This window comes from Selaginella moellendorffii, unplaced genomic scaffold (assembly GCF_000143415.4).
Source record: "Selaginella moellendorffii unplaced genomic scaffold, v1.0 SELMOscaffold_73, whole genome shotgun sequence".
In the NCBI taxonomy this organism is placed as follows: Eukaryota; Viridiplantae; Streptophyta; class Lycopodiopsida; order Selaginellales; family Selaginellaceae; genus Selaginella; species Selaginella moellendorffii.
Genome location: NW_003314334.1, coordinates 567089 through 628036, shown reverse-complemented (window position 1 = coordinate 628036; position 60948 = coordinate 567089). Strand labels below are relative to the sequence as shown.

Genomic DNA, 60948 nt, shown 5'->3' with positions numbered 1-60948 from the left:
ATAAATGTTTTTTATACCACTTTACCTTTGCATTTGGTCTAAGTGTTCCATATGTCTAATCCATTACAGACACCCCAAATGTACCATTAACATATTAACTCGTTATGCTAAGGTTATGTTCATTTACCTTTGTTTCATTAGTAGTTCAAGATCACTTGTAACATAATCTTATTTCTCAAAAACTGGGCCATCTGTCCATGAATAGTCATCCCATAACCATAATTTAGCATCCTTAAGACGCCTAAAAATATAGAGAGCACCCTTCTTCAATATCTCTACTTCGGTCCCTACTAAATCCCTCTTCATCCACAGTCGTACTCACCAATACTGTTATTGGGTTAGAGTTCAAAGACTTGGCAACTAAATCCTATTGACATCTGGGACTTCTTCACCATATGACCATGTCCTTGGTCATTACACAAAAAAATTACTCCTTTTTCTTTCCACAATCCGAAACTTTAGGATAACAATTCGAAATACCAGCGTTATATAAGCCTTATAGGTACTTTCCCCACCTTTTGCCCTTAGGTGCCTAGCCATGTGTCTAGAGTGAGGTTTTGTTAAGCCATATCAAGTATTCAAGTAGGTAGTGCTACCCACACTTGGATTAGGAGCATTAACTATTCAATTTCCCAAGGGATTTAGAATTGACTCTTGAACATTTCACCAAGCTACCCCATTAATCTGTCTATATTCACTTTAGCCTTGAACTCCTCAATAGTCATATCATTATACACTATATGAGTGTAACCTTCTTGGGTAATATTAACTTTTCCTAGCCAAAATAGTTCTACTAGAGTTTAACCCCCACACTCTCCATACTATACTTTTAAAACCCCCCGCAGCCTTGGACACCCCCCCCCCCCACCCCGGGGGGGACGATTGCTTTGGGCTTTCATGCTTTGACCTATATTAGTATTTGGACTCGAATTCAGTCTTGGTTTTGGCCTCAATCTTGAACCCAGTTTTAGTCTCCATCTTAGATTTGACCTCAGGCTTCACTTTAAACCCCATCTCAGATTTTATCTTAGACTTGGTCATAACATTTGTATGTATTAGTCCTTCTTATTTCCCTTTTTATAGACTCATTCATCAATCGCTTTATGTTCATTCTTCGAGCACTTCATTTGGAGTTCCACTCACACTCTCAACTTTTCAAGTTGGAACTTTTTGTCCAAATGTGTTATACTCATTGAACTTCCGCTTCGACCACTACCACATGGCACACTTTTGGCTCCACTTTGGGGCTTAGGGATTTATTTCTCACAAATTGTAGTATTGTTGTGGTTCATTTGGAGCAATAATTGGTATATGGCCACAATTAGTAACTCCAATTATATGCAAAATCCTTCATAATATTTCAAACTTAGAAGCAAGTGATTGTAGCCTATCTTCTGATAGCTATTCGATATATAGCTTCTACAGCTTCTCATCAATAATTTCACAAAATCACATATTAATCACTAAGTAGTTGTAAAACCAACTCCAAACTTATCTAACAACCTCTTTCAAGTTAGTATTAATTTCCAAAATAGTGCAGCTTTTGTCTTTACAAAGATTGCTTTTCTAAATCTAGTATTTTGCTTATGAAGTTTATATGCAATTATGCAGCATAGAAAGCTAGATGTAGATCTACACATCTTTTAAATATCCTAGCACTATAAAAATATATTAAGTGTGATCCATGAAAATAGCTATTTTGTATGAGCAAACCTTTGGTAAAGCTCTTCTTTTTTTCTTCTTTACATCCTTAATAGTCGTTGCTAACATCTCCAACTATAACTTTGCCATCAAGATATTAATATTATTGATTTGGATATAAATCATATTCAAGTTGTAAAATAATATTGCAACAAGAAGAAATTTCTTAGCTTTATATAAATCATGTAAGTAACTAAAGATAACGACTTAAGAAACAATTCATAAAGATTCAAATATAAAAAAAAAATTCAATAAATAAGAGTATTCTCCAATTGGTTAAAGGTCTTGGGATATTTAATATTAAACATTTTTGGGTTTGAATAATGAGTGACCTCCTAGAAAGTCCAAATTTAAAAGCTTACATTTGATATCTTGATTGGCTAGGGGAATCACAACACATAAAATTGACATTTGGTAGTTCCGTTTGCTTTGCCTCAATCCGAAAAGTATAAAGAGAGCAAGGCTCTTAGGAGAGTTATAAGGGCATGAACTTACAAAAAATTATGGTTATTTACTCAAAGATAATTTATAAAAATTTAAATATAGAAGAAAAGAGCCTATGAATAAAAGTGTACTCTATTTTCCAATCGAGTAAGGTATTGGGATTTTAAAATTAAGCATTTTTGGGTTTGAGTAATACTGGGTTAAGTGATTCTATAGAGGTTTAAATATAAAAAAAAGAGCCCATGAATAAGAATACACCCCTTTTCCAATTAATTAAGGGTATATGTCCTAATAATATTACACTTAAGTTTAAATTTAAAAACTTACAAAATGAACAAATATTATAAACTCAAATTAGTTATATGGCAAGTTGAAGATCATTTTTAAAGTCTAAGCAGTGATAGGCTCTAATGGAATATAGACATAAGTGCAATTTAAGTTAAGTCTTCACTTTTGTTAGGCTAATATACGTTTCAAGTCATAAATTAAGTCACAAATTGCATGCTACCCAAGCACCACCTTGTCTCGAACTTGTTTGCGTGGACTCTGGATCTCTAGGATGTTGCCACGTGCCACTAACGTTAAAAGCTGACAGGTATCTTTCCAGAGTAAGAGCCATGAAGAACACTTACCAAAAGTACCTTGAGATAAAAGCTAATGATCTCTTACTAGGGTGATCGATTATTATCAAATTATTTCTCGATAGGATTCCACGCTGCTAAGTACGAAAAGCCCTTTTGCTCACTAAGCCAACCGTGCTTTGAGAATGTCCTTCATATTGTACTCACTCTTGTAGACTTTTGCTATGTAAGTTTTTGTTTATCCTATGAGCTGACGATTGATCATAAAGTGCTGAAGCTGGAGATTCAGCCGTGATGATCAGAAGTCATACTGCTGTCATGTGAACACGAATGGAGAATCACACAGACTTCTCGCCTATGAAACACGAGGTTTGTTTTCTAGTACTGGATTCCATTTGTTCGCCATTGCAGGTTGACTTCCTAGCAGACATAGTTCTCATGCGATGATAGAATTATCTCGGCCTCCTTGGGATGACCCGCCGATATCAGATGGTCAAATAAGATGAGCTTGGTTCGTTTTCTCTTTCCAAGAGCACATGCAAGGTAAGCTTGAGATATGCATCTACTTATTCCATACGTCTAGTTTTTGGGACCACCGCGTTCTTATGCTTGGCTTCGTTTGCCTTGGTTTTCTTTGGTCCCGCAGAGTCCCTCTTTACTTTCTTGTCAAAGCAAGAGTTCTGTGAATCGCTTTGTCTTTGCATAGTCCTTTCTTTTTCTGCTTGTCCTTCTCAATCGTATCATTTCACGAATCTGAGATGCTTCCCGGCAGATGCAGATTTTTGGCGAGCAAATGCGCGAGGAGGTCGTAAGCTTTCCTCGGCAGAGCAGCAGCAGCGATGAGAAACTCAATCTGCACGTCGGTGGTACTCGCTTTCATCTTCTACAACACAGCCTTAGCAGCCGCGAACGAGGATGAGGATGGCTCTGAGAGGGACTCTCCAAAGCCCGGCCACTCCAACTTCTTGAGAAGCAACTATCTCTCCGGGAGCCAGCAGTGGCAGTTCACTTGGTGCGCTCACAATGCCAGCGTCTGCAAGGATCCGGCAAAGTTTCCATCGGGTGGGACGAAGTGCTGCTGGAACAGGTTCTGTGTCGACACTAAAGTGGATCCCAGCAACTGTGGAGGGTGTAACAAGCCTTGCACGTATGGCTTTAGCTGCTGTGCGGGGAAGTGCGTGGATCTACTCCGCGATCGAAAGCACTGTGGGAGCTGCGACAATATTTGCTCCAAGCACAGCCAGTGCGAGTTTGGGCTGTGCGGATACGCGAGCTGGGAGAAGAAGAAGCCGAAGAACAAGATGAAGGCCTCTCCCCCGGCCTCTCCAAAGTATCCCTGGTAAGCGTGAAGAACAACACAGCGTGGTAAGTTACTTGAAAGATTGGGGTGTATCATCTGGAAGAAATAATGCGGCAGGATTTCCAGCCATGAACATAGAATTCGATGGATGGTCGATAAAAATTCTCGTGGACGAATTTTAGTGTGGGAATGTTATAAAGTCCGTGGCATTTTTATTTTCTTTGTCTTTCTTACAAACGCGTCTGGAAATGCTCAGAAATTCACGTGCTCAATAGTCTTTGAATTTAGGGCGCTGGTCCAGATTAACCATTGTTCCATGCAAGCTCATTGCGAGCTCTTTCTGGTGCTCGAGCTGCTTGCTGCTGCTCCACACGCGATTGGAGAGTGGTTTGTTGTTTAAATTCACAATGTTAATTGTTAATGTGAGCTGTCAAGACATGAAGAACTGGAGATTGGCCTGGAGATTCTTTCTCTGCTACTACCCATAATGTTTAATTTTTATATATGGAGATTCGCCTTAAAATCCAGCAATGCCTCCACCACTTGGCAATAATACATATTATTCACCACATAGATACTCTCTATACTTCGCAGCAATATCCCTTGGACGAGCATCAGTTCGCTGCTGCAAAACAAAGCGAAGCCAGCCTGCTATATTTTGAGAAAACATAGACAGGTCAACTTCCCGGAAAAAGGTATCACGTAAGAGACAGCACTCGTCCAAGTCTCCCTTGGCTGCTGCTTCTTCCCACGGCAGCTTCAAACCCGCAACATACAAGCAGGTGTAGACAACTGAGACGAGCTCGGTCACCAGATTCGGCTGCAGCCTGTTCAGGTTGCGGCAGGAGCTGAAGAGCAAGTTCCCCACCACCTCGGACGCATCCTCGTCTCGTCGCAGATCCAGCGCACACCCAAAGTCGTAAAGGTAAAACCATCGATCCGTCTTTACGTTGTACACTCCCACGTTTCTTGGATTGATGTCGCAGTGTAAGACCTTGTGGTCCTGGAAAAAGTGTTGAGAAAAAATATACGAGATCAGAAGTTTTACATCTTACGTGTAAAACCAGGACCGCCTCTGTTAGATCTTTGCAAAGCTTCTCCACAGTTCCAACATCAGCGTCGCACGGAAACTGCTCAAGGAAAGGAATTCCTTCGTTCCGTGTGACAACAGCAGGCCTGCCATGCCAGTGACCATAGAATACCAAGTTTGGTATCAATGAACAGCCACTCGACTTCAATCTTTTCAAGATCCTGCCCTCGTTTTTCACCTGGAACGAGAAAAAAATACAAAAATAGAAACCACAGTAATAAGGCATGAACATTCTACAGCACTCACTTGGTTCCACAGCATAGGTGGAAGGCATAAGTTGTGAACGGTCTTGAGAGCCTTCCGAGAATGACCGATCTTCAGCCAAAGTGGATCACTTTTCCCATCGATCACAACCTTGAAGACAGCGTTTGATAGTGATTCTGTACGAAGTTTTCTGACAACTCGTACGTTGAGGTCCGGAGTGTCTGACATTTTGTTTCCAGCAATCAGCTCGAGCGTCGTTGGAACGCTGGGGAAACAAACGCTGTTGTATAGCGCCACTAGACAGCTTAGCCAATACAAGAATGCCAGTTCCTGAAAAGATCAAGAAGTCAAGTGATACTAGACAACGCGTTAAGGTCCACAAACCTTCTTTTGACGGTTGGATGATTGCATCGACTTGGAGCAAACGAGATCCGGAGGCTTGGCCACCATTGAACGGAAAGAACGCTGTATTTTGTCGACAAAGACAAGAGCAACATGAAGAACATTGTCTTCCTGGATTTTCTCCCTGGATACATATTGCAAACGATCGTGAGAGAAGTTTGTGCTGAGATAAAACTTAAGCTTACCGGAAAGACTTCTCGTCCAGGAACAAACTCAGATTGAAGCGAGCAGCAAAATCGTCGCAGCTCAGCAGCCCCAAACCCTTCAGCATCTGATGAGCCAGATCCTGCGTGCTATCCTTCCTTTCAAACTCCTCAAAGGCGCCGGCACGTATCTGGAACAGCCCGAGCGCGGCCATCACCCTCGACACATTCTCATGAAGAGCTCCAAAGCAACACCGCTTTCCTTCTATTTGCTCGTTGCGGCTCCTCTTGTCGGGTCTCAAACGAACACAGAAGTAGTATTTCACATCTGGAGCAATGCAAATCTCCCGCTCTGGAGCAAAAACCCTCCGCCAGAAACCATCCCCACTTTCGAAAAACGAAAATGAGCTACCTGGGGGTATCTGTGCCCTTTCTCTGATCTGCTCCACCACATCCGCCAAGCGGACGCCTGGCTGGATGACAAGCTCGCCCACTTCCTCCTGCGATAGCACCGCCTCGGGGCTTGGCAGCAAAGGCACCATGCCAATTTTACAATATACCACGTTTGCCATGCAGAACCCTAAATGGACACTTGCATTCACTACTTCTGGGCGGTCGGGGACCCGCAGCAGCGCTACGATCCGGACCCGTCTCTGGTGGCTGCTCACATCGACAATGACAGCTTTCATGTGTACTCTCAGGTCAGTCTTGGTCAGGTGGCGGATTCCATCAAGGCGAGACTGTCCAGTGATGAAGATGATGTCATCCCCGCTGGCTGGCAGCTGGTGTTTTCCTCAGGCGACGGAAGCCGCAACTGGACGAGAGTGTGGCATGAAACTGCGGCAATTCCACTTGACATGTCTGTGCCGCATCATTTTTTCAGGGTTGTGATCGTTCCCCGGGCGGAGGCAGAGGAACTGGCAGAGGACTCAACCAACTTTGTGGGAACTAGGCTCTTGTCGACGTCAGAGTTGATGAAGAGTTGGGCGGGTCACTTGCACGAGTGTCGGAATCTGTGGTCTGAGCTCAAGAGCTTTAAAGAAACGCTCAACATTCAGATCGCGAAAAATGGATTCAACCGCTTTTGGGGGGAAAACAAGAAGGCCATCAAGGACAGGTGCAATGGATTTCGTGCGGAGATATGCTTCAAAGAAGTATATCCATTCACTTCCCACGACTATGGGAAGCAGCTCATGGAGAAAATACTTCCACTGCTGGATGGTTTATATTCTGCCCCTCAAAAGCACATCTGGGTGAACAAGACAACAGCGGGCCTTCACAGGGTTGATCTTGCGTACTGTCGACATGAGGACAGCAACGTCTACGACGATGGACGGGCATTCGTGGAGTACAAGGCGCCCAAGAAATTCAAGGTGAAAAGCAATTGCTGTAACAGCTTGTAAACCGTGATCTTTTCAGGAAGGGAAAGCCCAGCTTATCGACCGTGTTGCGCGAGCGAGGCGCGTCCGACGACTGCCCAAGCTTGTCATGCCTTGTGGCGTCATGAACAACGAATGGTTCCAGCCAATGCTCATACAGATTGGCGCGAACGACTCCGAGATGGTTGCATGGGAGGGTCGAATGGTGAAGATGGGCAATCGAGACGGCAACTTCTGCAAGATGCACATCAAGAATGAAGGGCTCAAGGAGTTCGTCTTTGTCATGTGGCTCGGCCATGAGCTGGGTGAGGAAAATTGTGGCAGCTCGGATTCGAACGGGGACAGCGGCGGTGACAGCTCTGGTAAGGCAGCTATGTATTCCCAATCTTGTCTACTCATTTTTCAATGTGATGCCTACAGGTTGAACCTTCGTCTTCAACCGAGTTACGACTGCTGCCCTGACCAATATCTGCAGCGTATCCTGGCCACGGATGGCGGCATTACGATATCTTCTTCTTCTTGACATCTCTTGCACATTTTCTCGCAAAATTGTAGTGTCTACAACATCCTCTTCACTAGCTACCTCTTCAGTCCTTGTTTGTGACGGCACTGGATTGCCTCTCGAAGTAAATTTTCTCGCGGTTGGGTCCACTTGTGTGTGGAACGAATCTGCACAAGTTCCGGGAAATCAGAAGTTCTGGAAGGAAATACCTCAGCAAAAGATCTCGTTCCTTCGGGTGGGCTTATAGTTGATGATATTACTTTAAAAGTCTTTGCTCTTAGGCTGTTCCGGCACCTTTTAGGAAGGATTTGATGATATTACTTTAAAAGTCTTTGCTCTTGGCGCCTTTTAGGAAGGATCTGGCTCGAGAGATGCTGACGAGTTTGAAAGTGCCCAGCTGCGTGCTCGCTATGGATCCAGAGATCAAATCCAGAAAGACAATTTCATGTTGCTTGTGTCAACAAAACTCTTAGCTTTCTGTCCGCTCAATGGTGGCCAAGCTCCTGTTTGCTCCAAGTCAGTGCAATCATCCAACCTTCAAATCAAGGTTTGCGGACCACGAATCACTTGATTTTCCCAGGAATCGAATCACTATCAAATCGATGGGAAAAGTGATACACTTTGGCTGAAGATCGGCAGTTCAAAACTTACAAAGAACTCCGCACTAAATAATCTTTTCCTTCAGCGGGCACGAGCCGAGTTGTCAAAGTCTTAGTCAAAGTCTTCGACAAAGATCATCAAGTCAGCTAATACGACTTAGTAAAAGCATTAAAGACATTCCATCTCCAAAACTTGGTTTCTTTCTCTCATCCCAATTGTACATAGCTCGACTAGTCTCCTAATGTCACTTGGAAGAACAAAATGGCAGCCAAAACCAGCTGGTTAGCTAAACACTAATCTACTTACTGTACACGACGGCTTCTTCTTCCTCCCCCCCCCGCCAGCCAATTTGGTTCTCTTTTCACTTGGGGACGACACTGGTATCGTTGCTGGGGAAAATTCTCCGCACAAGCTCCTGGAATCGATTCGAGTAGAGCCTCGGATCCACCGCAGAGATGGACTGAGAATCAAACTGGAGTGATTTGTACGCGTGCTCCACTCTCTTGGTGATATCATACTGCTGGAGGATGTCAATGATCCCCAAGTACAAAACCACGTCGTAGACATCACTGCTAGTTCCATCATCACAGTGAGAACGATCGGCTCTGGCGGGCATATTCACACCAAGTCGTATTTGAAGCCTGCGAGAAAGAAAACACAACACTCGTAAGCTCGAAATTCCAGGATAGAGGATGTCTATATGTCTATACCTTGTAGTCTTTGGGAGCGAGCATAGATCTTCCGTTGTTGCTAGAGTTCCACTTCGCTTGCTTGAGTCCAGGCCGTCTATAAGAATAATGTTTAATAAGGTTGTCCTCGTGGACAAATCAATCTCAAAAACTTACCTGTACATTCGGCAGCCGCGTCTGGAGGTAGTGAAGGAACTGGAGAGAAGACGGCAGGGCACTGAGGAGCGCGAAAATGGACTCCCAGCAGCAAGCTGTAATCCATTATCCTTTGTGATTCCAAGAACTTGCAGTCCTGCTCTATTTGCCTGCAAGCAACAAAGTCTGATTATCAAACGTTGCTGTTAATGTGCTCTTACTTGAGTAGACACTGCCGCCAGGATGCCTCGAGATGGAACACAAAGTTCAAGTCCAAGTCCTTTAGAGTTGTATTCTCGTCGATCTCAACTTTGTCAGTGGATCGGCCTTGAGAAGAGCCTTTCAAGTCGAATCTCCGATGGATGTGAAGGTCAGTGCAGAACACGTTGCCCATCACTACAAAACGAACCTGCAAGATGATACACAAGATGAGACTCGCGTAAAAGCACATATAGATTTAGAAAAACTTGCCTTCCTTCCACCTTGAGGTTCAACCTGATGAAGACCAAAAAATTTCGTGATTAGAGTGTTAGAGGACGATTGAACGTGCTCATAATAACTCGGAAGCATTTCCAAGAGAACCTGCAAAAACATACCATCTTAGACCCGCACTCGGAATAGAAAAATACAAAAGAAACAAACCTTTACTTCAGCCTTCCGCATGGTTTTGATCATAAACTTGTCATCCTGTGAGAGGTAAAAGACACTTCCGCTCTTTCCTGGGGAAGAAATCTCTCTCAGTGCATCATTGCCGCACAGTGACATCATGTAGTCAGCGGAGTCAATTCTAAACATTTTACGTAGAGACCTGCCAGGCATACGAAAATGATCAGACGGAAACGCTCGTGTTTATCGTCACACCTGAAAACGTTGGGGCAGTAGTCTCTCCATTTAAAGTCGAGTGACTGATGCGGAGGTGTTAGATGCGAGCCTAGCCTCGGGAACTTCAATACAAAAACCGATCGTGGCCCAAAATCCTGCGGGCAGACGTCTGGAGCAGTGTCAAGCGTCATTTTACCTACATTAGTCCTGTTTCAATTCAACAACGTTACTATGAAAACGATATAAAAGAAAGCCAAAAAGGAAAAACTCACCTTATTCCTAGTTGCAAGTTTAGCATCAAATCGTAACTCCCGTGACCCTTTATAACAGTCTCCCCAGGCCGCTTGGCCGGCCGACGTTGCCGACGCTTGGAAACTTTAAGTGACGCGGCATCTCCTTGCTTGACTATCTCATTGATCAGCACCCCTTGCACGTACTCCCTTTCAAGCACAGGCGTGTCGATAGCTGACTTCTTTTGCGACGACTCTTTCGAGTGTGTCAAATCCAAACCACCCTCGAGACTCCATCGCCTCTCCATCGGAGACGCCGGACAGTCCGAGCCCGAAAGCTCGCTCGCAGCTGGCGCCTCAAAAGACCGCCGTGATCTCGGCGGAAAGTATCCAGTCGGGTAGAAGATCCCCGTCCCGTCCTTGACACCTTTCCTCCAAGTTCCCATATAGCACGCACCGTCTGTCCAAGTGTAAACACCATGGCCGTGCTCGAGCCCATCCAGCCACTGCCCGTTGTACGTGTCACCGTTGCTCCATCTCAAAACTCCTTTCCCGTTCATCACTCCCTTCCTCCACTCCCCCACATACTGGTTTCCATTCTGCCAAATGTATCTCCCATCGCCGTGCTGCAAGCCAGCCTTCCAGAACCCCTCGTAGACATCTCCGTTGGCATAGCTCTTGACACCTTCGCCGTGCTTCAAGTTCATCCTCCAGGAGCCTTTGTAAGTGGTGTCGTCCACTCCGGTGTAAACCCCACGGCCATGGAGATTTCCACACAGGAGCTCGCCTTCGTAAGTAGCACCCGATGGCCAGGAGATCCTTCCCCGCCCAGTCTTGATCCCATTCCCCCACTCCCCCTCGTACATGCAGCCATCCGACCATAAGTACTTGCCTGTCCCTTCGGGGAGATTCCCTTGCCAGGAGCCAGCATAAAAGTCGCCATTGGAAAGTGTTCGCTCGCCATTCGTGGTGGCGAATCGGAGGCTCGGATGATCAAACTCCCCTCCATCGCTCTCTGACATTGATGGATGCTCGTCTGCTGCCTTCTTGGGCTCTCCATCCGGCGATCCCTCATCATCCGCAACTAGGCTCCCCGATGACAGCTTCTCGGGAGCCACCGCCCTCGTCCGCGATCGCCACTTGAAAAAGTTGAGGACATCGGTGATGGAGTGCGATCGATACAAGCCATCCTCGTAGGAGCTGACGTGTTGGTGAGAGTTTGCGACTGGAAAACCACAAAAACAAGGATGAGAGTGAGAACATAGAGATGAGGAAGAGAGAGAGAGAGAGAGATGGATTTTACCCTTCATCGTTGCTAGTCTAGGAGCCGAGGAAGCGATTCAGCCGCCATGACCTATAAGCCGCTGGAGGAGGATTAGAAAATCCCAATGCCAATGCCCAGGCGCATCCTCCTTTCGCCAAGCACAACCTGGCACTAGCAATATAATAGTGCGATAATCGCCGATCCAGATGCGCGGCAACGAGTGAGAGATCCGGCGCCACGCCCCAATCTGATTTCTTCACGCCCGCGCCGATGCGGGCGATTCTTCGCGCGCGCTCTCCGTCGCCCTGCGCAATGGCGCCCACACACCGCCGCAGATCACCACCATGGCTTCCCCCGCCCGCGATTCCGCCCCCACCGCTGCTCGATCCAGCCCAGCCCCCGGGCGCGCCGCAAGAACCCTAGCGCCTTGGCTCTAAGCAAGGAAAAAAAAGGAAAAAACACGATGCGAGCAAAGCAAGCACCGCAGTTCGATCGTTGGAACACCAACCAGAAGAAAAAAAATGTGGCGTTGAGCCAAGGACACACTTTAACGCAGGCAGTGTGAACGGCCTTAGGGTTGGGGCAAAAAGTGTCCTTAACACCCCTCGTGTTCCCCTTTGCAAGTATATATAGACGTTCCAGGGAGCCGCTTTGATTCAAAATAAATGTATTTTACCCCTGGGCCCTCCCTCCCCTCGCGTATTTACTCACCTCTACGGAATATTAGCCCTACCTAGAGTAACGCTAACACCATCTCCTTTTATTAGCATGTCACAACACGAGTAAATACATGGCCACGCCCCAGAAATGCAAGTATAATGTACAGTCTTTTAGTACAGGCGCTATTTGTTTATTGTCGTTATACCGGTAGTACTGGTTTGTCAAAGCTGACACCTGGCACGCTGCCGCTTCTTGGGAGCCCCATTGGGCCCGCCGGCCGTCAACGTGGTGTGGACAGGACAGCCACGTGGCGGCCGATAAACGGCTACCCCGCGGATTAACTAACGAGATTAGAATATTCGGTCATGGGAATAGAATATTCGATAGCATTAGGTCAAATCCAGGGCCCTGGGAGATTTTTTTTGCTTTCCCTCTTTGGCTCTGAGGGCCCAGACATTTGTTTTGCTTGGCATCCATTCTGATTCACACAACATGCCCCCAACCTCTTCTGGCCTGAAAATCTGGAGGAAACAATGCCGCTTTTCGCCCTGGCTGCCAAGGATAATCAAAGATCTGGAAGGTGGCAGGGGATTATCCATTTTCAATTCGGTTTATGATCTCTTAGTTTCCTTAAGATTGATTTGGTTGATGCCAGTATGAGTCCACTTCTGCCGCTCGTCCACATGATCCAGTAATTCTGCAAAACAAGACCACTGGCCATATGTATTTTTTCTGCGTCACCTTTTTGGTTTTCATGTGGGTACTGTGTGAAAAACAAACCGACGATGGAAGCGATCGAGCATGTCCAAAGGGTACAAATGACATGAGGACAAAACCAACACGTGCTTCGATCAAGCGAAGGGTGGTGGCATCTTAAAATTTCGAGAAAGTTTTATAACCCTAAAGAATCTCGGGACGGAGGTTGGTGGTCAAACATGAGGGGCAGGCCTTCGCCCCTCGTACATTAGACAAATGGTGGCACATTTGTTCACGTAATGGGCGCGATGGGTGTCAAAAATTCACGCGCGAAATTAGGGCTGGACACGTCCCAGCTATAGAGAATGTTTTCTAGTGTCTATCCACTTCTTGGAATCGACCCAAAGAGGACGATCTCCATCCACATTTAGAACGTTCCCGGAAGCGCGGTTTAGTACTAAACAACTCAAAGCAGACATAATCCACTTTCATTATCCGGCGAGTGCTGCAATCGTGATGCGAGTTGCGGAATCATGCAACGTTGCTTTCTATGGATGGATGTCTTTCACTTTTCTTCTTTTTTTGGAGAGCAGTCGCTTGGGTGACTGCCTATATAAGTTTAGGGAGATGATGTAGTGGACAGTGGGGCCTTTTGGAGCTTCCAAAGGATCCATGGACAAAACACACAAGATCCCTCCTTTCCTGGACAGCAATTTTCACATGAAATATGCTTTTCTCGATTACTAACTTTCATGCGCATGCTTCCAACCTATACTTCTTCAACCCACTTTTCCCCCCTCTGGAATCTTCGTCGTCAAAGCATGCAGAGAAGTTATCTCTTTGTTTCTTAGCGCAAAAACTCCCAAGCGTAACAAAACAAGCCGGAGAATATTCCACGCGTAGAACAATGCAAGGGTAACTAATGACTTCTTTATGGTTCCCATGAATAAAACATTTCCTTTTCAACGTTATTGGACACTGAAAGGCATTTACTTCAAACTCTAGGGATAGACGTCTGCATCCCTATTCACTTCACAAAACCCTAGGAATCCATGGGACATCCTCCAGTTACCAACTTAGGTACCTTGCCATTTAAGCAACCTCCTGTGAGTGGTGTGAATCAATGTGCCACATTTAATCCCAACCCCCTTATAAACTGCATGCATGGTCGTCGCTCGCTCGTCCAATTTCTTGGTTTCATCAGCTTTTAATTCTCGTGGTTGAAACCGTGACCCGGCCAACGCATGGCCTCCACTGGCAATCCGGGCGTCCCACTCAACCCTAATAATTCCCCGGGCTTATCAATCACGATTCACGCCCCCGAAATGCACGCACCGAGGTACCGTGACGTTGAGTGATCGACCGTACGTTTGTACCGTATGGTGTTGCTGTGCTCCTGACTGATCCGCCCGCGTACTTGAGGAGCGGTATTGATTTGGATACATCCAAACCTGGAGGAGCTCCGCCAACTTTACCCCACGGACTAGATTGTCGGTGCAAGCGACATTCGAGGAAAATGGGCAAAAAGCTGGAAAAAAAAAAAAGGAGTGAGAGAAACGATAGCAAAAAAAGAGAAATATAGCCTTTAAAGAGTTTCATGCGTTTTTTCTTCGACCTACCTTCCTCGAACGAACGAAAGCTTATCGACTTACACGGGCTATCCTCTTCGCCACCGTTGTCACCTTATGCCGCCCTTGAAAGGCTATGATCAACACTTACTGCCCAAAAGATTCCGCGAATCTCCCGCGGCTTTTCGCCTTGGGTTTGGTAAGATGCCACCCTCAGTCCCTGTGAAGGCGAGGGATCCATAGATCATAGCCTTTATAAACTGGCATGACGTTGAAGTGGGCGATTGATTGGATCCTTGTAGATCACCGATGGACGAAGCGTGAGCGAAGATAAATCCAGTGCCAGAGAGAAAAGCGAGTATGAAATCGAAGTGCTATGTAGGACGCGACCCGAAACGCATGAACCAAATCACCAAGGTCGTTTTCGCGATCTAAATGCGAGGAGTCAGTGAGTCGGTCCCCAAAGACGCCACCACTAAAAACGCTACTACACTGACGATCACTCTCAGACATTGATCTTACAATTCGGAAGTCAATCCAAAGATTAATGCACTGGGATCCAGTGACAAGTATTTAAAATGGAGAAGAGAGAAACAAAGTTTGATCTGGATGATGATCTAGCGTTGACGATCACGGCTTGTGTAATATTGATGAACTCAGACCGGTGACCGCATTGACACCTCATTCAAGGAAAAGACTCGTCAACTTGTTGCTTATCGTTTTTCTTGATAAATTTCCCACCGAAATTTTATCATTTCGTCGTGAGTGAATGGAAGGAAGACCTAAGGGCATGGCCCTCGAGCGGAGGTTTGGGTTTGCAGCATAGATTAGATAGATAGATCAAGTTGCAAGATTTTCTTCGTGAATCTAGAGCTTTGTCACGAAAGATTCTCGTGCTGCTCTGATGCCCAACACATTTTCCATTTTTTTCTACTATTGCCGTGCATCTTTGCAGAGTGAGAGATCTTTGTGAATTTCTGGCCGAATGTCTGCTACTTTTTGTCAAAGAAGTTTTGTTTTCTGTTTTTTTCCTTTTCTTACAGTTGTCCTTGGTTTGGCATATTTCTTCTTCACTTCCTTTTGGCATTGAGTATATCAATTGCCGAAACTCAAATCTCTGTATGATTCTTGGATGGTTTTTTAACTTCCCCTTTCTAAAGTTGTCAGCTTTTTAGTGATTTTGTCTTGATCCCTGCCTGAGTGTGATGCTCTCTGCTTTTAGAATTCAAGCAGTCAACTTTGCAGTGTTTTGTTTCTTCTTTTTTATTTTGCGCTGTTAAGCACTAGAATCACTGCCATGCCTGGCTGATAATTGCTTGTGAGTACTTCTTTAGTTTTCTTTCCTCGTTTCCTCATAGCTTTGCTAAAGCTGTTACAACTTTTCAGTGCTCCATGCTCCAAAGGCTCATGTTTCAGCGCGATACAGCTTTGAAAACTCCAAACGCGTGCCCAAAGTAGTCCTGGTGGATACCGATGGCTTACTCCCGGACCAGAAAAACGTCTCCGAGACTTCAATCGCAAACCAAAACGCAAACCAAAACATGTTAACAATTCTCGTCTTCTGGCATTCATCTCTATGTTTTCTAAACTTGATCACCGCTTGTCACAAGCAAACTACAGCCTCATCCTTGAAAAAACTGGAACTGGCACACTATAAATGATCTTGCTGGAAACATTTGCGAGAAAAGAGGAGAGAGGAGATCTGCTGGCCCTGGCAACTCGGTTCTTTCTTCTTGTGGTGTGGAGGAAAGGAAGACCAGGTTTCAGCTTTTAGTTCTGAAAGATCAAAGTTATACCACCACTCAAATGTGGAGAGTGACATTGGAAGGTAAGCTTAAAGGCTTCTGGAATTGTCTAACCAATTCACGGTGACATAATTGCAGCTGACGAATCTTTTCTTCACACAGACATCCTTCTTGTCGCTGACACACAAGTTCTTGTTTTTGGTTCATTTTTTTCCGTTGCTTTTTTCTTTTAGAAACCGTGCTGCTATTCGTTTCTAACTTGGTTTGTCTATTGCTGTTTACCGGACAGATGTTGGGGAAAAACCGTTTCTTTTCGACAACCAATTGTCAAAAGGATTGTAAGCGCAAAGGACCGATAGCGAATCTTGCAACCCTGGTCTCGGTTTTCAACTGGTAATAGTTTCTGATTTCTAAGCTTCGTGATTCTTTTTCTTATTTTAAAGCACAAGGTGAAAAATTGTCATTTGGCCACTGGACTGGAGTGGAGGGAGCTTTATGGTATCTATATTTTTACAGAACTTTAGCCTTTTTTCTCCAGGCTTGAAGTTTCCATACAAACTTGCGAAATCCAGCTTGAGTTTTGCACGCCACCACCGGACTCGTCCCTGCTTTTTAGTCAGCTTGGGAGTAAAAAATGTTCTTTCTTTTGTTTCTTGCTCAGATCCGGTCAGTGTTCTTGAAAATTGTCAAAGGGGCGGTTCCAAACAGCAGAAAGAATCCATCGCCATTGTCAGTTCGTCCATGTCTCCTTTGTTTGTTCGTCCAGGTTTTGAAAGCTTTCCCACTTCGAGCAGGACCAGCGAGCTCTGAGGTTTGGCTTGGCTCTCCCTTTCCTGTGACGTTGATTTCTTGCTTCATCGAGAGCTACAAAACAAAGACTAGAGGAAACTCGTCACATCGTGAAATAACGGTTGAAGTAATTTGACTTGCTGCTGCCTTCGTGGGGTCTAACTTTAAGAAAGAAATAAATCAATGCTGCCCTTGATCTTACTAGATTGAGTAACTCTCCTCAGCCTCGCCGGTTTTTTGGAGAACTTCTTTTCCAACTTTTCTTCGTTTATTCCGGTGCTCTAGGATATTCTTTGAAATTCTTACGTTGTTAAGTTTGTGAACTTTGTCTGTTGATCTCATGGCCGAACAGATAAGGCGCTGGTCTACGGAACCAGAGATTCTGGGTTCAATCCCCAGTGAGGTCGCCTTGATTGTCAATTTTTTCCCCATGCTCAAAACCACCTAAACACAGCCCGCCCTTGAAGGGGAGGTGACCAGACATCTCTCATATCGGTACAGCATACTTAAATCCTTGTTATATTTCTTGAAGGGGGGCGAGACCATGTATAAGCGAACCTGGTTTCTGAAGCTCACGGTTTTGCAATTCTGGAATCTCTAAAATAAACTGCACTACAAAGAATGAGAGATATGTTAAACAATGGTTTTATGCCTTTTTATTCGAAGTGATTAACTTGCTTATGATTTTTAGCAAGCAGCACAGGTGACATTAACACCAGAGCATTTGCTAGCAAGGCTTCCAACACGAGATCTATACTCACAGTGGTTTTATGCCTTTTATTCGAAGTGATTAACTTGCTTATGATTTTTAGCAAGCAGCACAGGTGACATTAACACCAGAGCATTTGTTAGCAAGGCTTCCAGCAAGAGATCTATACTGGCAAGGAACACATTTGCAAATGGCTTGACTTGTACTTGACTTTGCCAAAGCACAACATGTAGCTGAAGGTGTACCAATGAAACCGCTGGAACAATCATTAATTAGCTTGTTACAAAAATCAGGAGGAGGTGGAGTTCTTGCTTTGCTAACAAACAGAAAACAAAAGAGAACAACAAAAAACATTATATGCTTCATAGTTACTAATTTGTTTCTCATCAAAATAAAAGTTTCTTTAAATACTACTCAAATTCAACAACAATATAGGTTTAACAATAACTAAGACTTTATGAACCATCTAGAATCTTTAAAAATTTAAATGAAATTATCATAAATGTTTTAATTTTTTAGGTGAAGCTATAGGTGGGCTTCTAATTTAATAATTGGCCTCCTAAAAAAAGGATCCATGGGATAGTGAATATACTTAGAATATTTGATATTCTAAGATATTCAACCATCTAATGGTTGTTATTTATTTAGATTAATCTTGCATTTATATATAAATATGTTTATAATTTATAAAATTCACTTTTTAGTATAATGTTTTCTATTCTAATGGTGTGTGTAATAAGATTAATTTTATGTTTGTAAATTATAAACATGTTTAGAATTATAAACTTCCATTTAAACAATTGGATTAATAAATAAAGATGATACTACAAACAAAGTGTTGCTTCATGCAACATGCAATAAATTATTATTAAATTAATATAAATAATATATTTAATCCAATGTTAGTGGAGGAAATCCAAAATAAATAAGATAGTGTTATAACTGAGTTTAAAACTACTTGAGGATGTGTGCTAAAAAGAAATATTGAAATTTATTATAATCATTGTAAACAGCAAGTGGGGAGGACTTTCAAGAAAATGACATTAAATATTAACAGAATCCATAATTGCAGAGAGTTTCTTATTAGAAATATCATAATTAATCTTTGTATAAATGTAGTTTTGAGAGTGAAAAATAACATAAGGATTCCAAATGTATAGTAAGGATAGTGGTTAGAAGCATGACTATAAAACATTAGTTTATATAAATATTCAAATTAAATTCCATGCTATTCGGTAACCACCTCTTCATGTTATGCCAAAATTGTATTAAACACCATCTGACAGTATTTAAAAAAAAAATAGATATAAGGAATTAATGTTTATAAAGGATTTTGAGTGTATACTAAACCTTTATTTGTAGTGTAATAGGCTTGGAATTTAACTTTAAATTCAGGTGCATTAAAACCTCGGAACTCAATCAAAGAGATATGAAAATTTAGATTGAATAAACAAAAAAAAGACTTGGAAAAAAGGATAATTTTTTTATTAATGTAATATTATAAAATTAAAATTAAATATACTATCACCATAGATCTTTAAAATTTTAAGGATAAATAAAAATAAAAATAGCCTTAAAGGGTTTTCCTACCAAGAAATTGCCATTTTCATCTTGTATTATGTATTCACTCACTTTGATAAAGCAAACTTCAATCCTTAAAAAATTGAGAATGTTATATATGGTGTCAAATAAAATAATCAAATATTAAACCAAAATAGAAATTATAAAAACTAATAAAAGTCTAGTAGTATTTGAATGGATAACTTCAAGATCACTCTAGCCTAAACTAAGGAGTAAAGTTTACTCATTAGAAGTAAAGTTTGCTTTTGATTTGTTTACATATGATCATGGTTTTAGTGGATCAAGAGTAAGGATTGCTTTAGAGTGGAAAAAAAAAGGGAGTATATGACTTAGTTTTAACTAGGGAATTCATTGTTTGACTATAGTACAAGTATCAATTAATTATCCACCACATATGAAATAGTTAGAAAAGGAGTTGGAACAATCCATTAGAGCTTTAAATAAAGATTTGTGTTGGATTGCTCTAACATTTAATATGACTTCTATAGAACATCAAGATTTCATTGGAGCTGAAGAAGAAGATCTAGGGAAGCCATGAATATCAAAGTGTTCAAATAACACTTTAAGTAAAAGATCATGCTTTTATAGGGTTGTTCAAAATTAATATCAAGGTAATTAGAGTAAAAAACTATGCTTTTATATGTTTTTATATGTGGATGTGCATGATATGTCTTGAGTTTAAATTTCATAAGCAGAGGTTTGAGGTTCAAATCCTATCATCAACAATAATGGCAAAAATAAATATGCTGATGTGGTGGACAGTCAATAAATCTCTTTCAAATTCATTATAGAGTTGGTAGAAGTAACAATATTTAAGATTGCATCTCCTTTGATGTTATTTTCATCCCAAAGGTATTCATTATTTTTAGTTTTCCTTGGTTTGATGTGGTGAAGTTAATAATGTTTGGAAGTGGCATGATATTAATTGGATAATTCTCTCTTTTTTCCAATTTTTTTTTTATTCCAATCTAAATTTCTCATATTTCTTTATATGAGTTCTAACTCTCCCTCCAAATATGTTTACTTCGAGGATGTTTTCAATAAAAAGAGAGTTGACATCTTGCCAATATATTGACATTATGATTATTCCCTTGATCTTGTGAAAGGGAAATCACTAGACATATTGAAAATAAATTTTCAAAAGGTTTTGGTTGGGCATTTTTAGTCTTTAATTAGTACACATATCTTCTTTCTTCTTTGTATCCAAAAAGGATAGGCTTCTTCATAGTTGACTATTACAACCTAAACAAAGTCACCATTCCTAATTAATACCCACTTATATTAATCTTTGAGATATTAAAGCCTAAAGTCTAATTTTTTACTAAGATAATTTATGGTGATTATACTTCACTCATATTGGGAGGGTGATGAATGGAAAAGAATTTTCATATTTATTATTGTTATTTTGAGTACACGGAGATACACCCCTGTTATATATAGCAAATGATGTTTAAAGTAGTTTCTTGATTTATTTATTATCATTTATTTTGATAACAATTTTATCTTCTTTAAAATTCAAAAAAGCACAACCATTATGTTCACTTTCTCCAAACACTTTCAACACCATGAATTTTTTGTAATGTTGGAAAAATATTATTTTCATAAAGGTTTGGTTAAGTTTTTAAATTATATTGTTTCCTTTGATGACATCCCTTTTTTTTCATGGGATAATATAAGATTGTAGGTTTAATAAGTTTTGAGTCACAATGCTTATTGATCAATATATTAAATTTTGCCATTTTTTTCAGATATCTTTTGTTAATTGCTAGTAAATTGGATTTTCTTTTACTTTAACCTTTTATATTTGTTTCTAAAAGCCTGGAGGAAGAACAATTTATTGTACGGAAGATTGTGACCGCTGGCCCAGTCAAGTGTGCACGGCGCGTCCTATCAAAGTTGGGGTTTTAGCAGTAGAAAGAAGACCTAAGGTCATGGCGCTTGAAGGATGGAGGTTTAGAGCAGCAAACTTCTTCTTCCTCATCATCGTCTTTGGCTTGCAGCTCTTCAAGTAAGCATTGTCAAAAGATAAGCCAAGTTTCGTGCGAGATTTTGCTTCCATTCTTGCTGCCCAAAATTTTGTTTTTCGTTTACCATGACCGTGAGTGAGAGATCTAGTGAATTTTCGCTCTCCTTGTTTGGCAGTTGCCGAGATTTAATCTGTATGACTGTTGGTCTTCTGCTGGATGTTTTTTAACCTCGCCTTTGTAGAATCGTCAGCTGTTTAGAGATTTTGTCCGGATCATAACTTTGCAGTGCATTTTCTCCGTTTATATTGCGCGTTGTTAAGCACTAGAAATCTCCGCCATGTCTGGCTGATAGATGCGTTTAGATTTTCCTCGTTTTCCCTATAGTTTTCGCTAAACTGCTGCAACGTTTTCAGTGTTCCATGCTCCAAAGGCTCATGCTCCAGCCCCGTGGAAGTGGTAGCGGATTTTCTTTACTCCAAGAAGCTCGCCAGCGACATAGCCGTGAAAGCTCTCCTCTATCCAAGCGCGTTCCTCGTCAAGGCCGAAGTTGTCCTCGGAGATTCTAACGATGGCTTCTCACTCCCGGACTGGAAAAATCTTCTCCGGGACTTCAAACGCAAACCAAAACAGAGCAGCGATCCTCTGGGGCTCGTCTTCGTCGCTGGCTGTTTTTCTTGCCTTCTCGGAGCATTCCTCAGTGCTTTCGGGATCACTTTCTTGAGCCCCGCAGGTACGCTCGTAGTTCTCTGGTATGTTTACACGGCAGGAAAGACGGACCCGAGCATTCATCTTCTACCAATGTTTTCGCTCGCCGTTCTGTGCTCCATCGCTACCTTTAACTTGGACATTGCTTTCAAAGCTAAAGTCTCTTCCGGTGAGAAACTGGAAGCAAAGCAGGACTAGCTGGAAAAAGCACCAAAGAAAAGTAAGATTATTTTTTTTGCACTGGGAACTCGTTCTTTGTTCTTGTGGAAAGTCCGGGTTTCAGCTTTTTAGTTCTGAATGCTCAGAGTGATTCCATCACTCATATGCGGAGAGCGACATCTCTGGAAGATAAGTTTAAAAGCTTTTGGAATTGTCTAACCAATTCCCGGTGACTCAATTGCAGCGGACGAATCTTTTCTTCGCACAGACATCGACCTTGTCGCTGACACAACAGAGGTCTTGTTTTTGTTTTGTTTTTTACTTTCTTCTCTCGTTTCAGCGAATCCGTGTTCTTAACTCGATTTGTCTATTGCTGTTTACTGGACAGAAGTGGAACAGATACTGTGAAGTTATCTTACTCGTTTTTCCGGCAATCTGGATGGATGGATGGACGTTTAGCTTGTCTTCGTTTGTCTCGGCACGCTGATTTTGACCGGTAATAGTTTCTCATATCTCTCATTGTTACAAGTTTTGCTTATTCTTTTCTGGCCTCTGGAGCCTGGAACTTTGCAGCTCGCAGGACTTGTGTTTTCTCAAGCCGGAAAGAAGGCCGGAGAGATAGCACTGACACGAGAAGTGAAGCTTTTCTATTATGGCCTTTAAGAGGAAACAAGTTTATCATTTTATCACTGGAGTTCATCGTGGTGGCCATGCTACTGCCTTCTAAAGTTTCGAACGGTATGTCTGGAAATCCCTGGGCTTAAAAAGATGATTTTTCGTCTTTGGGAACGTCATTGTTGCAGCATTTTGTCAGGATCAATGTTTCCGTAGTGTGAAACTCGTGGCGATTGGAAGAAACTTGAGTTTTGTTCGCCACCACCGACTATCTGACTCATTGCTCAGAAAAGGTAGTGTTTTTTTTTCTCTGCTTGCTCGCACCTCAAGTTTGTCTCTTGCTTTTAACTCCCAGATCGAGTCGTAAAGCGTCAAAGAGGCGGTTCCAAACAAGCTATCGCCATTGTCGGTTCGTTCATGTCTCTTTTGTTTGTTCGTCTTGTGTTTTTAAAGCTTTCCCACTTCGAGCAGGACCAGCGTGAAAGGTTTTCGCTCTCGTCTTCTCCAAGTTCTGCCACAGTGTGTGTTGTTCACTGTGGATCAAAGTTCCGTGCCGACAAAAGCTATTCTCCCGCTAGTTTGATCCATCACTGGGCTTTGAGCTACAAAACAAAAGAGGAGGATAGGATTTCGATCGAGAGAAACTCGTTGCTGTTGCCACATCGCGAAAGAATCCACGAAAGGGATTTGACTTGCGCTAGTGAAAGGCTGCCGCCTCCTCGCTCGCTCGCAGTGGGGTCCAAGCTCTTTAAGAGAGAAAACTATTTCTCGATTAAACAAAACCATTGTCTAATTCCGTACTGGTATCTTTAGGGGGTACGGCAGAATGTGCCCGTTACGTGGGACCAAGTTAAAAAGTTAAAAAATCATCCTCCATGGAAGTGAGACAAGTATACGATTTTTTGCGCCTAGCGCAAAGCTTTAGGGACAGGTCATACATGGGGTCTAATGTTGTGTTTGTCCGATTCACTAGCCCTAGAATTATTTAATTTTTTAAGTTTGTGACACGCGGCATTGTGTCAGCCCCCCGGCATTCTACGCCGGAATGGCCAGTATAAACCACCGCTTCTTGGATGCGGGAATAGCCACCAAATCAACGTCTCGGATGTTTTCGCCCAATGTTTCACCGCTAGATTTACCACCGTAACTGGTGCGGGTTCTTACAGAGTGGTAAGAATGAATTATTGCGGCAAATCTAGCGGGATTTTAGTTTGTGGCGTACGTAAAATAGCCAGCTTGTGGTAATTATGTGGCCCGAGGAGAATTTTCAAAATTTACCAGTGGGGGACGGGGGCACATTAACGGTAAAAATTTGAGATTCTTGAAATCCACCTCCTGTCAAATCACGCGGTATTTACCGTCTAGTCACCGGCCGGCCGGCGTCCGTCCCTTTTTACCCTTGCTCTGCGTAAGGGGTAAAAGTAAAATCTCCCCCCTCTTCCTGGGACCCCGTCCCTTTTGCTCGAGGTGTTCTTCGCGTTTTGTTTGTAGGTTTCGCGAAGCAAGGAATCCCCCTGCATTGCTCCGGAGCTCTGCGGCTTCTAGGGATTCGCTACTCGCGGTACCGAGGCGCTAGAATCGATCGGGCCGTGGCGCTGTGCAAGCGCGAGCCGCCGCCGCCTCATTCTTCCAGCGCGAGCGCCAGGTATGAAGAAATCTCTGGTCGACGCCAGCGATGTGAGGGGTCGATGTCCGTGTTTCCTGGTCAGAAAATGCCCTGCTTGATCCGGTCTATCGCCGAAATTTCGATGCGCCCGTGAGATTGACGAGGGTTTCCAAACGCCGTTGTAGCTTGTCTGTCAGTGTACTGTTCTCCCCGTGTCTGTGAGGAAATAATCAGCGCAGCGCTTTGTTTTTTTCCTTTCTTTTCTTCCTGTTGGTGTGCTCGTGTGACGTGCGCTTGCCCAGAAGTAGGAGCGAACGATTGTTATGTTTTTCGTTTTTTGCGCGGCATCGCTAACTCTTGTTCCTTCGTCGCAGCTGGTGTATCTCTATGTAACCACGCGTCTCTATTTCATTTCCAAGGGCTCTGCTCGTTCTTCAGGTAAGCGTGAATCGAATGTAGCTATGCTACGGTCGGGACTGATTTTTTCTTAGTGCTCGCAGGTTAGAGCTGATCATCAGATAGCGTAGCTCAGATGGGGAGAAAGCTTTACGTAGAGATTCTCAGCGCCCACAATTTGATGCCCAAGGATGGACAAGGCTCGGCAAATCCGTACTGCATCATCGACTTCGATGGACAGAGGAGGAAGACGAAGGTGAAGGTCAAGGACCTCAATCCCGTCTGGAATGAGAAGTTTGAATTCCCGGTCTCGGATCCTATCAACATGGGAATGGACAGCTTGGATATCTGGGTCCATACGGAGAAGAAGAATGCTAGCTCTGGAAAGGATGGCTTCCTCGGCAAGGTTCGAATCCCAGGTAGCAGCTTCGTGAAGCACGGCGAAGAGGCGATCACTCATCATCCGCTGGAGAAGAAGAACTTGTGGTCGACTGTGAAGGGAGAGTTGCGGATCAAGGTCTACTACGTGGACGAGTCTTCCGGGATGTCGATGAAGGCTCATGTGAAGGACCACGAGAAGGTGAAGGACCATCACCACGAGAAGCTCAAGGATCACGACCACGGAATTATTCTGAAGAAGGAAGAAAAGATCAAGGACGATCACGGGCAGGGAAAAAAGATGGTTGCTCCGACAACAATGCTGCCGCCTGGGGACTTCGCTCTCAAGGACACGTCCCCGGTGCTCGGACATGTCGGTGAGAAGCACATCTCGCACGACCTGGTGGAGAAGATGCAGTACCTTTACGTCCGCGTGGTGAAGGCCAGAGACCTGGTTGCCAAAGACCTCGGCGGCAGCAGTGATCCATACGTCAAGGTGAAGGTTGGCGAAGGCTACCCGGCGAAGACAGAGATCCGGAAGAGGAGCGTCAACCCGGTGTGGAACCAAGTCTTTGCATTCGGCAAGGACAAAATCCAGGGGCCGACAGTGGAGATCACGGTTTGGGACGCTGACAAAGTGAGCAAGGACGACTTTCTAGGATTCGTGCAGTTCGACCTGACCGAGATATCCAAGCGTGTGCCGCCGGAGAGTCCTCTCGCGCCTCAGTGGTATAAGCTCGAGCCAGGAAGGAAGGGTGACGTGCACGTGAGGGGTGAGATAATGCTGGCTGTCTGGTGGGGTACTCAGGCAGATGAAGCGTTCTCTGAGGCTTGGCAATCCGACTCTGGCGGTCACTACCACAACAAGGCGAAAGTGTACATGTCGCCAAAGCTGTGGTATTTACGCGTAAACGTGATCGAAGCACAGGACCTGATACCGTCGGAGAAGAATCGTCTGCCTGAAGTCAGCGTGAGAGTCCAACTCGGAGGGACTCAGGTGTACAAGACGAAAGTATCGGCAAACAGAACCAACAGTCCGTTTTGGAATCAGGACATGGTGTTCGTAGCAGCCGAGCCGTTCGAGGAGCACCTGGTTTTGACCGTCGAGGACAGAGTTGGCGGGAACAAGGAAGAAGTTCTCGGCGTGGTGAAGATACCGCTGAAGGAAGTTGACCGCCGAATCGACCACAGGCTCGTGAACACCCGCTGGTTCAACCTTGAAAAGAATGGAGAGAAACCGTTTCGCGGACGCCTGCATTTGCGGGTTTGCTTCGATGGAGGATATCACGTCATGGACGAGTCCACTCACCATATCAGCGACACTCGTCCCACTGCGAAGCAGCTCTGGAAGGCCAGCATGGGCGTCCTGGAGATTGGAATCCTGAGCGCGAAGAACCTGGTTCCAATGAAAAGCCGAGACGGGAGGAGCACCACCGATGCTTACTGCGTTGCAAAGTACGGCCAGAAATGGGTGAGGACGAGGACGTGCATGGACTCCTTCAGTCCTCGTTGGCACGAGCAGTATACTTGGGAAGTCCACGATCCCTGCACAGTCCTGACGATCGGGGTGTTCGACAATTGCCACACCAAGGACGAGCCTGGCGAGAAAGTTAGCAGTGGCAGAGATAACCCGATTGGAAAAGTCAGAATCCGCGTGTCCACACTCGAGAGCGACCGTGTCTACACAAACTCGTATCCACTTCTCGTCCTCCAGAGAAGTGGAGTGAAGAAGACTGGCGAGCTGGAGCTCGCGGTGCGGTTCTCTTGCACCTCCGTCCTCAACATGATGCACATCTACTTCACGCCACCACTTCCCAAGATGCACTACCTGCATCCGCTTGGAGTGATCGAGCTGGAACAGCTGAGGAACATTGCTATCCGGATCGTCTCGTTGAGACTCGCTCGATCGGAGCCTCCTCTTCGCCAGGAGGTGGTGCACTACATGCTGGATACGGACTCCAACATGTGGAGCATGAGGAGGAGCAAGGTGAACTACTACAGAATGCTTGGAGTTTTATCCGGTGCGATCGCCGTGACCAAGTGGTTCTCCGACATCTGCCAGTGGAAAAATCCGCTGACAACCGTACTCGTTCACATACTGTTCCTGATCCTGGTCTGGTACCCGGAGCTGATCCTGCCAACGCTTTTCCTCTACATGTTCCTCATTGGAGCCTGGCACTACCGCTTCCGTCCGCGTGCTCCACCTTACATGGATGCCAGGCTCTCTCAGGCCGAGCATGTGGAGCACGACGAGCTCGACGAAGAGTTTGACACTTTCCCGACGTCCAAGAGTCCTGACATCGTCAAGCACCGCTACGAACGCCTCCGGATGGTAGCTAGCAGGATCCAGTCGGTTCTTGGGGACTTAGCGTCGCAGGGAGAGCGACTGAACGCGCTCCTCAGCTGGAGAGACCCTCGTGCGACGGCTATCTTCATCACCTTCTGCCTCGTCGCTGCTATTCTGCTGTACGTGATCCCACTCCGAGTCGTGGCGGTGCTGCTGGGGATTTACGCTCTTCGACATCCTCGATTCCGCAACCGCGTGCCTCCGGTACCTATGAACTTCTTCCGGAGGCTCCCGTCGTACGCCGATCGCATCCTGTGATCCACGAAAGTGGTTAGTGATTCAGCTCATGCTTTTTAAAATCGTGGTTCTTACTCCCAAATGATCTCGCAGGGTGTTGGAGCTTTTCAACGAATCAGCCGTGCCTTTTCTTTTCTCTAACATCAAGCTAAGTTATTCCCAAGCGAAGGTACACGGTCGAAGTTCGGGTGGTTTATATGATGATTTTGGAATGTAAAGGTTAGTACACTTTGATTATGGTAGTGTGAATTCCGCAGTTTCTTTTCCTATGCGGCAGCTTATTTGTAGGTGGTGTTTGCCTGAACTGGGAACAGCACAGCTTTTTTTTTTTCACTTAAAAGCAGCTCTTTTTTGTTCTCTCATCCTGGCTAGTGAAAGATTGTTGTGTAGTTCTTCGATCGCGAAGATCAAGCTTACTTATGTGCAGGCAATGCTACTGGAAAACTGAACCGAGCAGCAACAGGCACGAACTTAAGGTCTAAGATAGATTCTCTTTATTTTTGTTCTCGATCTGATGGTGCTTTGTTTCATCCGTGCAGCTGAAACGCAGCTTTCCTTTCTCGAGATAATTGCTGTGCATATTATAGTTCTTCGATCGCGAAGAACAAGCTTACTTATGTACAGGCAATGCTACTGGAAAACTGAACCGAGCAGAAACAGGCACGAGCTCAAGGTCTGTGGAAAGCTATTTTTTAATCTTTTGTTGCTCGATGTGATTGGTTCTTTGTTTCATCCGTGCAGCTGTTGCTGGTCGTTGTTGATCGCGCTGATGTTGTGCTCCTTGGTCTCCGGACCGTGTCCCTCGCTGCCTTGGTCTCGCTGCTTTAGCTGATGCTGGTGGTGATGGAGCTCCTCATCTTCATCGCGGTCGTCGCGTTCATCACGCATTTCTCGGTGGTGGTGAAGCTCCGTGCTGCTCGGATGGTTCGCTGCTACTGGCAACTGCACCGACGCAGCGTTGCTGGGTGATCTCGGCGGAGACGACGCTGCCAAGTTCTCCAGGTTCGTGTTGTCTTGAGCCTCGGTTTGGTTTGATTTCCTTCCGCGTCGATACCTTCGTCGGTGCTTTCTTCTTCCTGGTCTCTGTAGAGCAAAGTTTCTGTAAACTTCATCCTTTCTCTCTTTGTTTTCTTTTTCCTCAGGCGAATGAATGGAAGTTCTTTGCTTTTGCGTGAAAATGTGATGCTATGGAGACCTTTTGTTTCGATCTCTTTCGCCTCCTTCGCATCGCCGGAGGCTTGCTTCTTCGTGCTCTCACCATCTCTTCCAGAAATGGTGGAACTCTTTTTTCCTCTTCCTTCACTCGCGAGCGGCAAACTCTCCTCGGCTATGAAAAGGTGCGCCTAGTGAAGTGAGGTGGAGCTCCACGTATTCGCTTTATCCGTCCACGTGGATCCTATTTTGTGAAAGGTGATTAATTATTCTTAGTATATTCTTCACTTTTGACAGCTTATAGACCGATTTGGATATCGCTACCTTGATTTGCTTAAATTTTAAATTCTAGGATACTATCAGTGTATACCGATTCTAAGCTCTGACCACAAAATAGAGGCCAAATTCGAAGGTAGAAGTTCTATACAAGCTTAAGCAAAACAAGAAGGAAAGAAGCTCGTTTTTGCGATTAGCACCCAGCAGCCTTGGCTTGCTGCTGCATCCTCACACGCTGGATGACAATGTTCTTGCAGAGATCACGGCGAATGGGAGGCAGTGGCACCATGCTCTGGAACGAAGCAGGCAATGCCTGCTGGAGCTCCTCACGGGTGGCGAGATTGATCACCAGCCTGAATCGCCTGCCATGGTTCCGATCAATCCCGACCCGCTCCAAGTAGTCCTCGTCCGAGGCCGGAAGATCGTAGTTGATCACGTCCTGCCTGCCCCGAACGTACACGTTGGTCACCACGATCGACAGCGAGCGCTTGTAAACCTCCTGGAACCAAGCCAGAGATGATATCAAAGTTTGTGCTATCGACTCATGACTTTACCTGGAGGATGGGATCCCCGGCTGTGTATATCGCATAGGCGAGGTGCCCGCGCTCCACCATCGCCTTGGCAACCTCGGCCACCGTCTCGGCCGCGTTGCAGAAGACAGAGAACTTGTTTGGTTTACCCCTCCGCAGCTGCTCCCACAGGTCGCACACCAAGTCGAGCTTCTTCTTGCCTTCCGCCAGAGCGTAGAAGTGGCAAACGTCCAGCGTCACTCGTGGGGGCCTCGGCACAAAGGCCTTGCGTGCAAAGCGCTTGTGCACCCCCTCGACAGCGCCAGTCATGTGTGTGACGTGCAGTCCGACACAGCCGCCAAATGAGGCAATGAACTGCACAGCACAAGTTTATTTCACCATGCAACAAGTTCTTGGAAGAATACCTCGGCCCATTCGGGGTGTGCCTCAAGGATGCTGTCGGCTTCAACAACCACTACTCGAGAAGCAGAGACTGGAGGCTCCACATCTCCCACTTTCTCCACGCGAAGAGCGGAATGCGCTCCTGGCCCGATCTGTAATTCATACAAGAGATCATCGTAGTAACAGCAACGTGAGAAAGAAAAGAGAGTGAGTACCTTCACAGAGACACCCATCTCCTGCGCACAACACCCGAGAAGCTGAGTAAGCGCGAGCAGCCTGTGATGGTCAGGAGCCAGCAGCAGTGGCGCTGCCTCGTTGCTTGCGTGCTTCACGGCATCCCGAACAAGGCAGGGCAGCAAGGCGAGCACGCCTGACCAGCCCTGGCACACAACGTTGTCGTGATCAGCAAACATGCGCATGACCTGGGTGGCGACCCCATCCAGCCGTCCGGGGCAAGACCAGGCCTCTGCAACCAGCAAGATCAGACGAGCGAGAGAAAGCATTGGAAGGAGCGCTCACCAGGCAAAGCAGAAGCCACGAGACGCTGGAAAGTGTCGCTGGCACGAGCCCGTGGAGCGGGAGCGAACCATTCGTCCTGGCGGAAGTTGAACTCCGGTGTTGGAAGGCTCACGGTCTCGAAGCGAGTGTGAGCCAGCTGCAGCGCGCCGCTTTGGAAACCAGGATCGTCCTGGTAAGCTATGGCATCGATGAGAATAATAAACGTGCCGCTGGATGGCCAGAAGGCCCAAGCCTCGTCCGGGGTGGCGACCACGAAGTCGAGGCACGGATCCATCCACTCGTGCTCGGACAAGCTCCCCGCGATCTTGTCATGCTGGATGCAAGCGCGCAGGTCTTTGAGAAGCGACGGAACCTGTGACACAACAAGAAGCACTCTCTAGCTCTTATCAGCAATCCACAAAGCTCAAACCTTGTGCGAAAGCGTGAGCACCAGCGTCTTCATCACATAGTGCCGCTCCGCGCTCAGCTTGACAGCCCCGACCAGTGTCTGCATAGAAACCTCGCCATTCCTGCTGGAGAGGGTGAGCTCTGGCGCCACAGCCAGAAAGCCCATTTCGCGAGCTCTCAGGAACCCTATCATATAAACTTATAGCGCTAAATAACCCTAAAATACTTATAGGGCTCTGGTTTTAGGGTATCCACATTTAGGTTAGCGCGCGCGAGGGAGAAGGCGAGGCGCCGGATCGACGACGCGATGTCGGGATACAGCACCATTGGAGGCGATGTCTCGGGCTCCGTGCCGGTAAGATTCCGATCCAGCAGTCGCTCTAGATCTGGTTCTTTGGTAGGGTTTTGTGATCCAGAATTTGATGCGCATTTCCGCATTTCGATGTCCCAGGCAGCCGCTGGAGCAGATCACGTAGCTCTGCAATTCCAAGGTTGGTCCGCTCCGCCGCGCGTGAGATTTCTCGATTTCGAGCTCACACTTGGCTTGCAGACTCGAATTTACAGACTTTTCCACCTACAGATGCGCGAGGGAAGCTGACAGGTTCGTCCAAACCGCCTCGTGACGCCGATGGTATGAACTAAAGAATTTAGAGAAGCTCAGACATTTTTTTTCTTCTTTCTTTGCTTCGTCCTTGCGTGGTCTGAGCTTGTTCTTTTCTCTCTCTTTTTTGTAATTCCAGATACCTTCTCGCGTCCAGCAGAGCCAGAGCAATTCGGCTGGCATGGCTACTTCAATCTCCTCTCTTACAGACCATACTTCAACGTGGACACCTCGGACGTCGTCCAAAGAGTGGGGGATAGCTTGGTTCCTTTCAAGGGAGATTTCGTCGAGAAGACGGCCACAAATCCTGATATGTGAGTGAGAGTTTTTTGGTTTCTTCCGGTTTTGGATTCTAGCTCTGTATTGCAGGTACGGGCCGTTTTGGATCTGCACGACTTTGATCTTTGTCACGGCAGCTCTGGGGAACTTTGCAGCCTACCTGGCTCACAAGACAAGCTCGGCTGGTGACACGCACTGGCACTACGACATAAACAAAGTCAGCTGGTCCGCGGGACTCTTCTATGGCTACGTTGGACTTCTCCCGCTCGGCTTGTATTTCGTGCTCAAGTACCTGGGAGTTGCAACGGGGCTCGTCCAGCTGTGGTGTCTATACGGCTACTCGCTTTTCATTTTCATTCCTACCTCGGTAACGTACATACAGTTCATTCCCTGCTTTTGCTAATCAGTGCTCAAACTTCTCCAGTTCTTGTCGGTCGTTCCCGTAGAGAAATTCAAGTGGGCCGTGGTAGCAGCCGCGGCTGGACTTTCGGCGACCTTCCTGGCCTTGAACCTCCGCACGCACATAAAAACGGCAAGCGAGAGATGGTTTCTGATCGTTTGCGGTTGCTTCGTTTTGCAGCTTGGCTTGGGACTTCTGATGAAGCTGTATTTCTTCACTGTCCAGTTCTCTTAACTCCTCTGTAAGGGAAATATTCACTGTAGCAACGGAGATACGTTTTCTTTTTTCGCACACGGCAGTCTTTTACTCTCCAGTCGGCGTGGTACTGCCACGAGCTTGCATGCCGGGCGAGGCAGTAATATAAAAAGCAAGGTATCGTTCTCTAGTTCCTCTCTGGCCTTTCCTTCTCAGCTCCTTTTCTCGTGGACAGGCAGCAGCAATGCAAGGAAGGACGGGTAGCGCGATTAAAAATGCTGAGTGTTATAATCTTCGCGGCCGTAGCATGCTCCAGATAAGTATTAAGTCCCATTCTTTTCTTTTCACTGTTTTTTTCATTCCTTTGTTTGCTGTTGCATCTGGCCAGAATTTGTGTTCTTTCCTTTTGGCTTGTCTCTTCCTGGCTTGAGTCCACTGCGCTCTTGTTGTTTAGTTTCAATAATTCGCGCATCGCAGGGGCAGTGTAATGCTTGCGGTCGGAATTATTGTGTTGTTGTGAGATCATGTTTCATGATGGATTGTTATTGGCTTTGTCTGTTGGAGATTTCACCCGGGAAGAAAAAACAAAAAAACAGGAGCTTCACGTTTCATGGTTTCGTAATCTCTTGTAGACGTTTTGCTTGACCCTCATCTTTTCTACTTAAGTTCGGTCCAAACGTACGTATCCTAGTGATCGATTACGTATGCATGTACAAAACTGTCTGCCAACTTCAGCTTTCCTTCATATGGATCACAGGTTTATAGTTTGTATCTTTTCATCGCTTTCCTTTTTTCATTCTTTTTGGTTGTTTGCTCTGTTTTGTTGCTGCTGCCGCTGCTGCTGCTGCTGCTGCTGCTGCTGCTGCATCTGGATGTGTTGTTGTTTCGTTCCGCTTGTATTGGAGTCCGTTGCTTGGTTGCCGTTGTTTTTATTTCCTTGTCTCGGATGGCTATAATAATTCGAACACACTCAATAATGCAGAATCATTGTGTAAGTTCATGTCTAAAGTTTGGTTGATGAATAGGCGATTTCTTTTTGCGATCTACTTTTTAAGATAATCTAGACAAAGTTCCACGCTCGCTCGCTCGCCCCGCCTTTTTTCTCGAGATGGGGCGAAAGTTGTATAGAGATGGGAGGATGGATGTTTGCTCCTGGCTCGCTGGCTGGCTGCGTGACATAGGAATCAACACCACCTTTGTCCGAGAGCCTGGCACGACGAGACGAGAGGAGGGAGAGAAAGAAACGGGAGGAGAGAAAAAAGAGGAGAAACTTTCGCTTCTTCGAGACATCATAATCTGGAGCTACGCACGAAAGGTGAGCAAAGCCAGCCAGCGAGCGAGATCAAAACAGGAAATCAAAAGCTCCAGGCTGAGAAAATAAATAAACAAACAAACTTTTCCAGCAAAGTAGCAGAGGAAAGAAAAAAAAGAAATCCTTCCATCCATCCATCATTCATTGGCGCCATCAATTTGGCCTCTCAGACAGACACACTGTATGTGTGCGTCGCGACTACGAGAAAGCTAATGACGAACAAACCAACACTCATAACTAGCGACAAAGAGGAAGAACAAGAAAAAAAATATATATGAAAGCCTCCACTACACACAGAGAGAAACGGCCATGAGTAATTATTCTATCCATCTCCTCCCAATCTATCAATCTCTCTCTCTCCTTTTTCTCTCTCGACTCGTCACTCGACTATCGACTCACTCGATCTATAATATCTATCTAGACTTTCAGTTTCGTTGCTGCAATCAAAACGTAGCCTGTCCTGTCCGACTGTTGCGAAATGCATGCACAGCAAACAAACAACCAGAAACCAACGAGGACAATGCGACGGACGAGGCGGAGAGAAATCGAATCGAGGCAAGAGCAAGGACTTTAAACTTAAGCGATAACTTACGGACGAACAACAAGAAAAAACCAATCAATCTTAACAACAAGAGCCGCAGGACAAGAGGATCCGAGCTAAAAAATAAAAGTAGAAAAAACATACCCGTCAACATTAGAGGGAGAGATCCGTGCGTTGGTTGCTCTAATCCTCTCGTCCGTTCTTCCTTCTCGGGTTCTTCTAAGCATACGAGCGATGCGAGCGGAAGAGAGACCAGTCCTTTCGATCCCGATCCCCCACAACCACCACTCCATATAATAAATCTCCAATTCTCCTATAAAGGTACGTACTTCGTAGTAAAAATCTCGTGCTTTCCCAGCCGCCACCACCTGAAAATTCGCAAAACTATCAAACCAAAGCAGCAGTACTTTCTCGTCTCTCACCTCTCAAACCGAGACGTCCAGCCGGGGTTGGAAGCAGAATCCCGTGAAGAGATGCAACGGGTCACGCTTGAGCACCGGACAGGCTCTCGCCCACGTCCACGATCCTTGCGGGATATCGAAAACCATGAGCTGGGGGCTGCCGTAGCTGTGAATGTAGATCAAGTCACCGTGGCCGCTACACGAGAAAACGTCGTCCAGGCCACCCGCAAATCCATGGAACTGCTTGGTCGGCATCCTGCTAATCTGCTTCCACTCCCCCTGGAGCTCCCACACCCCGACCCCCTTGATGAAGTCATACGTCCCAATGCCGCCAACCATCACCAGCCTCTCCCAGCAGTTCACCAACCGGACGCACGAAAGAGAGCACGGCATCGGGAGTATCAAGTCCTGGAACGCCCCGTGACTGATGTCGTAGGCAATCAGTCCATGCCGCGAGTAATCATGCCCGGCACCAACAGTCGAGTGCGTGACGCAGTAGAAAACCCCGTTGCATATGTTGCTCTCCTCCCCAGGTCTCCAGCCTTGCAAGAGCTTGAACCTCGGGCTCCTCCACGCCGCTAGGCCGGAATCATACACCTCGATAGACAAGCTCCACTGTGCGTAGTCGTTCGTCACTGGCGTGGACCTGGCCACCACGATCTTGTAGTCCTCGCCTTGCACGCACATCGCCACCGCGCAGTAGTCGGAGCTCAGCCTCTCCGGCGGCCGCGGGAGCTGCCGCCAGGCCTTGGTCATCGGGTTGCAAACGTAAGCCACCTCCGAGTTGGTCTTGTCGAGAAAGCACGCCAGGCCGCCGGCCGAGGCCACGAAGCTTGCCGAGGGGTCGTCGAGCGGCGGGAGGACGAAGTTGTGCCACTTCCGGGACGTCGGGTCGAATGCCACCCCGACCATCTTCTCCGAGTCCTTGTACATGAGATACCACGGCTTGTGAGTCGTGACTTGCGCGCACAGCGCCATGAAGGACTTGGAGGTGGTGATGCCATGCCACCGCTTGCAAACAGCCCGGGCTCGGAACAGGCTCAGCAGAGGCAATGCCGCGAAGATCTTCTCGAGCAGATCGTCCGGGAGGGAGCTAAACTCGTCGTCCGAGGACGGCGAAGCGGTAGCCGAAGTCGCAGTCGCGGACGAAGCAGCAGCAGTAGCAGTCATCCCATCGCTCTTCCAGCCGCTGCTGCCAAAACTACGCGATTCCGGGGCCAGCTGAAGGCTCGGAAAAGCGTGAGTCATGGTCATCACCGGTACTCTGTCTGGAGCAGCGGCTTCGCTCCACCCACATTTGCCGCTGCCGTGAGCCAGCATCACAGCCCAGTTGCTACCGTCCTTGTCCCAAAAGCATTGCTCCTGTTCTTCGATGTGTACTGGGCTGCCCCATCCAATCCCCCCGTGCTCGACCAGACCATAGGCACCGATTTGCGGCACACCAACATCGTGGTGGCACCAGTAGCCTTGATCGCCATAGTGCTCCTTTCCAAACCATCCAGTGGCTGTGGCGAATACACTTCCACCTATCCATCCCCACTGCCCATCCATTTTATCCTGCCTGATCTCTTTTTTTTTTTACCTCTCCCTTCTGGAGGTACCTTTGTTCGTTCTCGAGATCAACGAAGAATGAATCTAGAATCGTCCGCTCGGGATCGATCGATCGAGCAATCTGGAAAGAAAGAAAGCAAACAAATGAAAATTTTACTTTTGCGGTGACGCTACCTATCCCCCTATAAATTCGAAGCGAAAAAAGGGGATGAAAGGACGACCGAGGAAGAGATGCCATACCTCTGCGCAAATCGATAATGCACGACCATGGAAGAACAGCAGCCGCAGCAGAGAGGATTATTCCAGCCGACTCTTCAATCTCGGCCCCTTTCTCTGCTTGCTCGGCATCAGATCGAGGGAGAAAAGAGGGCATCTATCAAGCGGCGGCACGATTCCAGATTGCCGATTCCATACCATCCCCGGCGTCTGGAAGGAAAACAGCACTTCTCAGCGTCCAGCTCAAAAACATCGCGATTCTTGGCAAGAAATGTAGGATCGCGATCCAGCGCTCGGGAAATCGATGCTTCCGCTCGAAATATCGCGATTCCAGCCCGAAGTATCTCGATTTCTCGGCAAGAAATGCAGGATCGCGATCCAGGAGGGGCGATTCACCGAAGCAAGGCAAAGATTCTCACCTCCCTTCTCACGGAGCGCCAGGCGCCGGCCCGACGATTCCTATGCCGATGAAGCGAGCGGAGAGGGCGAAGCAGGGCCGTCGATCCGTCCAGATCAGCGGTCGAGCGCCGCCCCGTTTGGCCATATCTAGCACCACACTCTAAATGAGAATAGAGGGAGAGACCCTAGCAAATGGTGGGTACGCACGTTAAATACTTGGGCCTGGCCACTTCTCGTACGAAAATTGTGACCACTCCACGTGGTCCCTGCGCAACCACCATGCAGACAAGCGTACGGCCTCTCCCCGTCGCGCCGCCGTTTGAGGTTGGGAAACCACCGGTACGGCATTGCGGCTCATAGGTTGCGGTAAAACGGGGCAAAACCCTTTTTTAATTACCTCTGGGTAAAAACAAAATTGACTGGTGAGGGTGACGCGGATCGAACGGCGACGCGATTTGCATCGTACGGCTGGCATTCAATGCGGCGCGAGATATTCCCTTGTTTGGGCTCAAGTTTAAAGGAGGGTTGTTTTCTGGGCGGACATCGTTGTCGCATTGGATAGTTTTTCTAAATATTTTCCATTTTTCAATTTTAGTATTTTGCGAACGTACGCTATTTGCAAAAGTTTTTAATGATTTTTTTATTTTTATATGGTTTCGTTTCTTGTTTTGTTTTTGTGCGCCCCTTGCTGGAATGTTTCTGCCTGTTGTTGTTGTGGGTCTCTCCTAGATTCATGTGTCAACTTTGTGTCGTGCCCTAAAAACGTATAGCGCTTTTGGTCAGCCTCAATCAGCCCCTCCAAAGTCACAGTCGACAGCCATTGTTTAGGGAAAAGCTGGATGCCTCCTTTGCACTAACTTGGTGAATTGCACAAAGTGGTCCCATGCGAGAGTGCAATGCTTGAGCGGCAAGCCTACAAATCGACATTCTAGATTCTCCTCTGATTAAAACTAGACATTAGTTTTATATGGATTGTTTTAGATAATGCCGGGATGGGTTTTGCGGTCCGAACGTGTAAGCGATAGCAGCAACATCACAAATCCTTTGATAAGCTAATGTATGTGTTTTCTTTCAATCACTAAGCCTAAAAGTCAAGAACTGACAACAATAGAACCCCGCCACCTTTTGGAAAAGCAGTATAATTCTATGCATAGCTTTGACAAACCGCACATGTGAGTTTTCTTTAATAGTCGCTTAAGGTTGCTGTTGGGCGATGTTGCTGTTGCTTGTTGTTACTTCCTTGGAACCCTATCCATCGAAAGAGATGTAAAGTAAAGCAAACGAGTCCACTTTTGAGTTGTATCATAACCTAAAGTGTCCTGGAATCGAATAATGCTGTCGAGTTAACAAACCCAAACAAGCCACAACCAAACAACACATTTATTTATTCCTTTCAAACGCGGGCAGAAATCCTTTTTGGGTGGCCATTCGCATTCGTCTGCATGTGGGCTCTCGAGGAATATAAATATTCTAATCGCATCTCGGTCGGCATGCAAAGATTGATGTCGGGAGCTGCTCCTTCGCATGGGGTGGCGGAAAATGAAATATTTAGGGCTCCCCCCTTTCCCCCCTTAGTATATGCCGCCTTAAAGCCGCCCGAAATACACGTCGCTGTCAACGTGGCGGCACGCCATTGCTCTCGAGCCTAGCACGCGCGCTGTGGTACCGCTGCCGTGCAGTCTCTCGTGTAAATTTGTGACCGCTACCATAGTGCGCTGGTGTGTGAAATGGGCCGCTGAAAAAAATGCTAAATTTTGGGACCGCGCGTGTTAGTACGGAAGACATGGAGCGGCCGTAGGCTCACGGGGAAGGTCATGGCGTCCTTTTCCATGGTTGGCATGCGCGCGCGCGCGCATCGGTCGGCGGTTCGAACCAGCCCTAGCCGTTGGAGAATCAGGGCAGGATATTCGTCGCAACTGCCGGTTCGTCTTCAGCTGACAAGAGTTCGTTGTCTGACACGTGGCAAGGAATTATTTCACGAAATATGATAATGTTTTGGCTACACGTGCACCAAATCCTTGTTAGATTCTTCCATGTCTTAAACTTTTTTGTGTACGGCTGGCCCAAGGCTTGATTCGCGGTTTGGGAAATGCCAAACCATATGTTCGTACCTACTTTTCAGCAACTATAGAATCCAAGGTAGTTATTTTTCACCGTTGCCCTAGAATTTGAATTTGAAAACGATCGAGAGCTCAATTCCGGGGTGGAGCGGCTAGGGCACAATCAGATCAGATGGAAGAGGAGAGGGGAGGCGCAGTGGCGGAGGCAGCTGCGGCGGCTATGGCGTCGATCGATGGTATGGCCGGGATGGTGGAAGATCTCAGCATTGAATTGCGGCGGCAGTGGGACTACGTCGCGAGCGCCCCGGATGGAGCGCTTTTGGGGCCCGTCTTCTCGTTTCTTCGTGCCGTGGATTGGATGGTACGCTTCGCTATACTCGCAGTTTCTTTGCTTTTACTTCATGAATTGGATCGGCATCGATCTTGCAAAATAATTTTTTGTGATCTAAAAGATCTCTCTCTCTCTCTCTCTCTTTTCTGTGAATTGCAGGAACCATGGCTGCTGCTGCTCATAATTTTCCACGCTGGTTTGCTCACAGTGGCGATTCGGACGCGAGAAAACAACAACATGCAAATGTTGCTATTCACATTTGGACGTAAGTTCATCGTCTTTTGTTTCTTCTTTTCGCGTCGCTTGGTTTGATTTGCCATGCGGTTTCTTGTGTTTTTTTTCTGCTTTCTCTTTGTTTTTGTCCCGACCGAAACTTTGTTTGACAGTTTTTGATCGAATGTTTCGAGATTGGTTTCTCATGAATATGTCGTGATTATTGTTTGCTTTCACTAACTCGCTACCGACATTATGATTGACAGTGTTGAGCGTCTATTCTGCGGAAAAAATCAATACCCTGCTCGCCAGGAATTGGGAAAGGTTCTCACGCAAGCCATACTTTGACCGGGATGGAGTGTTCGTATCAACAGTATGGTCGGGCCCTCTGTTACTGATTGGGACAGTCATCCTGGTAAGAAAAAGAAAAGTTTAGAAGATCTCTCTCAATTTTTTGACTCAACGCTCGCGCAGGTAAACACATTGCGAACGCTCGTCAAGCTTCTTGTCAAGTGGAAGAGAGCCGAGCTGAAACATCGGGCATACTTGGCACGAAAAAGGTCCAGCTAAAACTCACACAATGCGAGGTAAGAGATAGAAACAAAAAAACCAGTTTTGTTCTTCCAAATCCGCTCAACGAACGAGAAAATAAAAAAAGAAGTTTCGTGCTCGCGAGCGACGACGATCAAATCAGACACTGATGAAATCAAACTCCCTGCGATCTAGAGGTGCCTTCTGATGATATATTGTTCTAACCAATCGAAAATCTCGCTACACTTTCGAGCAGTGACGGCGTGCCGCGCCTCGGCCACCCGGATCAAACAGTTGACACTCTCCACCACCATTTCTCTCTCGTCCTCGTCCGCCTCGCCGAAAATATCCGCGCGCTGCAACAGCTCCCGGATCTCCGACGTCTGCATGGCCGAAGTTACAAACCCCTCGCCGTTGATCACGCCGTGGATCACGAGCGCCGCGAAGAGCTTGGAGGCGCCGTGGGAGCTCAAGAGGCCGCGGAAGATCTCCGAAGTGACGGGAAAGTCGAGGCAGGCAATTTCTTCCGTGGGGATCCCTTTGCTCTGCAAGGCTCGGATCTCTCGCTCGATCTTGGCGGCAGTGAGCGAGTCCTTGGGCATATGAACGAAGAGCGTCGGCGGGTATCTGTTCGTAGCTCGCTGGAAAGCTCGCGTCACGCCGTGCGAGATCATGATCACCAGCGCCGCGAATTCGATCCGGAGCGCCAGCGCCGAGACGAAGCTCCCGCCGGACGCGCAGCCGAGAGCTACCAGCGGCAGATTCGCCATCCCGTGCCTGTTCTTCCAAGAATCCACGATCCTCTCCACGTTGAAAGCGTCCTGGGAGGCCTCGAGCGGCCAGGTTTGCCAGTAGTCCTTGGCGCTCTTGATGGCCACCACGGCGTAGCGCGCGGCGATCGCGCGCTGGGTGATCGCGCTGTGCTCCGGGAGGCCCTTGCAGCGCGCGCAATCGCGGTGGGGCGGGAAGAAGTCGCCGGGAGATCCACAGCCCGGGTGCGCGATGAAGAGGATTGCGCGCGGTGGAGAGCTCGGGATTTGCCACACCAGCTCCACGCCTTCGAGTAGCTCGTGAGTTGGAGCGCTGCTCGCCCAGTGATCTTGGCGACTGTGGCTACTGCTGCTGCTCGTGAAGATCACCACTGGTGGCGGGGATGGCGTTCGCTCTTCTTCCATTTGCTTCTCGATCTGGCGATACAAACCAAAAAATAGTTTTTTTTTTCCGATTGATTGATCACTGGATTGAGCTCTCGGTTTAGAGACTTACCGTATCATCGAATCACTCAAGCTCTACGTGGCTAGCTTCGGCGCGAGAGAAGGTGAGCGTTATGCTTCCATCTGCAAAAGAAAAGATTTTTCAATCTTTGAAGAGTTTTCAATCTGTGCTTCGATCTGCAAAACAAGAGAGTTTTCAATCGATCAGAGCGTTTTAGGATTTTGACTTCTAGATCACTCACCAGCTATCATGGATCGTTCTAGAGCCTCTCAAAATCACTTACGCAGTGAGAATTCTCAGTAGCATTCTTGTTTGCTCTATGCGCAGGCATTTTAGAGGTTAGATAAGATCTAATGAATCTAGCAAAATATCTTCTCGCCAGGAAAATCTTCCTCTTCATAGATCACGTCTTGATAGATCACAGGGACTTCTTCTTCACTGGAAGAACAATGGAACCTACTGGAGTCTGGAATCCAATAGCCGGATCTCAGCCGTCAGCTTTGCCACGCGTCGGCCATCCCTGCAGGGCTTCACGTGGGCGCGCACCAATCGCAAGTGTGGGCCAATGGCAGCTTGCCACGTTGGTGCTGCCTGGGCCGGGTGGGACAGGCCCACGTGATAATCACGAGGGAGGGGACCGCGACATCGCACCACGTGGACACTTCCACTACACCGGTTTGGTGGGCTATGACATGAGTGACGTGGACGGATATTTTTTCCCCTTTACATCCCCTGTACGGACACACGATCCCCTTGCCAAATTTGACTATAGCGTGTACGGAAGGGAGGATCCCGCGGATATTTTCAGATTTCTGGTTCGTTCGAGTGGAAAGAGGGACCCTCTCTATGATCAAGGAAGCGGTTGCTCGAAAGCTCTTTTTTCCTTAGCTTTTTCCTTTTTCCTTGTCAATGGCACGAGTTTTTCTTTTCCTCTTAGAACAGTAAGCTTGTTTCTCTTTATGAAACATTTGAAGATCACAGTCTCGATCAGTGGCGAGTGTCCTGTCAACGCACTAGAAAGCCGGACTGCTTAGAAAGCTTCACGGCATGGCTGGTAGGCCACCACCTCTCGATCAATCTGTCAATCGATCCAGGCCGTTCGTTCGTTGGTTCTTTCGATTCTGCTATCTGCTTGAAAAAGAAAAAAATTCCACCGAAACTTTCACGCACCTCGTCACTTTCTGGAACGAGAAGGCGCTGCCGCGGCTGCTGATTTCGCTGGAGCAGCGGGAGTTTTGGAGATGGACACCCTGGTAGCAGCGGGGGTTTTGGAGATTGACGCCCGGGTAGCAGCGGGAGCTGCTGCAGCTGCCGGAGATGGCACCGTCGCATCAGCTGGCGGCTTTGGTTTCTTTGGCTTGGTTTTTTTCTTCTTGTTCTTGGCCTCTTGCCCCGCGCGGTACTTCCGGTTCAGATCGTCGACTTTGGCACGTACTTCGTCTTCCTTTCGTTGCTTCTGGAATTGGAACAAAACAGCTTGGAGAAACTTCTTTACGAGAACAAAGCCAATTACCTCTTGTAGCTCAGCCACAGGTTTCCAGACATTAGCTCCTTCGGAACACCTCTTGTGCCTAGAAAACAAAAGCTTAAGAACCAGTAAAACGAAAAGCAAGAAGAGAAACACAAGCAGAAAAGAAAAAACAAAAACAACGAGCTTACTGCTCAAGCTGCGTTTCCAGAGGACACTGATATCCACACTTGTATTGGACCCACAGGCGACCACTGTCTTTGTCCCCTTTAACTTTGTACCTGATGGTGCAAGCAAGCAAAAAAAATGTCTAGGACCTCTTTTTGCATGGACGAAACTAGCGAGGTGGATTTTTTACTTGACACCAAGAACTGTTGCTTGGATTCCAAGAGCAGTAGTGATAAGTTCATTAGCCTGCATTGACGAATGAATCAAATGTATGTGACTCTTAACTCACGAAGGGAATCGAGAAAAAAGGAGGAAAGGGAGACATTTGATACATACCCGGACAACGCCAAACGGTAGAAGATCATCAATGTCAGTGTAAAACGCGGGTGCTTTCTTCTTCTTTCTTTTGCCTTTCTTTTTCGGAGGCATGCTCAAGCGTGCCCACCTTCAAAGACCTACTCAGCAAAGGAAATAAAGATCCATTCATCCATCCATGACGAAAGAGAGGGATAATCCGCGCTTGCTTACCCGATCTGGATCCTGGAAGCGCCGCATTGACCCTAAGCGCTCCCCACGATCTTGGCAGACTTCCGAAAATCTCCCGAATTGCGGCGGCGGCGGCGGCAGCGACAGCGGCAATGGCAGCGGCTTGGCGATCGCTGGCAACGCGAAGCTCGTGGCACTGATCCTCGTCGCAATGCCGATTCCAAGCTGAGCAAAATCCATAGCCTCCTAAACCCTCCATTCTACTCATCGCCCTCAAGCGATGCCATCGCATGGGGCGCGTAATTGAAAAGGCTGGACATTCCAGGCGGGCCCCTGGAACATTCTGGGCGGGAATGAGCTAGTCAACTTTTAGGGTTCTCTGACCGCGATGGAATGCAACCAAATAAGCGTTCTAGGGTTTATGTTCTTCGATGGACAGCGCCATCCCCTCGACGATCGCGGCAGCGGTGGAGGCAGCGGCAGGGATAGCATCATCAGCTGCGCTTGCGGCGCGAGCCAATCCAGGTCACTCTCATTCGGGATTCGGGTGCTTCCCTGCCGCTCCCCAGAATTTTGCCTTCTATCCTTGCTATCTTCCACCTTACTACTATCCATCCAATGCTCAAGGAATCTCTACACACACCCAGCATTCTCATGCTTGTCCAGCGTTTCCTCCAAACTTTCAAGATCACTCCACTGCTCAGGAGCATCACGAAGGGTATCTTACTTCTTTTCCTGCGTCTAGATTGATTTGATCTCTCGAGTTTTTGCTTGGCTTGAAGGGTGGAGGACTGGAATCACGCTGAAGAACTGGAAGAAGATGTGGAGGAGGAAGAACCTCAGTTTGTGCTCTCGGACGAGTGGGCGGAGTTTTTTGCTCGATCTGAAGCGAGACGGAAAGAAAGTAAGTTTGTTCTAGCAAAAACGAAGATCTAAGATCGTTTTTTCTTTCTTTCCAGGGAAGGAGCTGCAAAAGAAGAATGCCAAGGCTGCTCAACTCGCTGCCAAGCTACAAGCAAAACTAGAAAAAATGAGCAATCCAAATGGAGCTCCAGCTCCAGAAATTTGATTGATAGAACTTTGTTTTGCATGAACCCTAATTTGCTAGGGGAAAAGAAATGGAGGACAGTGCGTCTATGGAGGCCGATCCAAGGCCTGGAATGGAGCTTCGATCAACATCGGCTGATGGCGAAGCTGGTACGCGTTTGATTTTGATTTGTGTGGATCATCTGACCGTTTCGCGTGCGCCATAGGATAATCGTCTTTGCTCTTCTTCTTCTCTCTCTTGCTCTTCAATGGTAAGCTCACGTATGCTCCCTGTTTATCAGGTGCAGCTAAGCATCGCAAGAGGAAGAGATTGGCACAGTCACGGAGGAAGGCGCAGAGAGATTCTTCTTCCGATGGGAGAAATTCTTGCGGCGACCTTGAGAGCTTCCAAGGCGATCTCCAAACGTAAGTGGTTCTTTTTCTTTCTTTCCTGGATTTCTACTTTGGCTTCTCATCTTCTTTTTCTTCTTCTTCACGCAGTTATGTCGACGCAGTGTGTAAGCATCTAAACGAGACGAAGTTCTTCGTGGTCGGGATGGCAGTGGAAATGCTGGGGATGAAGATGGTGAACGATCTTGTCAAAGAGGCAAAGCTTTTTCCTTTACTTCTTCTCTTTTCTGGACAGAGTTTGTGGCTCGAGCGACTAACTGGGCTTTCGTTCTTCTCTTCAGGTAGACGAGATTGAGAAAAATGGTGGCCAAATGACTCAGGATGGCTCACGAAGGCGTACACCCGGTGGTGTGCTGCTAAATCTGCTCAAGCTGCGGCTAGAGCCGGAGCTATACAAGACGATCGTCTCCAGCTCAAGAGTAAGCTCATCTCCTAGAAACGTTTCTAGAGTTTCTGAGTAAGTTCCAATTGCAGAAGAAAGCAGTGGAATTTGCAAAACGCAGGAGGGAAATGGACAAGAACGATCCTAGCGAAGGGCGGCGGAAGCGCAGCAAAGTGTGCGAAGCGGAGACGGGAAGCGGTGAGAAGGAGGAAGGTGAATTGGACGAAAACGAAGGCGGCGAAAGGGGTGAAGTATTTGATCTTGACGCTGTGAAAGACGAAGATGGGGAACAACTTCCCAGTTTTCCAGCTCCCGAAGGAAGGGACACTGTAAGTTACGGTGATTTGTTCTAGTCTTTCATCCTACTGCGCATTAAAGATTAAACAGGATCAAAGAGCGATAAACTAAGAAGAAAAAACCAAAACAAAAACAAGAAAAAAAAAATTAAAAGAAAACAGAATTCCCTCAAATAGCACGCGCCTTCAGGAGTGTAAGTTTTGTAAGAATATATGTGAAGACCAAATAAAATAAAATAAAATAAATAAAGCTTGAAGAAAGGTCTCTAGAAATTTGAGAGATGTTAGATTTCCAAGTAATCCAGATTTGCAACCAAGACTTGCTGGAGAGCAGTTTGGTGGTAGAACAGGAGGAGAATGGGGGTTCTTGGAAGTTCCTCAAGAAGATTCAACGACGTCTCCTGCAAAAAAATGTCAGGGAAAACAATAAAAATAAGAAAAGAAGTGCGTTCTTGATGCTCTAGAGCTGTAGACGTCAATGCTCTTATGGCTGAGTATTTGGCAGCGTCTGTAACTTCGATGAGCAGGAAATTGTTTTCTCTTCAGCGTTTAGTTGAGCGCCTAGAGCAATTGAGCGATTGTTCTTGGAGGGGATATGCAAAATAAGAATTTCCAATGGGCAGCAGACATCCTTGGCATGATTTCCTGCTTCGAGTCTTATGGCATGGAGGCTCCACATTCGATGCCTGGTTAAACATTTCATCGGTCAAGGTTCGGAATCTCCGTTTCTTTCCCATTGTATATTGCTCGACTGATATAATTTGATGATTCGTAGATGGCTTCACGGCTACTCACGATGCCACAATCAACTGCACAAATGGGGCTACCCTCTGCCATTGCTTATCAACTGTTTCAGGGAGGAATGGGAGCGTGGGTTCAACATGTAATCGGCATTCTGTTTTTGAAATACAGATTGCACCATCAGTCAGGTGCTTCAGACAGGACCAGGTTTACAACAACGACACAGGTAGAATCAGTGGCCACTGATATTGTTCTACTTATTCTCTTATTTGTTTTCCAGCTTCATGAAGTCATTGGTGGGCACCTCGGCCCTCGATGGAGAGCAGTCTCCTTTGTCTTAAACATTGTCTGTGTCTTCTATGTATGCTCTCTCCAGCTTGTTGCTTGCAGCAAGTAAGATTTATTATCATTCTGAAACACTGATTAGGAAGTTTGTTCTTGTGCAGTATTGTCTACAACCTCAACAGAACATTGGACAAAAGGACTTGGACGTCTGTGTTTACTGCGGTTTTCTCTCTGACAATCTTTATTCCAAATGCTCACAACTATAGGATCTGGTCTTTCCTTGGCGTCATTACAACCACTTACGTTGCTGCATATTTGGTAGTAGCGACTCTAGCTCATGAAAAGGCAAGAAATACATTGATTTCAACAATATAATCAGTGGAATTGTAGGTTGCAGGTGTAAAATACACAACGCCTCACAGCTACGAGGAGTATTTCACTGGTCTCTCCGGCTTGACAATCCTTGGACATGTTGTTGTCCCTGTGTAAGAGATTTTTCTTGATCTACTTGCTAGATTTTCTTAATTAATTTCGGGGTAATGGCAGAGAAATTATGGATGCAATGTGGAAGCCTCAAGAGTTTTCGATGGCCAATGCCTATTCGGTGATCTACATTCTCTTGGTCACCATGATTCCAAGCATCAGTATGAACCGCAGATTTGGGGACATCCTCCTCAAGCACCCCAATGCCCTGTCTTTGCTTCCGAGTTCCAAGTTCCGTGATACCGCCATAATTCTCTTGCTGGTGCACCTGGTACGACCGTTCAGTATGTCCATATATGGTCTTGCAATTTACCACAGAATCTGCAGTTTATCAACTTTGGAATGTACTCCCTTGCCGTGTATGCAATGTGGGAGAAGCTACTGCGTGTGCACGACTCACCGAGCTATGGCAAGAAGATATTATCCAGAGTCCCAGTATTCCTAGCCTTCTGGCTGACCGCTTTGGCATTTCCGTTCTTTGGGATCATCAGCAAAATTTTGGACGCCACTTTCATTATATGGAACTTCTATGTGATTCCTTGCGCAGCTTACAACCTGGTGTTCTGGTCACGTACTGTGCAGCAACAGTCGAAGTCACTCTCAACTTTTGGCTGGGTGACAGATTTCAGTTTGAATCTTGGGGTCATACTGTGGGTTGTTATTGTGGAATGCGGGCTGGCACTATGGGGTGATATGGTTAGCCTTCTCAGCCTAAAAGACGACTTGCGCTTATTTGCGAAGTGCTACAACTGCTGAGTTGAACCAACATGGTGAACAGTCGACTCAGAACCATCTTTCAGCAGCTTCCACTAACACGCCGTTTCAAAGTTTCTGGGCCCCCTTCCGAGTGAAATGACTTGAAATAAGAATCACTACCGTTCAACAATGCGCGTCCAACATAGGCCAAGCCTTGGCATCGTCGCCAGTTAGTCAATGTTTCGAATTACTTTAAAAATGTGAAGAACCGGCTCGAGAACCTGTAGTCGAAGCGACGAGAAAGACTTTGACTACCTTCGTAAGACAGGTCGAGATGACAGTGACAGCTACCAAATTTCCAATGCCGTAGTCATCACGGATCAGGCTTTTATATAATCGGTTCTTCTTCACCCACCTGATCTTTCTATGCCTGTATCATGGAAGTGTTTCTACTGCTGCTGGTTGTGATCACTTTCGGCTTCTTCCTGCGGGCGAGGAACATGAATAACATTCTGCCTCCAGGCCCACTGGCTATACCATTTGTCGGGCATCTGCACTTGCTGTTAAAAGGCCACCCTCATGTCGTGCTGAAAGCTCTTGCGGAGAAGTATGGTCCAGTTCTGTTTCTGCGATTTGGTGTGGTTCCGGTTGTGGTGGTCTCGAGTAGCCAGTCGGCAGTGGAGTTCCTCAAGGTGCAAGATAAAGTTTTCACGTCGAGGCCACGGTTCTTATCAGCTGGTCGGTTGCTGCTTGGCTTCGACGGGGAAGATATGGTGTTTGCTCCATATGGTATGCGCTGGAAGCAGCTCCGTAGACTTTGCACAACCAAGCTTTTCACGGCCAGGAACTTCGCAGATGTGAGGATGAGTGAGGTGAGGAGCCTGGTGAGAGCAATTCAGGCGTTTGGTGAAGCGTCTCCAAACTCGGCATTGGATCTTCGCACCAAGTTCAAGCATCTGACCTTCAATATCATCACAAGAATGCTTATGAGCAAGCGCTATTTTGAAGGTGATACTACTGATGCTAAAGAAGCAGAAGAGTTTATATACCTTATGGAGGAGTCGTTCAGCTTGGCCGGTGCATTTCCCGTCAGTGACTATTTACCATACAGCTTCGTCAAGTGGTTGAATATGAACCAAGATGACCGGATCAAGACTCTGTCTGTTAGAAGCCGTCAATTTGTGGACAAGATTATCACGGAACACGAGCTCAGATCGCCAACATGTTCGGATGACTTTCTTGGGTTGCTGCTGAAGCTCAGGAGCACCGAGGATGTTCTTCAACGGAACACTATCAGGGGCTTGATGATCGTAAGTCGTATATAGCTGTTATTCATCTGGTTTTAAACTTGGTCAGTGTTTAACAGAACTTGCTTCAAGCTGCAACTGATACCTCATCCGTGTCGCTGGAATGGACTTTGGCCGAGCTTATAAATCATCCAGCCTGCATGTCCATGGTCCAGGATGAGATTGCTAGTGTCGTTGGCTCCAACAGAATGGTGGAAGAGAGGGACATTAGCAAGCTTCCCTATCTGCAAGCGATTGTTAAAGAATCACTCAGACTCCATCCACCAGGACCTTTGCTCTTACCTCGAGAATGCTCCAAAACTTGCGAAGTGATGGGATACAAAATCCCGGAAGCTACTACGTTAATGGTGAATGCATACGCAATTGGAAGAGACCCGAAAGTTTGGAAGGAGCCCCTTAAGTTCAAACCTGAGAGGTTCTTGGATTACAGCTGCTTTGATGTTGGTGGCAACAATTTGGACGTTATTCCATTTGGAGCAGGAAGCAGAGCCTGTCCTGGAATATCTATAGCGTTCTCCATACTTCACTTGGCGCTGGCCAACTTGGTACATGCTTTTCACTGGACACTGCCTGCTGAAGTGGTGCATGTTGACACAAGCAGCGAGAAGTATGGACTCACTGTGACCTTAGCAAAGAAGCTGGAAGCCATCCCTCTCTGCAAAATTGATACAATTGTCTGTGGGACTGAGTAAGAAAACATGAGCATCATTGGACTCAATATTCTGTTATAACACAATTCATAAAATACAAATACAATATTAATTGCTAATATGAATTCGCATTCTCTGGCTGACCCAAAATTTTGGATTCATGAACTCTGTGTGAATCCATAGTCCATGAGTTGTGCCCAGCTCCTTGTCAATGTGCAAGTTGAAAGTTCTGAAGTCCTTAACTATGGTGGACAAAGGAGGTAGCCAGCTTTTGGACATAAAGTTTGTGAGTGATTGTTTTTGAAGAAACCTGAGCCTTGAAAGTTTCAATCAACATTCTGTGTTTGATTTTAGTTTGCGTGGATCTGACCGTTTCACATGTGCTATAGATAATAATTTTGTTCTTTCTTCTCTCTCTTACTCTTCAATGGTTTAAATGTAACTAAGGGAACAAATGCACAATCCAACACTCCTCTCTCTTAAGTGGTTACCCCCTTGCCACTCCTTGCTCCTTCCATGGCTTAGTGCTTTGCATCATGCTCAATTATACTTAGCATAAGTGAAATGCTTAACAACTAACTTTAGGATTGTAGCATATATGGTTTTCACTTTTTACCTTATGATGTTATAATTATGAAATGGAACTTTAACCTTTCATATGCTGTCATGTGTTTAAGGATAGTGGAGAACTTAAGTTTCAAGACCTTGAGCCACTGAACGAAAGGATAGAGTTAAACTCCTAATCATAGAGTATAAAAGTGAAAGAAGTAAAACACAGAATGATTCTTGAATATATAACCCAAGGAGCAAAATGACAAGGGCTACTAAATATAAAATGATGTTAGATTGTGAATTTGGACACGAGAATAATACTATCGTGTTCAGAACAATCCCTACATTTTGTAAATATACTAAATTAACAGATTTAGACACTTTTCATAAATAGCCATTAGGACCAAATGAAACAAACACATATGAAGCATGATAGTGAGAGTGTCTTGGTAGACATAATAAATTATCACTTAGTAAGTATTGAGGGACTAAATTTAATATTGCAAGGGTTCCCAACATTAACAAGTGCAAACCAATAAATGAATTTCTTTAATTATGTCAAGTTTGTTTGACTAATAGCATTTAAGAATTCCATCTCTATACTTATCTAACCAAGTGCACACACAAAGACCAATTTCTCAACTAACTTAAGTAGAGATTGAAAAAGGGTCTAGTAATATTAACCTCCTACCATCATAGCAGTAAAGAAAGAATATTTGAAAGGACTCATTGGTAGATACTTGCAATCATATTTGCAACAATGATGCATGGTTGTAATTTATAAATATATAATCTAAGGTTTTTATTTATTGTGTTTTATATTTTTTCTTTTATTCATTCTCTTTAGTATTATCTTAGTCATATTAAGCTATATAAATAGAATAAAAAGTACATATTTTATACTTTTAAATACTAAATAATTGAAAGTAATATACTAAAACATATCCTAAGTCATTAAGTTGATTTACAAGGAATGCAACTCCAAATAAGTAAAGAGGCCACCCTTAATAAAAGGGGGTGTTGAATTGTGCATTTGACCCTTGCTCTATTATAAACAAAATAAAGTTCATTATGGTTAAAATGGTAGTGGAGAATGAAAGAAGCTAGCATTTTTTCACCTTTTCTCTTTTTTGAATAAAAGGGGCTATACAAAATTTTTCTTCTCTTTAGCTTGATAAAATTGAGAGAAATGATAGCTAAATAATATAATATGGTTCATAAAAGCATATTGTAGTATATGTGGTTTTCAATAAAATAACCACAAAGTGGAACTTAACCCTTAAGTACATGTGCCAAGGGCAATGGAGCAAGACTTGAGCTTTAGTGCCTTAGGCCACTAAACGAAGGGATAGAGCCAAGCTCTCGAGCATGTAACTAAAGAACAAAAAAACTAGAGTGCAGAGCAACTTTTGAGTATACAACTAAGGAACAAAAACACAAATTGACATTAGAATAGTTTTAGAATATCTAACATCCCAATGTTAAAACCAACATATAAAATGGAGCCAAATAAAGTTTAATGTTATTTAATATACGTGAGGATATAGGTACTCTACTAGCTAGCATGGTATAGATTGTGGGTTTAAACCCAAATTGGATATAAAACAAAAATAAATACACTTAACAAGGAGGTAGACAATGTTTTAGATTGGTTAGCTATACTAAACCTACCCACTATCTCTACTATACATTTAAAACCCATTTACTCATATAAATGCACACTTTGGGTCTAGGAATTAGACTTTAGGACAATCATGAAAGCTTATTAAATATGGAATGATGTTAGATTTTAAATCTAAATGTGAGAGCATATATAAATGTAGACAATCTCTACATTATATAGATATGCCTTACTAGCAGATTTAGACACTTTCTATAAATAATCAATAGGACCAAATAAGATTAACATATAGAGCATGACAGCAAGATGGAAATGGTAAGCTATCATATAGTGATATTGAGAGATTAATCTCAATACACAAGGGTTTTTGTCACTAAACAATGCAAAACACAATAAGACAGGAACTCCTAACTAATCTAAGTATGCTTAATTAATAATATTTAGAAATTCTATCCTTATGTTTGTCTAATAGTTAACTCCATTAGCACAATAAAAATTGATAAAGTGTTTAATAATACCAATCTCTTGTTGTTATAGCAATAATAAAAGAATATCTAAAAGGACTTGTTGGCAAGTAACTTTCAATACCTACAATCACATTTATGACATATATAGCCAATAGAATTTTGATAAATTTGCTCAAATTGGACGAAACAATTGTATTTAGGTCAAGGGCAAGCTGATTTTCTACAAAAGTTTCTAGAGATTTTGAACATGAAGTGGATATAGAAAGTGGTGAAGGTGAATTGGACAAAAATGAAGGTGGTCAAAAGGGTGAAGTATTTGACATTTCTTGAAGTAAAATGTATACTACTTACTTCATAATGTTTGAGCTCCATGGATTAATGTTATAGATAGATAGAGTACTTTTAAAGTACGTGTTGTAACACACAAATGGAATATATTGGTACAGGTTTTATTAATTTCTAAAGTTTAAAGTGATATGAGCTTCTCCATGCACCAAGTGGATGTCACTAGCTTTTGAATAAAGTGCATAAGTTTAGCTATATAGTGGCACATTATTTATGCTTGTTAATTTTTACAGATGCTAAAATTGATCACCATTGTTCTAATCTCTTTTGATGCACTCGAAGACCAATTGATCATGTCCAATTTGCCGATAAAACATGTATGTTTAAGTAAACTAAATGATCCATCTTTGTGCTAAAATGATTATCTAAAAATGCTATATAATTTAGTTTTGAAAGTTCTTACAAGTTCTTTCTTTAATAAATAATAGGTATGTTTGTAAAAAATGTTTCTCCATAGCTCTAGAAACCAAAACTCTCAATAAAAATTTAATAATATTTTTACTTATGAAGCTATGGAACCCAACAAAAATCCATCCCAATGTAGGTGTCTTGAAGGGTTTTGTGAAAAATTCAATATAAAGCATATGCTAAATATTGTTACATGCCTAGATATCTTGAAAAATTCCACCCTTAAATATAAATAAAGAATATTGTGTGAGAAAAATCATGAGACTTATTATCTCAAGGCCTTTGAAAGATGGGAGAGATACTTTGCCAATCTTGCCTCTCAAAATTTTCCTATTTATTTAGCTGGATAAAGTTTGTTGTATGGCTTTGCCCAAGAGTGCAAACTAAAAACATCCAAACTCAATTTATTGCATGTGTATTAATTTTTTAATTGTTTAATTGTTTAATTGTTTAACTTATTAATTAAATTTCTGATTATGCTTTCTATTAACCAATATATCCATTTAATTTTTGTCTCTTCCATGGGATGGTATTACTCATTGCAATTCTTCTCTAACTTGGCAATGCAATGTTGGAGGGCAACATCCTAGTAATGGTCTGCCAAATGCAAATCACACTTGATGCATTAAGTGAATTTTGTGATGCCATTAGCATGGAAGTTAATCTCACCAAGATGCAATTAGTGTTGGGACAAGTGCAAGATAGGATATCTATTATTGTGGTATTGCACTTTAGATAGTGGACAATTACAAATATTTGGGTATTTTCTTCTCATATTGTGATGGCCTTTGCACTCTAATCAAATGGTGCCGATGCTCTTGTCACAAATTAAAGTGCAAAGTAGCAATTCTTTATAGACAAGGTATCCATAGTTACTTTGTGTGTTGCAAAGGTCATGACTCTAGGAATCTTTAGGATCAAGTAGAGGAACTCTAATACCATTTCATTTATATGGACTTCCATACAAGGGATTTGTTATACCTGATTGTCCTACTTGAGTCCAGTCTATGGCCCTTGGAGCTACTCACAAGGAAACAATTAACTATATAAACCTAGTGTCTGCTTTACATTCTGCAAATAAAGCTCTAGATATCAGCCATTGATGACTCCATCAACCTTATGTTCGAATAGGATGGAGGTTGGTGGGTAGAACTCAAGAGATGGACAACCAAGCTTGACTTTGACCTTGAGTTGGTACTTGAGGATCTGTTTGACTGGTGAATGTTACAGGCTTTGGAGAATTGATTATTGATAGGAATAGTTGGGGCAATCAAGTATATCATTTACTACAAAACAATCAATCCACTAGGCATGAATTTGCATGTTTACCTCATGCCCCACCATGAACTCATTACAAACTTGCCACTTATAGCTGTGGTAATCACCATCTCGATATTGAGATGGGCTTATGAGTCAGATCTAGCATCCCTTACCACTTTTGTCTCTGTCAAGTTTGTAGTTTTACACAGGTTGAGGATGTTTTCTATGTTATATATGACTATGGGGCATATGACCACCTCCACAAGCACTTAGTGAGATAAGGATCTTCCAGTTCTCCTCTCTAATATTGACATTGTCACCGAATTTATGAGGTATCTTTGCAAATGGAAGAAACTAGAGAGCTACTCTTGGAAGTTAAAGCAATGCTAATTCAAGGGAGTGAGTAGGTACATAGGTGACTCCATTTGTTTTCACCCTAATTCTTATATGATCATGTTTTTTGGATCCACATCTCTTTCTTACCTGCCAACCCTGGTTTGAGGCAAAGGCTTTTATCCTTTAAAGGCTTGGGTTCAAATCCAATTCACTGTGGTAGAGGCATAAGCATCTATGTACTTATACTTTTTTCTTTTCTTTTTTGCTTATGTATACTTCATTTTGAAGAATTAGTAACTGTCAGATTGGATTTAATCTAGACACTAGTTTTCTATATTTTAGCAACTTTGTTACTATAATTATAATAAGCATTATTAACCTAAGAGTAAAAAGCTTAAATATTGTACTTTCATAAATAATTTACTCTGTAATATAATTTCCTTTTTCAATTGGTATTTAGAATATTTTTTATCAGTTAATCCAAGATAACCTAATGTTGTCACACTTATTATGAAGCAAAGCTTAAGAGTAGAAAATCACTACTATCAAATTAAAGAATATTGTAGAATATGCTTGACTTCTATGCATATTCCTTACACCTCTTCAGGTTTTCTAAAACAAACAAAAAATCCACTTTTTAAAGATTTCTAAAATTGATGCTTTGCATAAACTTAAACTCATCATGAATGTTTTTTTAATACTCTAAAAAATATATTAGAAATTACTAATTATTGAGCTCAAATCATGGCTCACAAAAATACGTTTTAAAAAAAAAAACCACAATGCCTTGCTAAACCTATAAGACATTCAATTTTTTTAGCATATATAACATTAACAATGTATAGGTATGTTCGTTAAGCCATAGCATTTTATAAAGTTACTAAACTCTCAAGTATAAGTTACACTTTTTTTTATGCTTTTATTATTTTTCTCTGATTTCTATGTATGCCACGGTAGCTAAGTTGCCATGCTATAGTGGTTGTGAGCTTGGAATAAAAAAAATAAGGATAAGGTATATTTTTTTCCTTAAAAACTTTTATAAGTGAACTTTTTATTTTGATTTTGCTACTGGATGATGGATATAGTTCATAAAACCATACAATCTCTAGAATTTACATTTTTCTCCAAAAAAATTAGAAATTAACTATTCAAGTCCCATACTTCTCCATGTACAAGTGGACTACAAACACAATCTTATATTTGGTCAGACCATGTGCAAAGTGGAGCACTAATGCAATGCCATTAAAATAAGATAAAGGTTACTATAATTTATTTATTTTTGTTCTAAGAAGTGAATTGTCTTTATTTTTGAATTAATCTTGGGATTCCTAAGGTTTTTCATGGAAAATCCAAGCCTTTTCCTTTTTCCCCATCATCTGTCATTTATTAATTAAGCACTTATTTGTCTTATGTTTGAAGTAAGGCCCTTCATTCTTAGCCTATTCCAAGGTTGTTGTTAAACATTTAACTAGACTCTTCATCCTAAGTCCTTAATACTTTCCAAACATGTTGAAGGCTTAGACCATTTACTAACTTTTCTTAGTGGCTACATGTCACTAAATTTATGCCCCCAAACCAATGGGAAAGTATATAATAACATCATTATAAGTATAATTGATGTCTTTCTGTGCATCAAGTAGTGGTAGATTAAAATTTATACTCTTCTTCATTATTTAAGAAACCAAGCCACTAAATAGTGCCACTTGATTTTAATGGGTAGAAAAGAATGCACTTGTGGCCATAAAGAAGGACAACTAACACTTTATTCACCTGTAGTTTTGCACCATGTGAAAAATTCGTTCATTTATATATTGTTTAGATAGTTAGATACTCACAACACCACCCTTCATGATGGGTTAAAAAAATGTATAAGTAGCTTGAGTCAAGGTAAAGACCAGACTCAACTATTTATAAAGGTCATAAGGGCTTACATAAGCTCCAAATTATAATTCTAAACTTAGGTCAAATACTTTTTCGGCTATGGAAAAGTTGAAAATGGTATACAAGGCTCTAATGTGGTCTTATAAAACACCCCTTTATCATGCTTTGGAAAACAAGATAGTGAGGTAGAATGGTGTTATAGATGCATATAATAAAGGATATGTACTATGTCAGCTGTCTACAAATAATACATATTTTTGGAGGGTCTTGCAATGCCCACCTAGAGGTATGAGACCACTTACCATGGTAGTTTGCAGCCACTATGATCTTTTGGCTTCTCCAGGTAAAATCTCTCACTCCATCAAAATGCTGAAATTTTCATGAAAATCTTCAGGTTTCCAAATGGTTCCACGATCATGGCATGGAAATATAACATGGTATGCACTGCTGGAAAGCCCATGGCAAGCAGATTCTGCTGGTATGATATAGGAAGCATAGGGATATGGAATTCTAGAACTTAATGCCACCATCTCCAAAAGGTTTGGTTAGGCTTGAGATCACAATCTGCATGAAGACCATCTCTTCCACAATGCTAGACTTGCTTAATCGAGACAACAAGATCATGATGTTCACTTCTTTTTTAACATGGATTGCTAAAGCATATAGCATGATGCCTGGATGAGATGCTAGTTTTTTATGACAAGCACACCTCTCTTTCAGGTAGATCAAATCGGTGTTTGAGAGTATACGACTATACAACAATCTCCATAAGGAAAACTTACTGAAATGCTGGTTGGGCAATTGGTCCTCCTTATCTCAGAAATTTTACTCCAACATCACATTTTTTTATAACGATAAACCCTGATTACAAACTAATTAAAGGCGAATATCATTCTGGAAAACACATTTGCTAAGCTGGCCAATTTCCTATTTCAATTCCGTTTCCTGGGCACAAGAAAGGTGAACAAACCAATTTTAATTGTTTCCTTACGTACCCTCCGGATCATAGAAAAAAGCTTGTTTGATCTTCCCGTCTTGCTGCGTCTTTTCGAAGATCTCGATACCCCTGTCCTGTTACGACAAAAATCTTAGTGGATCGTAAAACCAAGAAGAAAAGAAAACCTTTATAAGCTGGACTGCGGCATTGTAATTTTCGACACGAAATGCTAAGTGATCGCTTTTGGGAAGCACACTTGGATCTTTCCTGTGTAGCAAATCGAGGTAGGAAAAGCTAGGAGCAAAAGGAAAAAAGAAAAAGTTCTTCTACCTCGAGCTTGTAGAGCGCTTGGATTCACGACCGATCAAATGCAGCGAATGCGACGGTGGCAGCGACATCCAAATCACGGTCATGGCGCCAAAATTCGGAGTCTCCAACCGATTGAACCCTAGAACCTGCGAGCGAGACAATCCCCCAAATCTGAGCTGAAATCCCATAATCCAGGCAGTGAATTCGATCGCCCACCTCTTGGTAGAAGAGCGCCATGGCGTGTGGATCATCCGCCTCCCTCGCGATGTGCTGCAAGCAAACCCCTGCTATTGGCGCCATTTTAATTTTGATTTTTCTTGACCTAAGCGTTGTGGAATTTTAAAAAGGAGATTTACGGGACACGCGGCAAAGTGCATGCCAAGTTACCATCACAGCTGTCATTGAGTCAGTGACACTTTTTTGTTTCAAAATTTTCTTCTTATCATAGTTCGTGTTTGTAATGTTCGATCGCAAGATCAAACGAGATAAAGTGTTTGTAAACGGTTAAAACGTGAGCTGACAGCACCTCAATTATTTCCCAGCAAATAGTATATGAATGGATATCATGATTTTGTGCTGATAATAGTCGAGATTGTCAAGCACACCTTCTGTATCAAAGAGAAAAGCTTTGTTATTTCCAACCATGAAATCTATCACCCCATCGTGCTTGGTGTATTAAACTTAAACTATACACACGAGTGCCTTACCCTACGTTTGCTTGAAACTAAACCATCCGGAGCCACGTATTCGGCATTTTGGATTTACGGGCGGGATTCGAACACGTGACTGGCCGTTTAAGAAAAAACCAATTTTCTTTTCCCCTTTATACAATGTTGTGTGGTGCAAGAAATGCGTTACAGGTCTCTCCAACTTCAACGCCCAGGAGAGAAAAAACAAAAAATCTAGAATAGAAACAGGGAAGCCGGGGAAAGATCGCCAATCGCGGGGCGATTTTAATGGCCGCGACGCTGCGCGCTTAAATCCGCGCTGCTGGAGCTGAATTTTCTTCCCGGGAAATCTCTCACGAGCGGCGACAAAGAAGCTCTCGCGCAAAATCTTCCAAAGTTCCTGATTGGCGCGGGGTCTCTTTAATTCTTTCTGATCGCTTGCTTGCTTGCTTTGATTGCCTCAATCTCTTCTCTGGCAGCAGCACTAGCAGTCGTAGCTCTCCACCGAGTTAAAAAGAAATATAATAAAGCCCCTTACCCGCATTCTAGAAAAGGAGAGGGCGAGGCCCAACTTTGTCGACCAAGTCCAAAGCCCAGCCACCTTTGTGAAACGTCCGCGGCGGCCTTCTTCAATTTTTGTTATCTCGCAGGCGAGGACGCGACGAGACGACGAGAGAGGTAGGGAGGCCTCTGACCGCTTACAAAACTCCCAAATCTAGGAACGCTTGCGCCACAAGTTAACAAGGATTTGATAAGAAAGCATGGGGAAAGAAAAAGAAAAAGCTTTCCCGACCTCTGACGCCTTCTTTTCTTCGTCGTCTTCTTCCTCGCTCGTCTTGTCTTGCTGCTCGAATTCTTCTTGCTAAGTTCCTCTTCTTCCTCTTCTTCTTCCCTCCTGGAGCTCTAAAAGATCGGAGACCGATGCGGTGTGCTCTTCCTCCTGCTGGAGCAATGCGGGATGATGACCGACTTTGGCGAGCACTGCCCTGGATATCGATTGCTGCGAATCCGCTTCGGTGGTGGGATCATCATCACCGAGGTGACGATGTGATCGTCGCACTGTGCCTCGTTCTTGTTCCCGCTGCAGCCTGACGATGCCTGCGACTGGCAATCGTCCGAGTTTGGCGACAATTCGTCGTCGAGTTCCAGTTTGTCCACCTTGAGTGTTTCATCTTCCGGAGAGGAACTGAATCCGCCATCTGTCGATGAAGAGGAGGCCACCCGACGAGGTACAAGAGAATCTAACTCCACTTGGTTGTTACCCACGGCATCAACCTGTCAAACCAGAAGAAAAGTTTAAATGGAAGACGCATGAAAATCAAAAGGTGGTCAATCAATCAATCACTCACTAACTCACCTTGCAGGCAATTGAGCAGTATCGGTATGACTCTTGCAAGCTCCTCTCGCAAGTGTCGCAAGAATTCGAAAGTCCTTTGGAGGGCCTTGGCTGAGGCCTTTGATTCAGGAACACTACTCTCGCGCTGTTGATAATGTATGTCTGATCAAAGAAAAAAACATCCATCCCATCGCAGTGTTAGAGCCAAAAATTGGGGTTTTGGAAGGATTGGCTAAAATCCTAATCGGGTTCTTACCTGGACTTGCGAGCAATCCACCAGTTTTTGCATGTCGTGGAGCCGGATCACATCGTGATACACATATCTCCGGACCTGCGCAAGCGAAATTCACGATGAGAGGGCGATTCCGGCGAGAATCGCGAGAATTGGAGCACAATTCTCGCAAGGACTGCGGGATTTCAATCACCTGGACGAGCCGATGGCCGCTGTGACTGCTCAGGCAGTGCTGGCAAATGCTGCCATTGCAATCCACGCAGAAGATATTCCGCTCGTTCTTTTTCACTGTCGCGTGCGTCGAGCAGCAGCCGAAGAATTTCTCGCTCAGCAATGCCTCGAGCCAGACGGGCTTCCGAGGCGCCGATTCCAGCGCGTAGCCCACCTGCGACGAGAAAGCACACGAAATTGGGAGAATTCAGCGCCCGGAATCCAAGAAATGTCGATCTTTGCCAGCAAGAACAGCGCGAGCAGGCAATTCGATGGGAGATCACGAACCATAGCGATGCTGGCAGTGGAAAATCCCCCCTAGAACCGGAAGATCGATCTTGCTAGTGGAAAGAACACCTAAACGCTCCTCCAGAGAAGAGGAAGCACAGTATCAAAGAATGCAAGCAACAGCTAGGACCCCTCCAAATGTATATAAAGGAGAGACCGCGAATTATCCCAGCCGTCGGCAGTATCATCCAACGACAGTGAGCCGCTCGCGTGCGGCGCCGAGAGGGGATCTGGGCCGTCGATACAGATCGGACGGCGGAGACTCCAAACGATCGCGATGGTTGGAGCGGGAAGGACGGACGGCTGCCGATGGCCCAGCGCACTGACACGTGAAAAGAGGCGGGAGAATTCAAAACCGTCCGATTCCGATCGGACGGCCAGGAGGGACGGCCGGCGGATCGTGGCCGTGGGTTTGGCGGTGATGGGACGTCGACCCAGCGGCGCCGGAAAGCGTACGGAGTGATGGTCAGTGGCCCATTCGGGAGTCGTGGGCCCATTGGCGCGCAATTTGGTGTGTGGTGTGTGGCTTTAAATTCGTCGCTTCGTTCCAAAGCGTTGTTTGCTC

At 44.9% G+C, this 60948-nt stretch overlaps 15 protein-coding genes, 1 long non-coding RNA gene and 1 other non-coding gene across 23 annotated transcripts; 11 read left to right on the top strand and 6 right to left on the bottom strand.

The window, feature by feature from the left end:
* Positions 1-3491: 3491 nt before the first annotated feature.
* LOC9648886 (stigma-specific STIG1-like protein 3) lies at positions 3492-4245 on the top strand. Its single transcript, XM_002986367.2, has one exon. The coding sequence runs from the start codon at positions 3566-3568 to the stop codon at positions 4067-4069; it is 504 nt and encodes a 167-aa protein (XP_002986413.1). The 5' UTR covers positions 3492-3565; the 3' UTR covers positions 4070-4245.
* A 4274-nt stretch (positions 4246-8519) lies between these two features.
* Positions 8520-12062, bottom strand: LOC9648884 (phosphatidylinositol 4-phosphate 5-kinase 9). Its single transcript, XM_024660301.1, has 9 exons — positions 11526-12062; positions 10265-11447; positions 10032-10199; positions 9813-9978; positions 9642-9752; positions 9392-9579; positions 9192-9340; positions 9057-9132; positions 8520-8987 (listed from the first exon to the last, which is right to left on the bottom strand). Exons 1-9 carry the CDS (start codon positions 11530-11532, stop codon positions 8708-8710), a joined length of 2328 nt encoding a protein of 775 aa, XP_024516069.1. The 5' UTR covers positions 11533-12062; the 3' UTR covers positions 8520-8707.
* Positions 12063-15374: 3312 nt separating this feature from the next.
* LOC9649804 lies at positions 15375-16860 on the top strand. Of its 2 annotated transcripts, XR_002990382.1 has the most exons (4): positions 15375-15728; positions 15797-16238; positions 16294-16548; positions 16605-16860. It is a non-coding gene; the product is annotated as an uncharacterized LOC9649804 (long non-coding RNA). The 2 variants fall into 2 exon arrangements; XR_002990381.1 differs by having other exon boundaries at positions 15375-16238.
* A 418-nt stretch (positions 16861-17278) lies between these two features.
* Positions 17279-17351, top strand: TRNAR-ACG. Its single transcript has one exon. It is a non-coding gene; the product is annotated as a tRNA-Arg (tRNA).
* Positions 17352-21165: 3814 nt separating this feature from the next.
* On the top strand, positions 21166-22104 carry LOC9649428. The gene is made up of 2 exons (XM_002986364.2): positions 21166-21242; positions 21615-22104. Exons 1-2 carry the CDS (start codon positions 21166-21168, stop codon positions 22102-22104), a joined length of 567 nt encoding a protein of 188 aa, XP_002986410.1.
* A 3-nt stretch (positions 22105-22107) lies between these two features.
* Positions 22108-23480, top strand: LOC9649427. Of its 2 annotated transcripts, none has more exons than XR_002990385.1 (6): positions 22108-22362; positions 22454-22561; positions 22639-22803; positions 22869-22973; positions 23036-23089; positions 23152-23480. XR_002990385.1 is itself a non-coding variant. In XM_024660306.1 (6 exons), exons 2-6 carry the CDS (start codon positions 22509-22511, stop codon positions 23160-23162), a joined length of 381 nt encoding a protein of 126 aa, XP_024516074.1. In that variant the 5' UTR covers positions 22108-22362; positions 22454-22508; the 3' UTR covers positions 23163-23480. The 2 variants fall into 2 exon arrangements, 1 of the variants encoding a protein (XP_024516074.1); XM_024660306.1 differs by having other exon boundaries at positions 22646-22803.
* Positions 23481-24103: 623 nt separating this feature from the next.
* Positions 24104-28004, top strand: LOC9648883 (FT-interacting protein 1). Of its 2 annotated transcripts, none has more exons than XM_002986362.2 (4): positions 24104-24325; positions 24661-24724; positions 24787-27677; positions 27738-28004. In XM_002986362.2, the coding sequence occupies exon 3, from the start codon at positions 24819-24821 to the stop codon at positions 27663-27665; it is 2847 nt and encodes a 948-aa protein (XP_002986408.2). In that variant the 5' UTR covers positions 24104-24325; positions 24661-24724; positions 24787-24818; the 3' UTR covers positions 27666-27677; positions 27738-28004. The 2 variants fall into 2 exon arrangements, with proteins under 2 accessions (XP_002986408.2, XP_024516046.1); XM_024660278.1 differs by having other exon boundaries at positions 24778-27677.
* Positions 28005-31131: 3127 nt separating this feature from the next.
* Positions 31132-33406, top strand: LOC9648882 (protein YIPF1 homolog). Of its 2 annotated transcripts, none has more exons than XM_024660203.1 (7): positions 31132-31244; positions 31341-31380; positions 31470-31520; positions 31630-31804; positions 31860-32136; positions 32194-32541; positions 32600-33406. In XM_024660203.1, the coding sequence occupies exons 1-6, from the start codon at positions 31197-31199 to the stop codon at positions 32401-32403; spliced, it is 801 nt and encodes a 266-aa protein (XP_024515971.1). In that variant the 5' UTR covers positions 31132-31196; the 3' UTR covers positions 32404-32541; positions 32600-33406. The 2 variants fall into 2 exon arrangements, with proteins under 2 accessions (XP_024515971.1, XP_002986407.1); XM_002986361.2 differs by having other exon boundaries at positions 31440-31520.
* An 820-nt stretch (positions 33407-34226) lies between these two features.
* LOC9649425 (F-box/kelch-repeat protein At3g61590) lies at positions 34227-36526 on the bottom strand. Its single transcript, XM_002986266.2, has 3 exons — positions 36410-36526; positions 34640-36290; positions 34227-34585 (listed from the first exon to the last, which is right to left on the bottom strand). The coding sequence occupies exon 2, from the start codon at positions 36167-36169 to the stop codon at positions 34643-34645; it is 1527 nt and encodes a 508-aa protein (XP_002986312.2). The 5' UTR covers positions 36170-36290; positions 36410-36526; the 3' UTR covers positions 34227-34585; positions 34640-34642.
* A 2486-nt stretch (positions 36527-39012) lies between these two features.
* On the top strand, positions 39013-40078 carry LOC9648881 (transmembrane protein 18). Its single transcript, XM_002986360.2, has 4 exons — positions 39013-39205; positions 39335-39440; positions 39655-39803; positions 39863-40078. The coding sequence occupies exons 1-4, from the start codon at positions 39017-39019 to the stop codon at positions 39956-39958; spliced, it is 540 nt and encodes a 179-aa protein (XP_002986406.2). The 5' UTR covers positions 39013-39016; the 3' UTR covers positions 39959-40078.
* Positions 40079-40089: 11 nt separating this feature from the next.
* Positions 40090-41570, bottom strand: LOC9648880. Its single transcript, XM_002986265.2, has 3 exons — positions 41376-41570; positions 41186-41310; positions 40090-41106 (listed from the first exon to the last, which is right to left on the bottom strand). The coding sequence occupies exon 3, from the start codon at positions 41092-41094 to the stop codon at positions 40111-40113; it is 984 nt and encodes a 327-aa protein (XP_002986311.2). The 5' UTR covers positions 41095-41106; positions 41186-41310; positions 41376-41570; the 3' UTR covers positions 40090-40110.
* Positions 41571-42070: 500 nt separating this feature from the next.
* On the bottom strand, positions 42071-43523 carry LOC9649424 (translation initiation factor IF-2). Of its 2 annotated transcripts, XM_024660204.1 has the most exons (6): positions 43299-43523; positions 43107-43225; positions 42961-43016; positions 42794-42883; positions 42648-42705; positions 42071-42590 (listed from the first exon to the last, which is right to left on the bottom strand). In XM_024660204.1, exons 2-6 carry the CDS (start codon positions 43197-43199, stop codon positions 42309-42311), a joined length of 579 nt encoding a protein of 192 aa, XP_024515972.1. In that variant the 5' UTR covers positions 43200-43225; positions 43299-43523; the 3' UTR covers positions 42071-42308. The 2 variants fall into 2 exon arrangements, with proteins under 2 accessions (XP_024515972.1, XP_024515973.1); XM_024660205.1 differs by lacking the exon at positions 42794-42883.
* A 153-nt stretch (positions 43524-43676) lies between these two features.
* Positions 43677-45545, top strand: LOC112340982 (phosphorylated adapter RNA export protein-like). The gene is made up of 7 exons (XM_024660316.1): positions 43677-43974; positions 44039-44160; positions 44216-44453; positions 44585-44708; positions 44784-44889; positions 44975-45112; positions 45168-45545. The coding sequence occupies exons 3-7, from the start codon at positions 44375-44377 to the stop codon at positions 45426-45428; spliced, it is 708 nt and encodes a 235-aa protein (XP_024516084.1). The 5' UTR covers positions 43677-43974; positions 44039-44160; positions 44216-44374; the 3' UTR covers positions 45429-45545.
* Positions 45546-45836: 291 nt separating this feature from the next.
* LOC9649423 (auxin transporter-like protein 3) lies at positions 45837-47710 on the top strand. The gene is made up of 7 exons (XM_024660313.1): positions 45837-46082; positions 46147-46338; positions 46393-46505; positions 46559-46742; positions 46788-46882; positions 46944-47151; positions 47208-47710. Exons 1-7 carry the CDS (start codon positions 45987-45989, stop codon positions 47634-47636), a joined length of 1317 nt encoding a protein of 438 aa, XP_024516081.1. The 5' UTR covers positions 45837-45986; the 3' UTR covers positions 47637-47710.
* A 40-nt stretch (positions 47711-47750) lies between these two features.
* Positions 47751-49575, top strand: LOC112340958 (flavonoid 3'-monooxygenase-like). The gene is made up of 2 exons (XM_024660247.1): positions 47751-48886; positions 48943-49575. The coding sequence occupies exons 1-2, from the start codon at positions 48014-48016 to the stop codon at positions 49573-49575; spliced, it is 1506 nt and encodes a 501-aa protein (XP_024516015.1). The 5' UTR covers positions 47751-48013.
* A 7651-nt stretch (positions 49576-57226) lies between these two features.
* Positions 57227-57973, bottom strand: LOC9648878. The gene is made up of 5 exons (XM_024660300.1): positions 57866-57973; positions 57671-57795; positions 57526-57607; positions 57399-57474; positions 57227-57348 (listed from the first exon to the last, which is right to left on the bottom strand). The coding sequence occupies exons 1-5, from the start codon at positions 57947-57949 to the stop codon at positions 57314-57316; spliced, it is 402 nt and encodes a 133-aa protein (XP_024516068.1). The 5' UTR covers positions 57950-57973; the 3' UTR covers positions 57227-57313.
* A 469-nt stretch (positions 57974-58442) lies between these two features.
* LOC9649422 lies at positions 58443-60487 on the bottom strand. Of its 2 annotated transcripts, XR_002990388.1 has the most exons (6): positions 60384-60487; positions 60079-60270; positions 59910-59984; positions 59675-59815; positions 59111-59592; positions 58443-59032 (listed from the first exon to the last, which is right to left on the bottom strand). XR_002990388.1 is itself a non-coding variant. In XM_002986262.2 (5 exons), exons 1-5 carry the CDS (start codon positions 60384-60386, stop codon positions 59221-59223), a joined length of 783 nt encoding a protein of 260 aa, XP_002986308.1. In that variant the 5' UTR covers positions 60387-60487; the 3' UTR covers positions 58443-59220. The 2 variants fall into 2 exon arrangements, 1 of the variants encoding a protein (XP_002986308.1); XM_002986262.2 differs by having other exon boundaries at positions 58443-59592.
* Positions 60488-60948: the final 461 nt, after the last annotated feature.

What these genes read in the sequence shown, in the direction of transcription:
- LOC9648886 (XM_002986367.2), top strand. Translation starts at nt 3,566, where the DNA reads ATGAGAAACTCAATCTGCACGTCGGTGGTACTCGCTTTCATCTTCTAC.
- LOC9648884 (XM_024660301.1), bottom strand. An exon ending in AACCTCAAGGTGGAAGGAAG is followed by an intron (nt 9,580 to 9,641) that starts GCAAGTTTTTCT and finishes ATCATCTTGCAG; the next exon opens with GTTCGTTTTGTAGTGATGGG. An exon ending in TCGCTCCCAAAGACTACAAG is followed by an intron (nt 8,988 to 9,056) that starts GTATAGACATAT and finishes TCTTTCTCGCAG; the next exon opens with GCTTCAAATACGACTTGGTG.
- LOC9649428 (XM_002986364.2), top strand. Translation starts at nt 21,166, where the DNA reads ATGGCGCTTGAAGGATGGAGGTTTAGAGCAGCAAACTTCTTCTTCCTC. An exon ending in TTTGGCTTGCAGCTCTTCAA is followed by an intron (nt 21,243 to 21,614) that starts GTAAGCATTGTC and finishes CAACGTTTTCAG; the next exon opens with TGTTCCATGCTCCAAAGGCT.
- LOC9649427 (XM_024660306.1), top strand. Translation starts at nt 22,509, where the DNA reads ATGGATGGACGTTTAGCTTGTCTTCGTTTGTCTCGGCACGCTGATTTT. An exon ending in CGGCACGCTGATTTTGACCG is followed by an intron (nt 22,562 to 22,645) that starts GTAATAGTTTCT and finishes TGCAGCTCGCAG; the next exon opens with GACTTGTGTTTTCTCAAGCC. An exon ending in TGACTCATTGCTCAGAAAAG is followed by an intron (nt 22,974 to 23,035) that starts GTAGTGTTTTTT and finishes TTTAACTCCCAG; the next exon opens with ATCGAGTCGTAAAGCGTCAA.
- LOC9648883 (XM_002986362.2), top strand. Translation starts at nt 24,819, where the DNA reads ATGGGGAGAAAGCTTTACGTAGAGATTCTCAGCGCCCACAATTTGATG.
- LOC9648882 (XM_002986361.2), top strand. Translation starts at nt 31,197, where the DNA reads ATGTCGGGATACAGCACCATTGGAGGCGATGTCTCGGGCTCCGTGCCG. An exon ending in ATGTCTCGGGCTCCGTGCCG is followed by an intron (nt 31,245 to 31,340) that starts GTAAGATTCCGA and finishes TCGATGTCCCAG; the next exon opens with GCAGCCGCTGGAGCAGATCA. An exon ending in TCATTTTCATTCCTACCTCG is followed by an intron (nt 32,137 to 32,193) that starts GTAACGTACATA and finishes AAACTTCTCCAG; the next exon opens with TTCTTGTCGGTCGTTCCCGT.
- LOC9649425 (XM_002986266.2), bottom strand. Translation starts at nt 36,169, where the DNA reads ATGGATGGGCAGTGGGGATGGATAGGTGGAAGTGTATTCGCCACAGCC.
- LOC9648881 (XM_002986360.2), top strand. Translation starts at nt 39,017, where the DNA reads ATGGAAGAGGAGAGGGGAGGCGCAGTGGCGGAGGCAGCTGCGGCGGCT. An exon ending in TTCGTGCCGTGGATTGGATG is followed by an intron (nt 39,206 to 39,334) that starts GTACGCTTCGCT and finishes TGTGAATTGCAG; the next exon opens with GAACCATGGCTGCTGCTGCT. An exon ending in GTTGCTATTCACATTTGGAC is followed by an intron (nt 39,441 to 39,654) that starts GTAAGTTCATCG and finishes TATGATTGACAG; the next exon opens with TGTTGAGCGTCTATTCTGCG.
- LOC9648880 (XM_002986265.2), bottom strand. Translation starts at nt 41,094, where the DNA reads ATGGAAGAAGAGCGAACGCCATCCCCGCCACCAGTGGTGATCTTCACG.
- LOC9649424 (XM_024660204.1), bottom strand. Translation starts at nt 43,199, where the DNA reads ATGCCTCCGAAAAAGAAAGGCAAAAGAAAGAAGAAGAAAGCACCCGCG. An exon ending in TACCGTTTGGCGTTGTCCGG is followed by an intron (nt 43,017 to 43,106) that starts GTATGTATCAAA and finishes TCGTCAATGCAG; the next exon opens with GCTAATGAACTTATCACTAC. An exon ending in CTGGAAACGCAGCTTGAGCA is followed by an intron (nt 42,706 to 42,793) that starts GTAAGCTCGTTG and finishes TTTGTTTTCTAG; the next exon opens with GCACAAGAGGTGTTCCGAAG.
- LOC112340982 (XM_024660316.1), top strand. Translation starts at nt 44,375, where the DNA reads ATGGAGGACAGTGCGTCTATGGAGGCCGATCCAAGGCCTGGAATGGAG. An exon ending in TTCCAAGGCGATCTCCAAAC is followed by an intron (nt 44,709 to 44,783) that starts GTAAGTGGTTCT and finishes TTCTTCACGCAG; the next exon opens with TTATGTCGACGCAGTGTGTA. An exon ending in TGAACGATCTTGTCAAAGAG is followed by an intron (nt 44,890 to 44,974) that starts GCAAAGCTTTTT and finishes TCTTCTCTTCAG; the next exon opens with GTAGACGAGATTGAGAAAAA.
- LOC9649423 (XM_024660313.1), top strand. Translation starts at nt 45,987, where the DNA reads ATGGGCAGCAGACATCCTTGGCATGATTTCCTGCTTCGAGTCTTATGG. An exon ending in TAAACATTTCATCGGTCAAG is followed by an intron (nt 46,083 to 46,146) that starts GTTCGGAATCTC and finishes GATGATTCGTAG; the next exon opens with ATGGCTTCACGGCTACTCAC. An exon ending in GGACATGTTGTTGTCCCTGT is followed by an intron (nt 46,883 to 46,943) that starts GTAAGAGATTTT and finishes GGGTAATGGCAG; the next exon opens with AGAAATTATGGATGCAATGT.
- LOC112340958 (XM_024660247.1), top strand. Translation starts at nt 48,014, where the DNA reads ATGGAAGTGTTTCTACTGCTGCTGGTTGTGATCACTTTCGGCTTCTTC. An exon ending in CTATCAGGGGCTTGATGATC is followed by an intron (nt 48,887 to 48,942) that starts GTAAGTCGTATA and finishes AGTGTTTAACAG; the next exon opens with AACTTGCTTCAAGCTGCAAC.
- LOC9648878 (XM_024660300.1), bottom strand. Translation starts at nt 57,949, where the DNA reads ATGGCGCCAATAGCAGGGGTTTGCTTGCAGCACATCGCGAGGGAGGCG. An exon ending in CCGCAGTCCAGCTTATAAAG is followed by an intron (nt 57,475 to 57,525) that starts GTTTTCTTTTCT and finishes TTGTCGTAACAG; the next exon opens with GACAGGGGTATCGAGATCTT. An exon ending in TTTTTTCTATGATCCGGAGG is followed by an intron (nt 57,349 to 57,398) that starts GTACGTAAGGAA and finishes TCTTGTGCCCAG; the next exon opens with GAAACGGAATTGAAATAGGA.
- LOC9649422 (XM_002986262.2), bottom strand. An exon ending in GCGGCCATCGGCTCGTCCAG is followed by an intron (nt 59,985 to 60,078) that starts GTGATTGAAATC and finishes TCGCTTGCGCAG; the next exon opens with GTCCGGAGATATGTGTATCA. An exon ending in ACTGCTCAATTGCCTGCAAG is followed by an intron (nt 59,593 to 59,674) that starts GTGAGTTAGTGA and finishes CTGGTTTGACAG; the next exon opens with GTTGATGCCGTGGGTAACAA.